At 40.1% G+C, this 72089-nt stretch overlaps 1 pseudogene; it reads left to right on the forward strand.

The window, feature by feature from the left end:
- Positions 1 to 26021: 26021 nt before the first annotated feature.
- Positions 26022 to 31539, forward strand: LOC121978272 (annotated as a pseudogene).
- The last annotated feature ends 40550 nt before the right edge of the window (positions 31540 to 72089 follow it).

A 72089-nucleotide genomic window follows, 5' to 3' on the forward strand; every position in this document is an offset into this window, starting at 1 on the left:
TATAACATGGCGTGCGTTATTCATTCTTCTCGACTTGTAGATATCCACCACATGGAAGAAGAACTGTGGTCATAGAAGAAGTTGGCCAAAATATATATATATACTCTATGATCGTATGTATAAGAGACTTTCTTTAATGTATATGAAAATGCATATTATAAACGTTACAGTCTTTGTTCAAATTAGTGCCTCTTTTACATTCTCAAAAAGACTCTTTCAGGCACAAGGAAGAAGACGAGCTTCTGAATCTTTGTTTCTTCCAGGTTCAGACAGCTACAGAATCAGCTTTGGTAACTGCTATGGCTCGCATCACGGGCGAGAATGTGGCAATTCTCATCCGACGCAACAAGAACGTCAAGGAAATAACTGATATTGAAGAGAAGATGGAGAAGCTCAAGGAGTTGTTGTTGATTGTTAACATGGTGATCCAAGATGTCGAGTCCCGCCCTTTCACTTATGATGTGAAGATCTTGTCAAGGAAGCTCAAGTACTTGGTCTACGATCTCGAGGATGTTGTGGATTGCTATGACACTGAAGTCTTGCGCAAGCAGAGATCAAGAGCTTCTTTTAGGTCGGTGAATGATTTCTTCTCTTCTAATAACCAAATTTTGTTTAAGAGTAGGCTAGGCAGCATGATAAAAGCTGTAACAGATAGTCCGGATTCAATTTTACTTCAAAAGTCAAAGCTTTTGAATTTGTCACAAGGCAATTTTGTGATGGAAATCGACATTTAGATCAGTATAGGTTGATAAAACTTGATCAGTATAGGTTGATAAAACTTGAAAATATGGATATTAGTAGTGATATAGTCTTGCATAAATCTCAATGGAGATATAGATCAGTATAGGTTTAGGGTTTAGATACTGTGTTTTTTCACCTTGTTTGTTCGTCTCAAGGAGTTGGAGCTTTTCCCGGAGGTCAAATCATTGGAGAAAATACGACTATTTCATGATGACCTCTGCCACAGTTATTCTGTGAGGGATCAACTTTTGAAGGTACATCTTCTCCTTTTCTTTTCTTGCTAACCAGTTGTTTTATCTTATTCTAACTTGGTATTTCTTTAGTTAAAACGAGCTTATTGTCTTCCTAAAAGGTTTCTTATATGGAGGCATATAGCATCACTGACAAATTATATTTGATTTCATTTCCAATTTAATATGCTGAATGCCAATTAATTTGGATTAAATTATATGTTTTTTTTAGTCTTCGAAACCTTCACAAGAAGTTGATGTCAGGAGAGATTATTGAGAAAAAGATTAATGATATAGGACAGGTGTCTAAAAGAAACTTCTGGGATAATGATCCAGATGTTATTAGTGCGTTTGGATGCTTGTTGACCTGTGCAGCTCCAATGAAGAAAATGTTACGAGTGGAATGCTTGCAGATTTCATATCTCGGGTTAGTGGTGAACTTTTTTTTTTTAAAAATTTTTTACCAATGACCTTCAAGATGTTTTAGATCTTCTACAATATGACATTTGACACCTGCTATTTTATAAAAGAAAATAATTGCTGCAGACTGGTATAGGTGATCCTTGTCATGCTGTCTTTCATTTGCCAACTATGTCTACTGAAAGCCACACCATGCATTTTGTTGGTTGATGTAGTTGGACTGATCTCTCTCTCTCTCTCTCTCTCTCTCTCTCTCTCTCTCCTGGTTGTCTATTTGTTGCTTTCTCCTGTTAGAATCATACAGTTCCATGCTATTAATTGCCCAATGACTTGATGTTGAACTTTGTGCTATTAAATAGTTTCCTGATTGTGAATACTTCATTACTTGTAAATTAACTAGATATACACTTTTCAGTTGATCTGTTACAGTAAAAGTCAGCCTGCAGCACAGACACCCTACCAACCTGCTCCAGCAGTCCAGCCATCAAGTGCATTCTCATTTTCAAATTTTGGACAGATACAACCAGGTATATCTGATGAATTTTCCTGTCACATATTTGATTTTTCTAATTGGTTTCCTTGATTTGATTATTTACGTCAAGTTTCTTTTCTTTTCTTTTTCTTTTGAAAATTCAGCCTCTTCCAGTGGCTTTGGTGCTATGCCAAACATCTTCAGTCAAAGCAGCATTGGACATGCCGTATGTTCCTTTTCCTTTTTTGCTGTATTGTCTTTCCACCCGACATTTCTTCTTTTTTATATGCTAATGCTGCCAGCAATATGGTTCCTTGCAATATTCTGCAATCTAATTGTTAAAAGGTGACCTACACAGTTAGTCATCCTGCCATGTCAAAACAACTGAGCTTAGTTTTTATTAAAGAAAAAGGGACTAGATCTAGTACTAATCAATTATCCTAGTTTTTTCTCAGATCCGTGATCTTGTTCTTCTTTAGTCTTTTTTATATTGCAAAATGTAAACATGCTTTTAAGAGACAACAACAACCTCTGCTTGCCTGCAATATTATCATGTAAGACATGATAATATTGTAATAGATGCATCAATCTAATAATGGCATGTTCCATGCTCTATGAAAAGAAATTTTGTCAGCTAAGGAAACTTCTTGATGAATCACATATTGAGGAGTTAATGAGCCAATTGACTTGGAACTTAGTCTAATGGTTTCCATAACTGTTTTAACTTGAAATGATTTTTCTTTACAATAGCCGTTAACCAAGTTATGCCTTATTTAACAATACCCGTTAACCAAGTTGCTGCAGTTCCACTTAATTAACACTTTCACTGCATATCAACCCACCTTGTGTTTGCCTGCTTCATTGATTGCGTGGTGATGGTGAATTTTATAGCTTTTGCTCCTTATTGTATTATGTCTATTAGCCATGTGTATACAAAGGGCACAGTTGCATTCTTGCTTATGAGATTTGAAAGATGACATCAGAGGTAGTACAATAAATAGTATATCTCTTCATTTGCTTGTTAACTATGAACATTTTCTTTATTCTTCTATGCTTCCTTCACTGTTATATTCATTATCTTCCACAGCAGCCTTTAAAAACTCAGTATTCTATTTTATTGGATACATGCACACATTTATTTTAGTTATTTGACATATGGTGGATTTATGTGTTTTTACAGTTTACAAATCTCAAGTACTCCAGAGTTGAAATTGATGAAGTGCGGTTCGAGTGGGCTGAATGCATGCTAGATTACATTTGAGACAGTTGTACCTTGATGTGTTAACAGAATGTTATACTTTGATTTTGATATCTATTAGTTAGCTTTTGATGTAAAAAGAATGTTTGGGTATTTTATGGATATTGTTGTAAGAAGATTATTTATATAATTTGTGAATATTTGTGTATTTTATGGATATTATTGAATGAAGAATATTTGTACAATTTGTGAATATTTGTGTATTTTTTTTTGTTATTGTCGGTTTTAAAATCAAATCTGTGCTGTTAAAAAATATACATATTACATCGGTTTTCCACCGATGTAAAACCGGTGTTATAAAGTAATATTACATCGGTTTTATACCGTTGATGAAACAGTGTCGTTAAGTGATACTACACCGGTTAATAACCGATTTGAAGACCGGTGTCGTTAAGTGATACTACACCGGTTTTAACCCGATGTCTAAAATGGCAGACTTTTAACATCGGCTTCATAGACATCGGTCGAAAATCAAATAGACACCGGTGGAAAACCGATGTCTATGAAGGTTTTTGTTGTAGTGGCGTATTAGCCAAAGCTAACTCAAGGGTTAGTATGATATGGATCTTGTCCCACATGAATTATCGAATTCAGTGGGAGCATCATTTAGTTAAAGGCCTAATTAAATGATTTAAAGAATATGATATTTATTTTCTATATTTTTCTATTGTAGATAACCATGATGTCAAATACGAACACTTTCTCCCTGCGATATGTTCTTGAGAAGGACAAACTCAACGGAGCAAATTTCCTGGACTGGTACAGGAACTTGAGAATAGTTCTCACCCAAGAACGTAAACTGTACGTTCTGGAGCAGCCACTGCCTCGCGAGCTGACCGAGATGCTTTCAAGAAGCATCAAGATGACGCATTAGATGTGTCTTGTCTAATGCTCGCGACCATGAACTCTGAGCTTCAGAAGCAACACGAGTTAATGGGCGCTTACGATATGGTTGAACATCTTCGTCAACTGTATCAAGGTCAAGCAAGACATGAGAGATTTGAGATCTTAAGGGCACTATTTCAGTGCAAGATGTCAGACGGGGCTCCTGTAGGCCCATATGTACTCAAAATGATTGGGTACATAGAGAACTTACAAAGGTTGGGGTTCCCACTTGGCCAAGAGCTGGCCACTGACCTGATCTTGCAATCCTTGCCGGATAGCTATAGTCAGTTCGTTCTAAACTACAACATGAATGAGATTGACAAGCCACTGCCAGAGCTGCTTAGCATGTTGAGAACTGCTGAGCTGAACCTTAAGAAGGCTAAGCCCAACACTGTTCTGATGGTTCAGAAACATAAGGGCAAGGGCAAGCCCAAAGGCAAGGGAAAGTCCCAAGCCAAGGGCAAAGGCAAGGCACTAAAGCCTAAAGGAGGGGTCGCCAAGGATGCTACCTGCTTCCACTGCGGTCAGACCGTGCACTGGAAGAGGAACTGCAAGGTATACTTGGAGGATCTTAAGAAGAAGCGAAGTGAGACTTCTACTTCAGGTATATATGTTATAGAAGTCAATCTATCTATTTCTACATCATGGGTATTAGATACTGGATGTGCTTCTCACATTTGTACTGATGTGCAGGCGCTGAGAAATAGCAGGGCATTGACAAAGGCGAGGTGGACCTACGTGTAGGCAATGGAGCACGGGTTGCTGCTGTTGCTGTAGGGACTTACTTTCTATCTCTGCCCTCTGGGCTTGTACTAGAGTTAGTCGATTGTTGTTATGTGTCTGCATTAACTAAGAACATTATATCAGTTTCTTGTTTGGACAAGAAAGGTTTCTCATTTACAATAAAGAACAAATGTTGTTCCGTCTATTTAGACGATATGTTCTATTGTAGTGCACCTCTGATAAACGGACTCTATATTCTAGATCTTGAAAGCCCTATTTATAACATAAATACCAAGAGGTTCAAGTCAAATGACCTGAACCAAACCTATCTCTGGCACTGTCGCTTAGGTCATATAAATGACAAGCGCTTATCCCAGCTCCATAAGGATGGTTTGCTGGACTCATTTGATTTTGAATCTTATGAGACGTGTGAGTCATGCCTACTAGGCAAGATGACCAAGACACCTTTTAGTGGGCACAGCGAAAGAGCGACTAATTTGTTAGGACTTATACATAGTGATGTATATGACCCTTTCAATGTCGCTGCTAGAGGCGGTTATAGGTACTTCAGTAGATATGGTTATGTGTACTTGATGACACATAAGTCTGAATCCTTTGAAAAGTTCAAAGAATTCAAGAATGAAGTACAGAACCAGCTTGGCAAGAGTATTAAGATACTTCGATCAGATCGAGGTGGAGAATACCTTAGCCATGAGTTTCGTGACTATCTAGCTGAGTGTGGGATCCTATCCCAACTCACTCCTCCTGGAACACCACAGTGGAATGGTGTATCCGAAAGGAGGAATCGTACCTTATTAGATATGGTACGGTCTATGATGAGTCACACAGATCTTCCGATATTCCTTTGGGGCTATGCTCTAGACACGACAGCTTTTATACTCAACCGAGTTCCATCTAAGGCCGTGATAAAGACACCATATAGGATATGGATTGGGAGAGATGCCCAGGTGTCTTTCATGAGGATTTGGGGTTGTGAGGCTTACGTTAGACGTTAAGTCTCAGATAAATTAGGACCCAAATTCGACAAGTGTTACTTTATAGGATATCCTAAGGAAACTAAGGGATATTACTTCTACATTCCCAGTCAGCACAAGATAGTTTTGGCAAAGACTGGAGTCTTTCTAGAAAGGGACTTTGTTTCTAGAAAGACTAGTGGGAGTACATTCGATCTTGAAGAAGTTCAAGATGCGGATCCTAGCACTGAAGCCTCAATGGAAGTTGAACTGGAACCACAAAGTGTTGTGGATGATGTTGTTACACAAAGAGTTGAGGAACAACAACCAGTTCAAGTAGACCTACCTCTTTGCAGGTCTGATAGGGTACGTCGTCAGCCTGAGAGATACTCATTTCTCTTGTCTGACCATGATGACGTTGTGCTCATAGAGGATGAGCCTATCACCTATCAGGAAGCTGTGAAGAGACCAGATTCCGAGAAATGGCTAGAGGCCATGAGATCCGAAACGGAATCCATGTACACCAACCAAGTATGGACTTTGGTTGATCCACCTGAAGGGGTAAAACCCATAGGGTGTAAGTGGGTCTTTAAGAGAAAGACTGACATGGATGGACTTATCTATAAGGGTCGCTTGGTAGCTAAAGGTTTCAAGAAGATTCATGGTAATGACTATGATGAAACCTTTTCTCCAGTAGCGATGTTTAAGTCCATTCGGATCATGCTTGCTATTGCAGCTTACCACGATTACGAGATCTGGCAGATGGATGTCAAAACCGCATTTCTGAATGGAAACCTACTCGAGGATGTGTACATGACACAACCTGAGGGTTTTGTAGATCCAAAGCATACTAGTAGAGTATGCAAGCTGCATAGGTCCATTTCTGGACTAAAGCAAACTTCTCGGAGCTGGAATCTTCTATTTGATGATGCAATCAAACAGTTTGGTTTCATCAAGAACGAAGATGAACCTTGTGTCTACAAGAAGGTTGTAGGGGACATAGTTGTCTTCCTCATATTGTATGTGGATGACATACTACTCATTGGGAAAGACATCCCTTTTGCTACAGTCTGTCAAGACTTGGCTAGGGACATGTTTCTCAATGAAGGACTTAGGTGAGGCATCCCGCATTCTAGGGATATAGATCTATAGAGATAGATCTAAGAGATTGCTTGGCCTAAGTCAGAGTACATACATTGACAAGGTACTCCTTCGGTTTGCCATGCAGAACTCCAAGAAGGGGTTTCTGCCGATGTCACATGGCCTGAGTCTTTCGAAGACTCAAGGTCCCTCTTCTAGAGAGGAGAGAGATCGCATGGATCAGATCCCTTATGCTTTAGCCATAGGATCTATCATGTACGCCATGCTATGTACTCGACCTGATGTCTCGTATGCTTTGAGCATGACGAGCAGATACTAGTCAGATCCAGGTGAAAGTCACTGGATAGCGGTCAAAAATATTCTTAAGTACTTAAGAAGGACTAAAGAATATTTCTTGATATATGGAGGTAATGATGAGCTAGCTGTAAAGGGTTACAGTGATGCTAGCTTCCAGACTGATGATGATTATCGCAGTCGGGGTTTGTATTTTGCATTAATGGTGGTGTTGTGAGTGGAAGAGTTCAAGGACACGATCGATTCTGGCAGAGGTCGAGTACATTCTTGCATCGAGGCGAAGGAGGCGATTTGGATCCAAGTTCATCCGAACTTGGGGTGGTTCCCAGTATTGCTGACCCCATTGAGCTCTATTGTGATAACAATGGAGCTATAGCACAGGCGAAGGAACCTCGCTCACACCAGCGGACCAAACACATACTACGGCGCTTTCATCTCATTCGAGAGATTATCGAGAGAGGAGATGTGAAGATTTGCAGAGTACCTACAGAGGCTAACATCGCAGATCCCTTGACCAAGGACCAAGGCTTTGGCATAGAGGAAGCATGATGGTCATACTAGGTCATTGGGGCTTAGAGCCTACACTGATTGACACTAGTGCTAGTGGGAGATTGTTAGCTAGAGCCCTAGAGCCAATCATTTGATGATTGTATTATGGACTTGTTGTATCATATTCTATATAAATAAAGGCATTTGGTTTTTGGTTATTATACTTACTTGTATTGGTGCCAAATAAACTAAGTATAATAACGTCCTTGAGTAGAAGGTTCTTACCTATATCAATCGATTGGTTGAACCGATAGTAAGATGATATAGGGAACACTACTCTTAATCATTCCTAGTTGAGTATTAACATTCAGGGACAATGTTAATGCAATAAGACTAGCATGTAGGTCAACTCGATGACTCGATCTCACAAGTCATGGATATGGAGATATCAAGTTGACACATGGGTATGCATTGGAGAATGTATACTGAATGACCCGCCATGAAAAAGTATCATAGATCGTTATATGAGTGTCATATACTTTCTCATGTGACTATTAGTATGACTACTAGTCCTTAGACCTGAAGTCACCATGGATCCCTACATAAGGAGTTATGTACTTTGGTTTCGTCAAACGTCACCCGTAACTGGGTGGACTATAAAGGCGATTACTGGGTATGTAACAAATTATGCGGAGGGATGTGAGTGCTGTAGATGGGATCTATCCCTCCTATATGACGGGAGAGACATCGGTATTCTTGATAGAGTGAGACCACGAAGTGCATGGCCATGCCCAAATGAGTCAATATGAGATATTGAGCTCATTTGATTTAGTGAGTGTACTTGGAGTTCAGAATTTAGATTGATCAGAGGATGACACGGTCTATGCCTCACATTGATCAATCTAGATGTCTAGGATAGATGGACACTTGTCATATTTTGTGAGGAGTCACAATTAGTAGTCACAAGGTGATGTTGGATCTCAACATTTTTGTAACTTGGGTAGTAATGATGTGTTGCTAGATACCGCTCATTACTTATGCTCCTAAATGGGTTTAGGGCATTGCCAACGTTACAAGAACCTATAGGGTCACACACTAAGGACAATTAGATGGAGATTAGGTTCATATGATGAACCAAGAGGATTAGATTCATTTGATGAATCAAATTGGATTAAGAGTAATCCTAATTGGGCTAATTGAGTTGGACTCAAGTTGATTCATGTGTTCAATGAGTCTTGTCACGCCCCGGAGGAGTCTCTGTCCGAAAAATTTCGGCAGCATCTCCCCTGTACGGCGGACAATCTGAAACTTTTCTACAAGCACTATATACCTCAGCCACATGCGGCTGGAATAATAACAATAAAAGAAAACAAACACCACGCAGTTAATATCAGATTCAGCCTCTGGCTGACACAACCACGCAGTTAAAAATAAAGCAGCCCACTCGGCTGTACCAAAACCAAAACACAACGGAAAACGATAGAAACCATATACAAACCAAACACAAAACTGCTAGCCGGCTAGGCTTACACAACCAACAACAAATACAAAATACCACATAACGACATCAATACTCCAAAAACAAAACCGGAGTACAGAGCTAAACAAACTGATACATAAACAAACAAAACATACGTGAAATCGATAAGTCCTCTGATGTGACGTGGGGACCAGCAGACAGGATACTCCAAGCAACACCAAAACCAAACCTGGTACCTGAAAAAAAATAGTATCAACGGGGGTGAGTTCAACAACTCAGCGAATACCAATGGACATGAGTAGTAAGATATATCTAACAGCAACAATCATGGAATACAGCTTCCTAATCATATATAGGGAATACGCAAAACTGAAAGGTAACTGAGGAAGCTGTACTCACCAGGAACTCCTATCCAGACAAAAAGGTCGTCAAACCGAAAGTGTCAATAATCCTGTATGCAGGTCAAAAGTATGTATCCAACCAAAATGTGTTGGAGCAATCCCAATGGTCCGCGGGACCATGTGTTTTGGTGTTTGGGCAAAGGGTTTAAGTTATGTTCACCCTTGTATTTGATATGTGTATTTGAGTTGTGCAGGTTTGCAGGATACACATATGACTCAGGTTGATGGCTTCGGGTCCGGTGAAGGATGGAGCATCCGAGGGACCGTGGACAAGGCAGCGAGGACAAGGGCCGAGGGAAGCGACTTCGAGGCATACGCGAAGGATGGCATTGGGTACGAGCCGCGGGCTTGAATGCATCCGAGGGACGAGAGCCAAAGGAAGTAGGCTTGAAGGCAAAAGGTCAAAGCTGCAAAGGAAGAATCAAGTGAGTCATAAGGGTGAGGGTACGAGTGCACGAGAGATTGTACTCGGAGTAAAATCCTAGTTTTTAGGGTTTTACTGTAGCAGTACTGTAGCAGTACTGTAGCAGTACTGTAGCAGTACTGTAGCAGTCGACTGCATGTTTTAGCAGTCGACTGGTGCAGTCGACTGGGGCAGTCGACTGGCAGCGAACAGAATGTGTGGAATCGAGCCGTTGGGATGTAACGGTCGAATTTCCACAGAGGGCAGTCGACTGCATGTTTTAGCAGTCGACTGGTAGGCGGGGTTTTCTAACCCGTGGCCTATAAAACCAAAGCTTGGGAGCTTGGTTTGAGTTGACGAAATAGAGGTGGTTAATCTCTATTAGTAGTCTACTTGTGCCCTAGCGTCAAAAGAGTTCTTGTGAGGGTTGTGGTGAGGTTTCTCCACCCACAAGGAGCTACGTGAGCTAGCCGGAGTTTGCCGGGGAGTAATCCACCGAAGGATCGGGATCGTCCACCTCAAGGACAAGCCGTGGAGTAGGAGCCCTAATCTCCGAACCACGTTAAACGAACGTGTATTGGTTTGCATTTCATTTCTTGTCTTCGTTTTAGTTTAGCTTGTTTGTTTTGTTTGTATTTCCGCTGCGCAAGCTAATAATAGTGTAGGAAGCAAGGATTTGGGGGTGCCGTCTATCCAACCCCCCTTCAAGCCGGTCGTCCGATCCCCAACAAGTGGTATCAGAGCGAGGACGCTCTCCGTTGGACTAACCGCCAAGGAAGCACAAGATGACCGGTTTGATAGAACCGTCAAAGCTTGAAGGTAGAGGCTTATGGGACATCACGTATTGGATGATGAAGATGGAGGTCTTCTTCAACACGGATTGGGACACCATGTTGGTGGTCAAAGAGCCGTTTGAAGTCCCTAAAGACAAGAAAGGGAAGAAGCTCCGAACACGACATTGGACGGAGGAGCAAACCTCACGATCGGAGGCAAACTCAAAGGTAATAGCAATTTTAATTGGTTTATTGCCTCCTAATGTGATAAGTGGTGTAGGTAAATATGAGAACGCCCATGAATTGTGGAGTAAAGTGAAGAAATTTCCATGGGAGGAATTTTTGTCTACACAAGAAGAAGAAGAAAAATCCGAAGAAAGTGATGAAGTGGTCCAAGAGGAGAAGAAGGACCAATCGGATGTGGAGCCCAAGGAGTTGGGTTTAGTAGCTCAAGAAGAGGAGGTGGAGAAAACGGAAGTTGAGTCACGCTCAATATCCGAGGAGGAGAAGGAAGATGAGTCATCATCTACATCCTCAAAGGTTGAAGAAGAATCCAAGACAAGTGAAGAGGATGAAGAAGAGGTCTTGGAAGTGGTCAACCTAGCAAGCACCTCCACCGAAGTGAAGTCAAATTATCATATCACTTGCTTCGGGTGCAATGAGAAGGGACACTACAAGAGTAGATGTCCTATGGGTAAGAAAGAGGTAAATTCTAAACCCATTCAAGTTGATTTGAATACTAATGTGGGTTGTAGAAATGATGGTGCCAAGAAGAAGAAGGAGAAGAAGCACATTAGATGCTTCACTTGTGGTGAAATAGGGCACTACCACACCAAATGCCCAAAGAAGAAAGAGCTCAAGAAGTTGGCGCATTTGAAGATGTGGGAGAAGAAGTGGAGGAAGAATGGAGGCTCATGTCAAGGGGGAGCTCCAAAGGTAAAGGGTAAGGTAAACCCTAATTTAAATTTGAAGTCAAATTTAAACTCCTCCATGCATGCTAGGAAAAATAATGTTAATCATTATATGCCCATGCAAAATTTTGGTTTTAAATATCATGATAGAAATAGGGTAAATGTAGATCATAACCCTAGGAGACCTATACATGATAGACCTAGACACGTTAAATTCTCGTTACCTAAGGAGAAGAAGGTAATGGAGAACCAAGGCATTAATCCCAAGAAGGGGAGACACATGCCTAGAAAGGGTAGGTCTAGGAATGTCCAATTTGGACAAATTAACTCTAGGGTTAGAAACCTAGAGAAGGAGAATCAAGCTTTAAGGGGAAAGCTTGATAAGTTGGAACAATTCCTTAAGAGATTCAATGTTGGATCTAAGGAATTAAGGATGATGTTGGGTAGCCAAAGACCCAACAATGATAGATCGGGCTTGGGATACCGATCTAGTTCCTCTAAGGCTAATGAGAGACCATATGCTAGGGTGGCAAATGATCATGGCAAGGGAGAGGTCTCCAAGGCTAAGGGAAAGTCTTATGCTAGGGTTGCATATGACTATAGCAAGGAGAAGTCAATTAATGGCAAGGGAAAGTCATTTAATGGTAAGAAGAAATTAACCAAGGACAAGGTGTCCAAGGTTAAGAAAGTTACGTTTGTAGGCCAAGTGTCACCGGGGGTGGATCGATGTGGCCTAGCCATTGTGGAAGAGTCACCTAGGGAGGTGGCTAAGGCTAAGAGCTCTAGGGGGAGCTCAAAGAGTCAATTTGGGATCCATGGCCAATGGATCTCAGGTGGGTTCTACTTGGGGGTCTAGAGGAGCCATGGAGTGTGCCAAGTGGTTTAGAGACGGACTTGAGTCTCAAACCTAGGGAATTGGCACACATGGTTTATGTTTCATGCAAGAAATATGACAATTGGGGTCATATTGCATGATAATTGGTTTTGGAAGTATAGATGCCATATAAACCAATGCTAGGGATGCATTGTGGGTTGGTATGGGCAAATACATCAAGAGGAAGCCAAAACTAGGACTTTAGGTCAAGGTTCAATTGAACTTTTTAGCTAGTTTTGTGTTTTGTGTCAATCTTGGGATTGGTGATAGATATATTTTTATATATATTTTTCCCAAGTAGATATTGATATAATAGACCTCTCCACAAAATTTGGGGATTTTTGGAGGTCTGTGGAATTTCTGGCGCATTTCTGAAGTTGGCCAGAAAAGGCTGATTTTTTCATGAATAGTGTACCAGTCGACTGGTAACACTGTTCACGAGCACAGAATGTCTCTGTAAGCTCGTTTTCATGGGGGCAGTCGACTGGTACTTCTTGCAGTCGACTGATACCAGTCTGAAAGTGTTTTCAGCACTAGATTTTGACCGGGTCAGCTCATATAGATGTATGGGATCCATGGGTGATACATACATGAGTTTAGGGTCATTTGGATGACAAGTTTTCAATAATTGAGATATTGTTGGAGAACTTTTTGGATGTTAGGCAAAGGGGGAGAAGTAAGGTTTAGTTAGGAAAACCTGAAAGTACCTTTGTGAAGGGGGAGCCTTGGGATAGGTTCTTAAAAAGCCCGTTGTAAAAATCCTAGCTCAATGGAGAGCTTAGGTAAAGGGGGAGCCTTGGGATAGGTCCTTCAAAAGCCTTATGTGGAAAATCCTAGCTCAATGGGAGCTTAGGTGTAGGGGGAGCCTTGGGATAGGTTCTTAAAAAGCCCTGTGCATTGTTTCGGCGGTTGCCAAGTGTGTAGCCTTGGCAACGTAAGTCCATTCGGCATTGTAAGTCCAAGTGTGTAGCCTTGGCATCGTAAGTCCATTCGGCGTTGTAAGTCCAAGTGTGTAGCCTTGGCATCGTAAGTCCATTCGGCGGTGTAAGTCCAAGTGTGTAGCCTTGGCAACGTAAGTCCATTTGTTTTAGCATGTTTATTTGCTATATGTTTTCCCTAACTTAAACGTATTGCCAAACACCAAAAAGGGGGAGATTGTTGGAGCAATCCCAATGGTCCGCGGGACCATGTGTTTTGGTGTTTGGGCAAAGGGTTTAAGTTAGGTTCATGTATTTGATATGTGTATTTGAGTTGTGCAGTTTTGCAGGATACACATATGACTCGGGTGGCTTGGTCCGGTGAAGGATGGAGCATCCGAGGACCGTGGACAAGGCGAGGACAAGGGCCGAGGAAGCGACTTCGAGGCACGAAGGATGGCATTGGGTGCGAGCCGCGGGCTTGAATGCATCCGAGGGCGAGCCAAAGGAAGTAGGCTTGAAGGCAAAGGTCAAAGCTGCAAAGGAAGAATCAAGTGAGTCATAAGGGTGAGGGTACGAGTGCACGAGTTGTACTCGGAGTAAAATCCTAGTTTTAGGGTTTTTGTAGCGATCTTGTAAGCGATCTTTGTGCGCCATTCGCATGTTTTAGCGATCGGTAGTGCGATCGGCGCGGATCGTGGCGAGAATGTGTGGAATCGGCCGTTGGGATGTAACGGTCGAATTTCCACAGAGGGCAGTCTTGCATGTCGATCGGTAGGCGGGGTTTTCTAACCCGTGGCCTATAAAACCAAAGCTTGGGAGCTTGGTTTGAGTTGACGAAATAGAGGTGGTTAATCTCTATTAGTAGTCTACTTGTGCCCTAGCGTCAAAAGAGTTCTTGTGAGGGTTGTGGTGAGGTTTCTCCACCCACAAGGAGCTACGTGAGCTAGCCGGAGTTTGCCGGGGAGTAATCCACCGAAGGATCGGGATCGTCCACCTCAAGGACAAGCCGTGGAGTAGGAGCCCTAATCTCCGAACCACGTTAAACGAACGTGTATTGGTTTGCATTTCATTTCTTGTCTTCGTTTTAGTTTAGCTTGTTTGTTTTGTTTGTATTTCCGCTGCGCAAGCTAATAATAGTGTAGGAAGCAAGGATTTGGGGGTGCCGTCTATCCAACCCCCCTTCAAGCCGGTCGTCCGATCCCCAACAAAATGCAGCAACCAAATGCAGCAAACACAATCATAAAAATATAAATGCATCAATGCATATGATGCTAATGATGCGTCCTGGTCACCCCTGACGCCAGTCAGTCATCTCACACACAAATGGTGAGACCGAGTGGGTAGGGCTGTGACAACCGTGCACTCTGTCGTCACTACTCCTGATGAGTGACCGAGTGGACGGGATGCTGTCCTGTCCTGTGACCCCAAATCATAAATGGGGAGCTCAATGCTCTCATCTCCCACGATGGCGGGAGGAAATCTCTGGCTACCACCTGAGTCACGACCAAGCCAAGCGAGTCCACCGTCTGCCGGCTACTCGCTACACTAAATGCCGAGCCAAGCGGCTACCACGCGAGTCCTCGGACCCAGGCAAGCAGAACCGCCACACACTGTCGATATACCACTAATCCATGAGTGGTGGTGTGTGCGATACATAACTGGCGATGTGCTCAACCATAGTAGAGCCGACAATCGCGCAGCATGCAATCATGATGCATGACACTAAGCAGGGTCATAAACTGATCAACATAACCATATCCATATGTATAAAATGAGTACGGTAAAATCAATGGTCACATACCAAGATCTAGAGTACACAGATCAGATAGAATATCAAAAACCTATGTCCTGAACCTAATAAGTATGGAATATCCTGATCAGCATAGAAAAATCCATATATACATAATATGGGTACCACAGTATCAGTAAGCCAAATCCACGGATCTAGGGTATACAAGTCCTCTAAGGTATAACAACCTAGACCCAAATCATATCCCTCTTCCATAGCATATGAACCAACAATATACACAGATCAAAGAATCAGGGTCTAAACACCCGAATCATATATGATATACAAATAGAGGTACACAAATCTGATATGGCACAAAAACCTAAGTATCAGATAATCTAGATACACAGGCCAGAAACAACAATCCAAATCCTAGTCCTAACCTCAGTAAGCATGGTATGTCACTCTAGAAACTAAGATACTCATGGTAACAAGATAATCATGGCAACAAATCACGAGATATAAGCACGGATACATCACAGGTGACAAACCTAACATGCTACGGATATCAAACAGTGCATACCAAAGGCAAACATGTTCATTGCATGTAGTTATAAAATACTATGCATATCCAATGACAATATCATAAAAGATAAGTCAAGAGGTACCCGCCTTTATACGTAGATCGTGTCCAGAAGTCCTACGTTGAAACGCTCGTGTTGAATCTAAGTCCTGCAATCACATGATATACATATATATATTATTTAGCTAATCATATAATCAACAACTAGCTAAACCTAGAACCTAATCCAACGTCGATTAGGTCACCCTGTTTAATTCCACATAAATATCCAAACCAAAGTAGATGATAAATCCAAGAAGCAATTTGTACAGGAATGTATCTACTAGAATCCAACAAACATAACCACACTCACCTCAAACAACCCCCAAAACTTCAACCGAAACCTTACTCAGCCGCAAGAATGCATAGGACAGAAATATGCCTAGAGGAAGTCCATCAAGGAGTTGTTCCTATGCCTCCCATGAGTCCAACATCAGGAAGAACATCACAATGGAAACTAATTAGACCATTATCAATGAATTCTTCAAGATTCCAGACAAGCTTACCTAGATTGATCACTCTCTGGTGGTGGCACTCGAATAGAACAAAGAGGAGGAAAAAGGTAAGGATGCAGCCATACTTTCTCGGTTAGAATCTGCTGTTCCGGTGATGCAACATCAATTCCGCAGAGGTGGCTGCTCTGTGGAGGAAACAAGGCACGAGAGGAGATCGGCTAAAGATGGAATCAGGGAAGGCTTGTCCGGCAATGGTTTGATCGCGAGAGAAGATCGATGCTAGGGCTTGGCTCCCCCTTCCTTGTCGAAGATCTTCCTGTGCAGGCGACAACCTTGAGAGGAAGATGACCCAATAACCTCCGGTGATCAGCGGAGAAGAAAGCAGGATCAGTGACTGCACAACACCTATGCGATCGGACGATTTCCGCCGGCACCACGACATCAAGCAGCGTCGACTCGAGAGGAAGTAGAGGGAGTGGAGGCTCGGTCAGGTTGTGAACCCAACCTAGGGCTCAGGAAATCGGCCAAATCAGGCGGCGATGGCTCGACCGGCAGTGGCTCGTGCTCGCCGGCGCTTGTGCAAGGACGGAGGAGAAGGGAGATGGGAAGGAGTAGCAGGAGAAGGGAAAGAAGCTTCGGCGCCACCCGGAGATGAAGAGAAGTGATCGGCGCCGGTTGGGAAGGGAGGTTAGGGCACAAATGAGGATGAAGAAGAGGGCGCGTCGGGTTCGGCGGTGAGGGAGTGAAAACAGCGTTTAGGGGGAGAAAGAAAAGAAAAAGAAAAGAATATAAATAAATAAACTTTTCCTCTCTTAAATGGGGTAGCCTAAACAGGCTTTCCCGGGGTCCCGTTTTCATCCCCCTAAACTCGACCATACGAGCTCCGAAAAATTCCCAAAAAATTTCTAAAAATTTCGAAAAATTCCCTTATCATTATTTGCCATTTTTCTGGTATTTTACATTCTCCCCCACTAATAAAAATTTGGTCCTCCAAATTTTCTTATCTACCATCAGCAAATACTAACAACAGGCAAAGAGTATAGATACTGAACGGTAAATTTAACCACATACCTCATGTGAACATATGGGATATCGAGCTCGAATAGTATCCTCGAGCTCCCAAGTAGCCTCCTCGTCCGTATGATGCTGTCATCCGACTTTAACCAGCCGAATAGTCTTGTTCCGCAACTGACGCTCTTTCCGGTCTAGAATCTGTTCCGGAACCTCCTCGTAGATAACGCCAGGCTGAAAGGGAACTGGTATATCATACAATACATGAACTGGGTCAGCTACGTATCTCCTCATAAGTGACATCATGAACGCCTACTAGGGACGGTGGTAGTGTCAGCTGGTAAACTACTGCTCCAATCCTCTCCAAGATCTGGAGAGGTCCAATATATCGCAGAGCTAGTTTACCTCTGAGGTCAAATCTTTTCACCCCTATCGTGGGTGAGACTCGCAGAAAAACATAGTCACCAGTAAAGATCTCTAGGGGTCTTCGTTTTCGATCAGCATAACTCTTCTGGCGGTCCTGCGCCTCTAATATCCTCCATCCTATGGTACAGACCAACTCTGCCTCCTGCTGAGCTCTATGAGGTCCCAACAACTGGGCCTCCCCAACCTCATCCCAGAGGGTGGGTGTCCAACAAGGCCTACCATACCTCGCTTCAAACGGTCGCATCCGGATAGCCGAACGCAAATCGTTGTTGTAGGCGAATTCTACCAATGACAAATGGTCCTTCCAACTGCCTCCAAAACCCAATACACACGATCTCAGCAAGTTCTCTAGAGTCTGCATGGTCCGTTTTGACTATCCATCTGTCTGAGGATGGAAAGCTGTACCGAAACAGAGCTGCGTGCCCAAGGCCTACTGCAGACTCTGTCAAAACGAGACGTGAACCGGGGGTCTCTATCCGAAATAATAGTCAACGGGACACCACGTGATCTGATGATCTCCGGGCAAAACAGATCTACCAATCGATCCAGGAAATCAGTCTTCCGGATCGCTAACGAGTGCGCGGATTTGGTTAATCGATCAACGATTACCCAAATCGCGTCATGGCCTCGTCGTGTCCTCGGCAAACCTACCACAAAGTCCATGGTAATGTGTTCTCATTTCCACTCAGGAATAGAAATCTGCTGAAGAAAGCCGACAGATCTCTGATGCTCGGCCTTCACTTGTTGACAGACAAGACATCTAGCTACAAAATCCGCGATATCTTCCTTCATGTCGTTCCACCAATAGAAACACCTCAAATCCGTAATAAATCACAACATCGTCAACAAAGACAATGAAAACTGATCCAAACATTCTAGGGATACCCCAATCATCGAGTCCATGATAACATCTAGGGCACCACAAGCACTAATGGTAAAACCAAGACACATAATGTCCGTATCACAGACATTCCTAACAATAAGATCCTCAACAATAAACAGATCTAATCACCAACGATATATAATCACCAAAGAATAGAACCTCCAGTGTGAGAGTAATGCTCTATCACACGAAATACCACATATGTGGGAACAACGCTCTACCACAAGAAATCCTCCATATGTGGGAGCAACGCTCCACCACAAATAATCCAAAATATGTATCCACAATAAATATGGGAGCAATGCTCCGCTACAAACAATCCGCAATATGTAGGAGCAATGCTCCACTACAAAACAATCCCTAAATATGTGGGAATCCAGAATATGTGGAAGCTACGCTCTACCACAAACGATCCATAAGTGCCCAAAGTACCTAACTATCTAGCTAGAGACTGCACAAGATCTCTCTACCACAGATCACTGTGGGTAGCCTAGGGTATAACCACCCAGTAAGCAAATCAATTCCATAGTCAACTCTATCATCCTCCTAGTGGGTCGGTCACCCACTAATGGGAGAATTAGTTGACAGGGTAAAACAATCAATATCATAATGTAGACATTTAATATTCTACATTTAACATAGGTAGAATCATCATGATTCTACCAACCATACATCTGACACACGTGCACACACAACATATGTATGATCGACATAATCCTCCAATTGGTACACACCAAAAAAAATACTCACATCATAGGTATAAATCACCGTGATACCTCTAACAATGTATACCGAACCCGTGTGCATATATCATCGTAGGTAAAATCAACAATACCCCTCAAACAACACTCTCATGATAAATATACACATATGCCAGGAGTATAATCAACATATACTTCCAATAAGGCATACTAAAACCCAGGTGCATTCACAAATCACACATAATCATCAAGATACCTCAGATACCACACCAAACACATATGTACATATCATAACACCGATGTAGTCGACAAGATACTTCCAACATGTCAATCAGGCACGTACAGCTAACTAAATAGCTATACTCCACAAGGAACCTACAATAACCATATCTAGATGGGAATACCACACTATCCACAAATGAACTATCCACCATAGAACTCCTTCAACTCATAACAATCATATGTACACGACACAAAGATAGGAATAATCAACCTATTTGACCCAATCAACCTGACATTCAGAAACGGCAGGGTCACCTTCTAAGTCATCCAACTAGATACATACCGTCAAAAATTAAAATACCCATGGAATAAGATACATCGATCCAATATCGACTGACCAAACCAACAATAGTATATGGCTAATTCAGTCCTTTCCCACGTCCGTATAAGCTAGGTACTCGATGTGCTCAAGATATCTAACTAAGCACGAATAACCCAAGATTCAAACATCTAAAAGTAAAATAGGTCAATCCCCTACTGATCGAATCAACAAAACTAATCGGTCATCAACTAACTAATCAAGAACAAATAAAGCCTCTACAAGCGTCTAAGGTAAATCAACCCATGACTACCCCAAGTCAATATGTATAAATCAGTTTTCTATTGACCGATCTAACCAGAGTACAATAATCATCTACCGACGAAAACTAACTAAAGTATATCGGTATTCTACTGACTAGTCAACATGAATATGAAGGTACTATCTACTACACACTAATAATAACAAAGACTGGTATGTGCCTCCATCTCCTAACCAATTAGTAGTAACAGAAGCTAATACTACTAATGGTATGATATGAAAAATCAGCAGAGACTAAATTCCTTAATCTCTATTAAGGTCGATCAAGATCAGTGGCTATCCCATCACATATAATATGTGCTACAACAACCAGACAAATACTAATAAAGAATGCTAATATAGGGCATATACTAACAGAAAGGTAGGATAACAGTATATACCAACATACCTCCTATAGCTTGGAGATGTCCTGCTGCTGCCAGGTCCCAAAACCCGAAAAGTCACATCGAGAAGACCAAAACACAAAATCCGAAACACAAGGAAAATAAGACTCGTAAGCCGATCTCTGATACCAAATAAATTGGTATCAGATAAATCTCGTAAATCTAGAACACATAGCAAGTATCGTATACCGGCTCTGATACCACTAAATTGTCACGCCCCGGAGGAGTATCTGTCCGAAGAAATTTCGGCAGCATCTCCCCTGTACGGCGGACAATCTGAAACTTTTCTACAAGCACTATATACCTCAGCCACATGCGGCTGGAATAATAACAATAAAAGAAAACACCACGCAGTTAAAAATAAAGCAGCCCACTCGGCTGTACCAAAACCAAAACACAACGGAAAACGATAGAAACCATATACAAACCAAACACAAAACTGCTAGCCGGCTAGGCTTACACAACCAACAACAAATACAAAATACCACATAACGACATCAATACTCAAAAAACAAAACTGGAGTACAGAGCTAAACAAACTGATACATAAACAAACAAAACATATGTGAAATCGATAAGTCCTCTGATGTGACGCGGGGACCAGCAGACAGGATACTCCAAGCAACACCAAAACCAAACCTGGTACCTGAAAAAAAATAGTATCAACGGGGGTGAGTTCAACAACTCAGCGAATACCAATGGACATGAGTAGTAAGATATATCTAACAGCAACAATCATGGAATACAGCTTCCTAATCATATATAGGGAATACGCAAAACTGAAAGGTAACTGAGGAAGCTGTACTCACCAGGAACTCCTATCCAGACAAAAAGGTCGTCAAACCGAAAGTGTCAATAATCCTGTATGCAGGTCAAAAGTATGTATCCAACTAAAATGCAGCAACCAAATGCAGCAAACACAATCATAAAAATATAAATGCATCAATGCATATGATGCTAATGATGCGTCCTGGTCACCCCTGACGCCAGTCAGTCATCTCACACACAAATGGTGAGACCGAGTGGGTAGGGCAGTGACAACCGTGCACTCTGTCGTCACTACTCCTGATGAGTGACCGAGTGGACGTGATGCTGTCGGAGTACTCCTGTCCTGTGACCCCAAATCATAAATGGGGGAGCTCAATGCTCTCATCTCCGGTACGATGACGGGAGGAAATCTCTGCCTACCACGCGAGTCACGACCAACGGAGCCAACAGAGTCCATGCTACTCTGTTGCTACACTAAATGGTGCGCCAAGGTGCGGCCACGGCTACCACGCTGAGTCCTCGACCAACGGAGCCAAGCAGAGCCACCACACACTGTCGATATACCACTAATCCATGAGTGGTGGTGTGTGCAACTGGCGATGTGCTCAACCATAGTAGAGCCGACAATCGCACAGCATGATGGATGACACTAAGCAGGGTCATAAACTGATCAACATAACCATATCCATATGTATAAAATGAGTACGGTAAAATCAATGGTCACATACCAAGATCTAGAGTACACAGGTCAGATAGAATATCAAAAACCTATGTCCTGAACCTAATAAGTATGGAATATCCTGATTAGCATAGAAAAATCCATATATACATAATATGGGTACCACAGTATCAGTAAGCCAAATCCACGGATCTAGGGTATACAAGTCCTCTAAGGTATAACAACCTAGACCCAAATCATATCCCTCTTCCATAGCATATGAACCAACAATATACACAGATCAAAGAATCAGGGTCTAAACACCCGAATTATATATGATATACAAATAGAGGTACACAAATCTGATATGGCACAAAAACCTAAGTATCAGATAATCTAGATACACAGGCCAGAAACAACAATCCAAATCCTAGTCCTAACCTCAGTAAGCATGGTATGCCACTCTAGAAACTAAGATACTCATGGTAACAAGATAATCATGGCAACAAATCACGAGATATAAGCACGGATACATCACAGGTGACAAACCTAACATGCTACGGATATCAAACAGTGACATACCAAAGGCAAACATGTTCATTGCATGTAGTTATAAAATACTATGCATATCCAATGACAATATCATAAAAGATAAGTCAAGAGGTACCCGCCTTTATACGTAGATCGTGTCCAGAAGTCCTACGTTGAAATGCTCGTGTTGAATCTAAGTCCTGCAATCACATGATATACATATATATATTATTTAGCTAATCATATAATCAACAACTAGCTAAACCTAGAACCTAATCCAACGTCGATTAGGTCACCCTGTTTAATTCCACATAAATATCCAAACCAAAGTAGATGATAAATCCAAGAAGCAATTTGTACAGGAATGTATCTACTAGAATCCAACAAACATAACCACACTCACCTCAAACAACCCCCAAAACTTCAACCGAAACCTTACTCAGCCGCAAGAATGCATAGGACAGAAATATGCCTAGAGGAAGTCCATCAAGGAGTTGTTCCTATGCCTCCCATGAGTCCAACATCAGGAAGAACATCACAATGGAAACTAATTAGACCATTATCAATGAATTCTTCAAGATTCCAGACAAGCTTACCTAGATTGATCACTCTCTGGTGGTGGCACTCGAATAGAACAAAGAGGAGGAAAAAGGTAAGGATGCAGCCATACTTTCTCGGTTAGAATCTGCTGTTCCGGTGATGCAACATCAATTCCGCAGAGGTGGCTGCTCTGTGGAGGAAACAAGGCACGAGAGGAGATCGGCTAAAGATGGAATCAGGGAAGGCTTGTCCGGCAATGGTTTGATCGTGAGCGAAGATCGATGCTAGGGCTTGGCTCCCCCTTCCTTGCCGAAGATCTTCCTGTGCAGGCGACAACCTTGAGAGGAAGATGACCCAATAACCTCCGGTGATCAGCGGAGAAGAAAGCAAGATCAGTGACTGCACAACACCTATGCGATCGGACGATGTCCGCCGGCAACACGGCATCAAGCAGCATCGACTCGAGAGGAAGGAGAGGGAGTGGAGGCTCGGTCAGGTTGTGAACCCAACCTAGGGCTCAGGAAATCGGCCAAATCGGGCGGCGATGGCTCGGCCGGCAGTGGCTCGTGCTCGCCGGCGCTTGTGCAGGGACGGAGGAGAAGGGAGATGGAAAGGAGTAGAAGGAGAAGGGAAAGGAGCTTCGGCGCCACCCGGAGATGAAGAGAAGTGATCGGCGCCGGTTGGGAAGGGAGGTTAGGGCACAAATAAGGATGAAGAAGAGGGCGCGTCGGGTTCGGCGGTGAGGGAGTGAAAACGGCGTTTAGGGGGAGAAAGAAAAGAAAAAGAAAAGAATATAAATAAATAAACTTTTCCTCTCTTAAATGGGGTAGCCTAAACAGGCTTTCCCGGGGTCCCGTTTTCATCCCCGTAAACTCGACCATACGAGCTCCGAAAAATTCCCGAAAAATTTCTAAAAATTCTGAAATTTTCTCTTATCATTATTCGCCATTTTTTCGGTATTTTACAAGTCTAATTTAGATTATGACTCATATAATCAATTTAATTAAATGAATTAGATTCATTATATTAAATTTGCTTGAATTAAATGATTGGATTAGATCAACCATGAGAGAGATTAAGTCAAGTTTGACTTGACTTTTTGCCACATCATTAGTGAGTTGGCAAGATGTGGACCAATGATGATGCTCCACATCATCATGGTTACTTAAGTGAGATGCCACCTCATGGAGGTTACAATTCTTCACTTTAATGGCTCCACATTAATTACACTTAATGTGGAAATGGGGCTTACACTTTTTGAAAGTGGCCGGCCACTATTGGGAGGGGATGGAATGAATTTTTCATTCAAGGCACATGCACTTCATTTTCTTCCTCAAGCTCTCCCTCTCCCTCTCCTCCTCTACCATTGCCAGACCCTTTGGAGTGCTAGCACACTCTAAGGTTCTCTCTCCATTGAGTTGTTTGTGTGGATACATATAGAGAGTTGTCTACGTTGACAACTTCGAGATCCGGCACCATTTGGACGAGCGGGAACGCGAAGGGCTTCGCTTCAAAGGTATAACCTTTTTCCCTTGTAGATCTAAGTGTAGATCTAGGTAAACTCGTACTCGTAGTTTTTCAAAAAATTTTAATCTTCGCACGGATCCGTTGGCTAGGGAGATTCGGGGTTTCCGCGACGCGAAAAGCGATTTTCACGTCCCGAAAATCCCAACAGTTTACAAACTGCTCACATACATCTAGATGCCCAGTTCAATTCCAGATGCCCCACACACTCAGTCGACCATTGGAGTTGGGCATGGGAGTTATGCTGCATAACATTACTCTCTCAAAATACCCCTATTTTTTATAACAATATCCTAAAATATTCAATTTTCATTCAATAGAATCACCTAAACCATTTGATCATTGCTAATTTAAAATTTTTATGATCTTCATTTCTAGGATAAAAATCAAATTTAAATAAAATTTTTAAAAAATTATTAAAACTAATAAAAATTAAATTTGATTTTTTATTTTTTAAATTTTAATTTTTTTAATAAGAGTACTTATATATAAAATTTGACCATGCATCTAGTATTTGAAAACGATATAAATCATTTAATATTTAATATAGTTATAGATATTTATATAGTTATATTATTTTTATTTTATTCTAATTAAATTAATATGACTAAAAAATATTATTTTAATATACAAAGTGCAATGCAAAAAAAAAAGGGAGGGGTGTTTTGATTAAAATTTAAAAATACATTATATGTTAATTTAATTTTTATGGGTGGTTTTATTCTCTTTCTAATTTTCCCATAGATGAAAAATTAATATTTTCTCAAAATTAATTAAAATTACACATTGTTTCAAATTTATGATGTTATTTTATAGTATTTTTTATTTGTGCATTATATATTATAGGAGACATAATTTTAATTTTAACTACACCAGCATAGAATTGGAAGAAGGCCACCACGCAACATATGCCATTGAAATTATGTTTTTTAAAATGGCAAGGAGGCCTATTAAATTGTAATAGTTAAAATATCTCAATATTAATAAGGATCAAAATTAATTTGCTCCTTATGATTTTTAAGGATCTAACACTCTATCTATGTGGCAATCATGTATTGGATAAGACAAGTGTCATGGATCTATTGTGATTTTGATATTATTTACCATTGGATTAGAGTCAATCCAATGGTTGAATATTCCATCACTCAAATTAGAAATGTCCTTTCTTTCCTATTTAAATGCATGCCTCTTTTCATCGCATGTCCCTCTCTTTCCTACTTAAACACATGCCCCTTTTCATCGCATCCAACCCTAATCTCGACATTCTTCTATTGAAGCATGCCACTTTTCATCACATCTAATCTCACATTCTTCTACAAATGCACAATGGTGATTCGGACGAAGCAGATAGCGCGAAGTCTATTGGCGGCAAGATGCCAAGGAAGTTGGATCTTGCGATTGGCGGTGTAAAGAAGCCACACCACTTCTTTCTAGGCACAGTGGCGCTGAGGGAGGGATCCGGAAGTACTAGAATAGCATGGAGTTGCTGATCTAAAAGTTGTCATTCCTGTGCCTGGTGCATGAGATCGCATAGGACTTTAAGAGCAAATGAAGTAGGTGCTACAATTCCAACCGCCCCATGAAGCTGAACACTGACAACTCCCTGCACCAGCCATGCCTCCATGCCACAACCTGCAATACCTCACTGGTGAGCCTTGCTTTCTCCTTCAAATTTTAACTCAATCACTATCAATTAATCTTGCTACAGCTACAACTCCACTGCTCTATCCCGTACGAGGATAAAGATCCATGTCCATGTCGGGTTGGGATCGGTAATGCAAGTGATGACATACACAACATTGCAATGGCCAAGGATGAGCTCTCTGATGATGACAGGCAAGCAGGGGAGAAGAGGAGGCGGTTGAACGCGGAATAGGTGAGGGCACTGGAGAGGAGCTTCAAGTTGTAGGGAAACAAACTGGAGTCAGAGAGGAAACTGTAGTTGGCAACCGCGCTTGGGCTGCATCTAAGGCAGGTGGCCATTTGGTTCTAGAATAGGAGGGCTAGGTGGAAGACCAAGCAGCTGGAGATGAATTATGAGTTGCTCAAGACCCAATTTGATGCACTCAGATCACAGAATGAGACCCTAAAACAACACAACAAGAACTCCAATATGAGGTAAATTGAGAATTTTTAAAAATGACTACTAGGACATGAATAACTCTGAGGAAATGTGCAGATCTTGGCTCTCAAAAGTAAGGAAACAACACCAGAAGTCATCAATCTCAATAAAGAAACTAAATGTTCTTGTAGAAATTGGAGTCAGAACACCTCTGAGATTGAACAATATTGAAAATGTTGAAAATATTTTGGAGGATGGAAGTTTCTGTAACTCGCTATAACTTTTAATTTGAAAATGGCATATGGAGGCTTTTATTTGGACTTATCATATTAAGTTTGCAAAATGTATTTGAGTAGAGATCTTTGAAGAATATACAATTAGATTTTCTTCTTTAATGAGTTGAAAATTGTTTTTACACCTATTGGGCTCTAGCTGAAAATTGTTTATACAACTAATGGATTTTAGAGCTAGAATGGTTTGAATTGCTTCTAAATTCTAACTTTACAATGTTTTAAAGTGCCCTTATACTCATGGCATTTAGGTGTGGTTTGAAATTGCTCTTAAATTTAAAGAATCAACAGCGTTTCGAAAGCGCTCTTTAACCATGTTTGAAGTGCACTTATACCCATGATATTTAAGAGTGGTTTGAAGTCACTCCTAAATTTTTAGCATCAATAGTATTTTGAAATCACTTATATATATATGGCGTATAGGAGTGGTTTGAAATTGTTCTTACATCCAACATGTTCTAGAGTGGTTTGAACTATTCCTAAATTTCAAACTTTAATAGCATTCTGATGTGTTGTTATACCTCCATTTAGGAACGATTTCAAATCGCTCCTTAATTTCTAGCATTAATAGCATTTCAAAATCACTCTTATATCTATGGCATATAGAAGTGGTTTAAAACCATTCTAACACCTAAAAAATTTAAGAGTGATTTGAACTACTCCTATATATATATATATATATATATATATATATATATATATATATATATATATATATATATATATATAGAAGTGGTTTGATATCATTGTTATATGTACAACATGTAAGATCGATTTCAAACCATACATATAAAGTATAATAGGAACAATTTTTTAATTCTTACTAACGGTTACGAAAATCGCTTCTATAGGATATAGGGATGATAACAAGAGGAGCGGTTTTCAAACCATTGATAAAAGTGTAGGAACAGTTGAAAACCACTCTTAAAAGTTAAAACTGTTGGTCCTCGTGGTTGTTTTGATGTGATCAACCAAGTTAGGTTAGGTCCTGTTTGGTTTTGGTCCCTGTGTCTAAGTGTGCAGGAGCTTAGGAGTGCAGGAAGTCGAGTGGAAGACACAACTAGCGAGAAGGACGGCACGGGAAGGGAGCCGATGAGCTTGGTGTGTCCGAAGGATGAAAGAGCTGCGGAAGAGTACATCGGTGGACAAGAAGAACGTGCTCGACGTTCAAAGGACAAGAAGCTGGGGTGGAAACCTGCTCAAGGAGAAGGTAGGAAATTGGGTTCGGGTGAGTCCTATTTCGGTTGGCCACAATCACCCAATCAAACAGAACTTTAGAAGCTAAAAAGGAGAGGAAGAAGTGTTGGAAAAATAGCTAGAGGTGTCCTCAATAGTTGTTGGAGGTGCCTCCGACTTCATCACACTGAAGGCGTCCTCAATGGCATTGAGGGTGCCCTCAACAGGCTTGGAGGTGCTTCTGACATCAGCACGCTAAAGGCGCCCTCAATGACATTGAGGGCACCCTCAATGCCTTTGAGGGTGCCCTCGACCTGGCCAACTTGGTCGTTGATGAGCGAATAAAGTTTTATCCGCTCATCCCCTTGGAGGCACCCTCAACCCCTTTGGAGGCACCCTCAAGACTCGAGATAGGATTTCCAGAAGCTATATAAAGGCTCCTGGAGCTAGGAATTAATGATTCAACTCTATATTCAATTTCCTAGCAACTCTTGAGCTCTTTAAGTGTGTAAAAGGCTTCTTCGCCTTCAGAGAAGGAGATTCTTAGTGTGCTAATCAACCACCTTAGATTAACAATCATCTAGGTTGTAACCAAGTTAAATTGCTGAGTCTTCTTTTTTTCTTTTTTGTTATTTGATTTTATTTTACTATTGCTATTTTAAGAGTTGAAAGCATGAGGAGGGTATATTTTATTTTACAGGCAATTCACCCCTCCCCTCTTGCCGACCCCACTGCACTAACAAGTGGATTAGAGCCAGACCGCCTCAGAAGGGCTGACCGCTAGCTGAAGCATCAAGATCAAGATGATGGCTAGTGCAAGTATTCATCCCCCAAAATTCGACAGAGACTTCACTACATGGAAATGACGAATGGAGGTATTCTTCAAAATAGAATTTGATATTCTTTTAGTTATGAAATATGGTTTTGCAGTCCCTAGAGACAAGGAAGAATACAACTGGACGAAAAAGGAACAAGCTGATTTCGTGGCCAACAAAAAGGCAGAGTTCCATCTGCTCAGCGTTCTGCCACCCCAGGAGGTAAGTCAGATCGGAAGCTACGACTCCACCAAAGACCTCTGGGAAAAATTCCTGGAGCTCCACGAAGGCACCTCAAAAGTGAAGTTAGCAAGGCGCAACATTCTCCAGACTCAGCTTACAAATCTCAAGATGAACAATGGCGAGAAGGTAGCACAACTCCAAGCAAGAATCAAGGAACTAATAACCCAGCTGAACAACCTCGGAGAATCGGTAACAAATCGAGACTCTATCCGGTATGCGCTCAACGCCTTCCAAAGGACTCCAGAATGGACGTCCTTAGTAGATACATACTACATCTCTAAGGACTTTGAGGTAAGTACGTTAGAAAATTTATTCTCTACCTTTGAACTTTACGAATCTCGAATTGCAAAACCTAAACAAATAGAGAAGTCGAATCTCAATGTTGCCCTACAAGTCGAGATGGACGATCCCGACTCTGAAGCGTCAATCGACGAAACTAAAGTGGCGCTATTGGTAAGAAAGTTAAATAAGTTTATTAAGACTAATAAATTTAGATCGCAGTCAAGAAAGCATTAACACAATATAAGGACGGTCCAATGCTACAACTATAATGAGGAAAGACACATCAAGGATGACTGTCCAAAATTATAGAAAAGGGACAAAAAGAAGTCTCAAAGACCGATGTCCTCTAAACGCAAGAGCCTGAAGGCTACATAGGATGAATCATCATCCTCCAAATCAGAAGTCGAAGCCTTCTCAGGAGTAGCATTGATTGACAACCATCAAATTAAAGAAGAAACTAGCTTAGAGATGAGCATAGATGAAGGGGAGAATCATCAGAAGAAAGCTACAATGAGGGGGGAGCATCAGAAATAGAGGTAAGTAAGGTACGTACTCTAACCCCTAAACAGTCTTTTCATTTTATCAAAATTCTTACAAAAGACTTAGTAAAATCAGAAAAAGAAATTGCTAACTTAAAATTAATGTTAGATAATTTAAAATCAGAAAATGATAATTTAAAATCAGAAAATGATAATTTGAAAATGTAAATTGAAAATCTGAAAACTGATGCATGCTTTAAACCAAACAAATTTCAAAAATCAAAGCTTAGAATTTATGGAAAGTTGAATTGGTATATTAGAAAACATAAGGGACAACTTAGAAAAGTTCCCAAAAGTTATGTACCTCCTAAATACTTGATTAATTCAGTAGAAAGGAACCTATACTGGATTCAAAATCTTTTCTAGATTAAATTTTTGTAAGTTAGCGCTTTCAACAAGAAAAATTAAACAGTTAATTTCTTTATGAGGCTTTGTCTAAGAAAATGATTGTTGCTCTAATAACCAAGAAGGCCTAGTGCCTCACCACTGCTTGGAAGCCAAAATATTCAAATAAAATATTTAATTAGATTACTGATAAAGAATGAAAATATAAATTAGATAATGCTTTAATAAGTTTTTTTTAACATTTTTTTGGAATTTCTCAAAAATATTTTGTTTAAATTGCCTAAAGGTTAGAGTTCTTTGTTAACTTAGAATTTATTTTGAAAAATTCCTACCCCGTTTTTACTGTGATCAAAGGGGGAGAGATAGGAAAAAGTTTAGGGGGAGTCAATATTTTTTTTTAAAAAAATTGTACTTAAAAATTTTTTGGACAGGAACAAGTTAATATTTTTTTACTTAGAAAATTACAAATTCTATTATTGCAATCTTTATGCTTAAAATGTTAGTTTAGTAATTTCTTTAAATTACTTCTTGTCTGTTTTTTCTCTAACTTGAACTTGGTTGATGCACATCAAAATGAGGGAGATTGTTGGTCCCCATGGTTGTTTTGATGTGATCAACTATATAAGGTTAGGTCCTGTTTGATTTTGATCCCTGTGTCTAAGTGTGCAAGAGCTTAGGAGCGTAGGAAGTCGAGCGGAAGATGCAGCTAGCAAGAAGGATGGCACGGGAAGGGAGTCGACAGGCTCGGTGCGTCCGAAAGATGAAAGAGCTGTGGAAGAGTACACAGGTGGACGAGAAGAATGTGTGTGACGTTCGAGAGACAAGAGGCCAGGGCGGAAGCCTGCTCGAGGAGAAGGCTAGAAATTGAGTTCGGGTGAGCCCTATTTTGATTGTCTCAATCACCCAATCAAACGAAACTTCAAAAGTTGAAAAGGAGAGGAAGAAGTGCTGGAAAACCAATTGGAGGCACCCTCAACAGTTGTTGGAGGCGCCTCCGACTTCAGCACGCTGAAGACACCCTCAATGACATTGAGGGTGCCCTCAACCACCTTGGAGGCACCCTCAATGCCTTTGAGGGCACCCTCGACCTGTCCAACTTGGCCGTTGATGAGCGGATAAAGTTTTATCCGCTCATCCCCTTGGAGGCGCCCTCAACCCCTTTAGAGGCGCCCTCAAGACTCGAGATAGGATTTCCATGAGCAATATAAAGGCCCCTGGAGCTAGGAATTATTGATTCAACTTTGTATTCAATTTCCTAGCAACTCTTGAGCTCTTTAAGTGTGTAAAAGGCTTCTCCACCTTTAGAGAAGGAGATTCTTAGTGCGCTATTCAACCGCCTTGGATTAACAACCATCTAGGTTGTAACCAAGTCAAATTGCTGAGTCTTCTATCTTTCTTTTCTGTTATTTGATTTGATTTTACTATTGCTATTTTAAGAGTTGAAATACGAGGAGGGTATATTTTATTTTGCAGGCAATTCACCCCTCCCCTCTGGCCGACCCCGCTGCACTAACAAAAATAACTGCCCCTCCTATATAGGTGCTTTTTTGTAGTGCAAGGACAAGCAAGGTATGAGAGATTTGAGATCTCTAAGGCTCTATTTCAATTCAAGATGCAAGAAGGAAGTCCCATAGGGCCTTATATACTCAAAATGATTAGGTATGTGGAGAACCTACAAAGATTGGGATTTCCACTGGGCTAAGAATTGGCTACTGACCTTATTTTGTAGTCATTATCTGAGAGCTACAGTCAATTTATCACGAACTATAACATGAATGAAATTGACAAACCATTACCTGAGATGTTGAGCATGTTGAGAACTATTGAAATCAATCTTAAGAAGGTAAAACCTAGTACCATTTTGATGGTGTCAAAGGGCAAAGGAAAATGGAAGCCCAAAGGTAAGGGTAAGACCCAAGCCAAAGGCAAGGGCAAAAGTCATGCATTGAAACCCAAAGGTGGGGTTGTTAAGGAAGGAATTTGCTTCCACTATGGTGAGACCGGACACTGAAAGAGGAATTGCAAGTTGTATATAGAGGAACTGAAAAAGAAGAGAAGTGAGACTTCTACCTCAGGTATATATGTTATAGAGGTCAATCTATCTATTTTTTCTTCATGGGTATTAGATACCGACTATATATCTCGCATTTGTATGAATGTGTAGGAGCTAAGAAATAGTAGAACATTGATAAAGGGCCAAGTGGGCCTATGAGTAAGCAATGGCACAAGAGTTACTGCTATAGATGTAGAAACATATTCCTTATCTTTACCCACTAGGCTTGTTTTAGAACTTGAAGAGTACTGTTATGTGTCTGCTTTAACTATGAACATTATCTCTATTTCTTGTTTGGACAAGAAAGGATTTTCATTTGTAATATAGGACAAATGTTGTTCTATTTATTTTAATGAAATGTTCTATTGTAGTACACATCTTGTGAATGGACTCTATGCTCTAGACTTTGACAACCCAATCTATAACATAAATATCAAACGGTTCAAGTCTAATGATTTGAATCAAACATATCTCTGGCATTGTTGCCTAGGTCACATAAATGGGAGTTGTATATCCCAACTCCATAAGGATTGACTTTTGGACTCATTTAATTTTGAATCATAGGAGGTATGCGAATCTTGTCTTTAAGGCAAGATGACAAAAACTCCATTTAGTGGATACAGCGAAAGAGCTAATGACTTGTTAGGACTCATACATATTGATGTATGCAACCCTTTCAGAATAGCAGCTAGAGAAGGCTATCATTACTTCATTACTTTTACTAATGATTTAGTAGATGTGTATCTGATGAGAGACAAGTCAGAATCATTTGAAAAGTTTAAAAAATTTAAGAATGAAGTATAAAATCAACTTGGTAAGCATATTAAGATGTTTCAATCAGATCGCGGTAGAGAATACCTTAGCCAAGAGTTTCATGACCATGTCGATGAGTGTGGGATATCTCAACTCACTCCACCTGGAACACCATAATGGAATGGTATATCAAAGAGGAGATATCGTACTTTATTAGATATTGTACGATCGATGATGAGTCAAATAGATCTTCCTACTTTCTCCTGGGGATATGCCCTAGAGACGTTGCTTTCACACTTAACCGCGTTCCATCTAAGGTTGTCATAAAGACGCCATATATGATATGGACTAGGAAGAGTCCCACAATGTCTTTCATGAAGATTTGGGGTTGTGAGACTTATGTTTGACGTCAAGTCCCAGATAAACTAGGACCCAAATTAGACAAGTGCTATTTTGTAGGATATCCTAAGGAAACAAAGGGATATTACTTTTATCCCACACAAGGTAAAGTGTTTGTTATCAGAAATGGTGTCTTTCTAGAAAGGGAGTTTATTTCTAGAAAAACTAGTGGGAGTAAAGTCAATCTTTAAGAAATTCAAGATACATAATCTAGCATCGAAGCATTGATGAAAATTAAACAGGCACCACAAGATGTTATGAATTATGATTTTGTTACATCGCAAGAAGTTGTAGAGCAACAACCTGTTCAAGTAGCACAAGCTCTACGCAGATCTAATAGGACCCATCGTCAACGTGAGAGATCTTCTTATCTATTATCTAACTATGGTGATATAGTTCTTATTGGTCTCAATGAACTTACATCTTATTAGGAAACTGTACAGGGCCTAGATTTTGAGAAATGGCTAGAGGCCATGAGATTCGAAATGGAATCCATGTATACTAACCAAGTATGGACTTTGGTTGATCCACTTGAAGGGATTAAACCCATTGGGTGTAAGTGGGTCTTTAAAAGAAAGACTGACATGGATGGTCATTTGCATACCTATAAGGGGAGATTGGTAGCTAAAGGATTCAAAAAGATTAATGGTATAGACTATGATGAAACCTTTTCACCACTTACAATGTTTAAGTCTATTCGGATCTTACTTGCTATTGAAGCTTACTATGATTATAAGATCTGGTAGATGGATGTCAAAACTATATTTCTTAATAGAAATCTACTCGAAGATGTGTACATGACACAACCTGAGAGTTTTGTCGATCCAGAGCATGCTGGAAAGGTATGTAAGTTGCAACGATCTATATATGGATTAAAGCAAGCTTCTAGAAGTTAGAATCTTTGATTCGATGATGCAATCAAAGTATTTGGTTTCATCAAAAATGAAGATGAACCTTGTGTCTACAAGAGGGTTAGTGGAAGCACAGTCATCTTTCTCATATTGTATGTAGATGACATACTTCTCATTGGAAATGATATCCTACTCTTCAATCAGTGAAGACTTTGCTTAGGAATTATTTTTCAATGAAAGACTTAGGTGAACAACCTATATTTAAGCATCGAGATCTATAGAGATAGATCTAAGATATTTCTTTGTCTAAGTCAGAGTAATATATTGACAAGGTGCTTAATTGTTTCTCTATGCAGAATTTTAAGAAGGGATTTCTGCCGATGTCACATGGTATGAGTCTTTCAAAGACTCAACACCCCTCTTCTAAGGAAGAAAGGGACCACATTGATTAGATTTCTTATGCATCTGCTATAGGGTCTATCATGTACTCCATGTTTTGTACCACCCAGATGTCTCATATGTGTTAAGCATGACAAGTAGATACCAGTCAAATTCAAGTGAAGGTCACTGGACAGTAGTCAACAATATTCTTAAATAGTTGAGAAGAAATCAAGATTATTTCTTGATCTTTGGAGGTGATGAAGAGCTAGCTATAAAGGGTTACACCGATGCTAGCTTCCACACTGATAAGGATGATTCTAGATCGTAGTCAGGGTATGTATTTTACTAAAATGGTGGTGTTGGGTATTAGATACTACAACGGTTCCATCTCATTCGAGAAATCATCGATAGATGAGATGTGAGGGTATGTAGAGTATCGACCAATGCTAACATTGTGGATCCTTTGACCACGACTTTGGCATAGAGAAAGCATGATGGTCACAACAGGTCAATGGATATTAGATATTTTAGTGATTGACACTAGTGACATAAGGAGATTATTAGTGTAAGCCCAAAGAATCAATCATGAGATGATTGACAGGGCACTTCTTGTATTATATTTCATTAATTAATAAAAGGCAAAGTTGGTTATTATATTTATTTCAGTTCAGTACCGAATGAATAAGTATAATAATGTCCTAGGGTAGTAGGTTCTAATCTACAACATATCAATTGGTTGAATTAATTGTGGGATATTGTAGATTTATATAGAACACTACTCTTAACTATTCCTAGTCAAGCATTAATATGCAAGGATAATATTAATGCGTTGAGACAAGCATGTAGGTCAACGGATGGCTTAATCTTATAAGTCATTGATATGAGATATCAGGTTGACATATGGGTATATATTAGAGAATATGTATTGAATTGACCGACCATGAGAATATTTCATGGATCATTATATGAGTGTTATAAATATTCTTATGTGACTATTGGTACAAATAGTGCTTAGACTTGAAGTCACTACTGTTCCTTACATAAGCAGTTGTGTACTTTTGTATCAGCAAACGTCAGTTGTTATAAGGTGGACTATAAAGTCGATCACTAGGTATGTAATAAGTAATGCGGAGGGATATGAGTGATGTAGATGAGATCTATCTCTTCTATATAACGGAAGCGATATCTATGGGCCCCTTGATTAAGTAGGGCACAAAATTCATAGCCATGTTCAAATGAGTTAATATGAGATCTTGAGCTTATTTGATTGAGTGTGTCTACTTATGGATCAAGAAACATAAAGATTGATAAGAGGATGACACGGTCTATACGTTATTGATCAATCTAAATACCAAGGATAGAAGAACTGAATCATACAAGATAATAGTCACGAATAGGTTAGGTTAGATCTTTACTTTCTCATCACTTGGGTAGCAATGATGAATTGCTAGATGTCACTTATTGCTTATGTATCTAAAGTGGTTTTAGATACATTACCAATGTTACTCGAGCCTATTGGGTCACACACAAAGAACATGTTGGTTTGGAGATGAGTATTTTAGTTTGACTAAAATATTGAGGATCTTGAGAATAATGGATTAATCCAAAGTGTTGGTGTCATTTTTGTAGTGATTGGCACTAGTGCTAGTGGGAGATTGTTGGTATTAGCCTTAAGTGTCAATTATGAGAAGATTAGGCTTTTAGGTTACTCACTGAGTTAGACCCAAATGAATCCACTCATTGGATTTAGCACTCATTGCATTGAGCCCAATTCGAATTAGACACATTGGATTAATGGGTTAGACTCATTGGGTTATTGAAATAATAGGTTAGACTCATTGGGTTATTAGATTAATGGTTAATCCAATATAATAATCCAACCCATTAAGAGGAATACAAAGAGACAAAAACCCTTGGTATTCATTGGATGAATATAAATTGGGTTATAATTAGATTTTTCATTAGAGATGAAAAGAAAGACTCTTGATTTTCCCTTCTTCCTCCTCTCTTCCTCCTTGGCTGAATTCTTGCTCTTGGCCAAACCTCCATGTGTGAATAGCACCATAGTGGTGGGTCTTCTCCAAATCGTGAGTTCGTGAGATGGACAAAACGTGTTGGTCACCAGTACCGTTAATACCATAGAGGCATGAATACTTGATCACGCTGAGATCTGCATCCAAAGAAAAGTTGCTGTCGGGATTGCGAAGGTCACGCAACAAAGGTATAAATCTCATCAAACTTAGTATATGTGTTTTTCTCCTTCGCATGGATCTTTTAGAGAGGATCTAGTGTATTTTTCCACTATGCTTCCTACAAGTTTAGCACACTAGATCCTTACATTCATAAGTATTTCTAACAACTTATTATAATTATTCATTTAAGTTTGTTTAATAAGAATATTTAAATTAATCATCAAAAATTAATCTTGTATGTAATTAATTAGGTTTAAAGTTAAATGCAATGATTTGTTACTAACTCAGTAATAATCTATTATTAACTTTTAATTCACTTATCAACTTAAATTTTGTATTAATTAATTGATAAATGAGAGTATTAGTTTTAAGTAAGTGTCTAAGTTTTAAATAATTTTTAAAAGATTTAAAATAATTTTTTTTAAAAAAAAATTTAAAATGATTTTAAAATAATTTTTAAAAAGATTTTCAATTTAATTTTTTAAAATGATTTTAAAATATTTTTTAAAATGATTTTAAAATATTTTTAAAAGATTGTTTTAAAATATTTTTAAAGGATTTTTAAAACCAAATTTTAAAATAATTTAATTTAATTTTAATCTAATTTTATTTTATTTTAATTTTTTATCCTTAGTCATCTCACCTGATCTATTTTCAATCAGAATATCCTATAATTTTGTAAGATGAGTTAGTTTGAATTTTACGGTTGGATTTTACTTTATGTTAGATTCAAGTTTAGCTTGGGTTCAACAAATAAGCATTCTTTTGATAAGATTCTGAGCTATAGTGAGTCACATTGACATCATTAGAGTAATCATGTCGTCGAGGTTTTCAAAATAGTCCTCTCCACTGAACTTAGTACAAAACTTTGGTCTAACTAGTTAGAATTCATAAGGGGTTGCTTCAGTAGTTCTACTAAGCCAAATGTACCAGTTTAAAGCCATATCTTTCTAGACATGTATAGACAGAGTTTTCCTAACTTACTATCATCCAAAACTTTACCAGTACCGTTGATTAAGTTAAACTTTTATCCCTTATTGACTAATCCTAATTACCCAACCGGATAAACTATTATTTTAGAGATGTCAACTAATTTGAAGCCTCCCTATGAATTATTTAGCTAGGTTTAAGTTTTGGATTTGTGTTGATTACTTTTATAATTATAGTAGACTTGGTGGTAATTTGAGTTAGTTTTGTAGTTATTTGATTTAAGTTTATTGAATTTGCATTATTTGATTTTATCTTATTTTTTAGTTTGGAATTTAGTTTTGAAGGTTTATTTTGATTTGGTTTTGAATTAATAGGTTTAGTTGGATTTGGTTTTAAATAATGAATTCCATTTTTAGGTACATAAAAATGATTGAGTCCTACTTGCGTGGTTAAGCACACTTTCGAAACTCAAGCTTTAGTTAGTTTCTTATTTTGACTTATTAGTGATATAAATGATTTGTTAGTCGAGCTAGACTTGTATCCGAGTCCGGATTTATTGTATACAACTCTTTGTGATCCAACTATCATGTCGAGGTACTTGGATCTAGTTATAAATTTCTCTGGTAGTTCTTTTAGTTCAAGTATTTACCCTTTTAATATGGAATTATCCTCCTCAAGTTTTACAACTTGAGTCAGGGTTTTAGGTTGAATTAGCTTAATTATTGAGTTTGAGTTTAGTTGATCGTTAAGTAATTTATTTTACAGATTTAGCTTGTTTATTTTATTTTCAGAATTAATTAATTTTTATTTAAACATGCTATTATTTTAAAGAACTTTTTGCTTAAAGTAGATTGTACCTCATTGGAACCTTCGGAAACGAGTGCGGACTTGTGGCTCGATTCAGGTTCGGACCCATCTTTTGATTCACTTTCCGAGTCTGGTCTGTAAGCCATCAGCGTGAGATGCTTCGGTTCTTCACCATCCAATTCATCCCATGTTGCTTTGAGGACTTTCTTTTTCTTCAGACTTGGGCAGTCATTCTTGTAGTGCCCCTTCTTATTGCATCTAAAGCATGTGTCATTCGTCTTGTTGTTGCTAGAGTTTAAGGTTGAGTTGATCTTCTACAAGTCCCTTTTTGTGAAATTCTTCTTTCTCTTGGTAAACATCTTCCTTACCAAGTTCACCAGGTATTTTTCATCGTCTGAGTTTTGGTAAGACTCAACTTCAGGTTTTGGTTTGGTTCTGGTGTTTTCTTTTGATGTTCCTGCAATAAAAGCAACATCTTTCTTGGGTTTAGCGTTAGTCTATTCATATAGCTCTAATTCATAAAAAAGTTCATCTAACTTTAACCTGGATAAGTTCCTCGAAATCATATAGGCATCTACGATGGATACCCACAGTGCATTTCGAGGAAATGTGTTTAGCGCATACCTTATAAGATCCTGGTTCTCCATCTAGTGGCCAATTGTGTGAAGTCTTACCTTCTTGCATTTTTATATTAAATAATTTATTTAAATATAGTTCTCTTTTCCTTACCTTTACGTCGTTGGTTCCCTCATGTAGTTCTATGAGCTTGTCCCATAACTCCTTGGCATTTTCGTGTGGGCCGACGCGGTTCAACCCCTCCTTTGTTAACTCGTACTGGATTGTGTTAAGGGCCTTGAAATTAATTTGGGCATTCTTCATTATTTTTGGATTCCAATTTTCTAGATCTATTGGAATTTCAACATTGTCAATTGGCGCCGTTGTACCCTTTGGTGACGCTAAACCATTTGTCGAAGTCAATTTTCAGGTACACCTCCATCCGCTTCTTCCAGCATGGGAAATCATCCCCATTGAAGAGTGAGGAACGAACGGTGATGTACCCTTCATTTAGAGCCATTTTAGAGCCATAGATAGAAAACTAAAGAAAGGTACCAAGACTAGGTCTTGGATTAGCAGAATTTGAGAAGAAAAATAAGAAATTTCGAAGGACTCGAGTGGTGTTGCACCAAGTTAGAGTTAAAAACTGAACGAGAAATCGTCATTTGAAAAGGTAAGTTCTACCAATTTAAATTAAATACGAAAAACTAAAACTCGAAAAGAAAATAAAAGAATTCCCCTTTCCTTGATTGGTGGTTGCACCAATTCAGAAAAGAACCTGTTATGATACCAGTTGTTGGATTGAGTCGCACTTGAGGGAAGGGGGGGGGTTGAATCACGTGATTTTGAAAACTTATTTCTTTTTAAAATTTAAAAGATAAGTACGCAACAAAAAATTAAGAAGAAAATGAATACAAGAAAACATGGTCGGTTTTACTTAGTTCGAAGTCTTCGGTGACTCCTACTCCAAGACCCAGGTCTCATGGACCTATCGATGGATAATCCACTAAAATACCTCTTTTAGTACCTCTGAAAGAGGAAATCATGTACAAAGAAAGTTAGAACAAGTGTAACACCCTACATTTGTTCTTTTACAACAATTAATTACAAAAAAATAGCTTTCGTTACCAACACATATAAATCGAAGTGAGAGCACTTGAGTGTCGGTGTCAATGTGCCCGCCACGATTGGAAGTCCTCGGAGCAGTAGAAAGGCACAACACCTTCGTAGCAAAGTCGCAGCAGGATGCCGGAGCAGTCGGAACCTCAAATAGATACATAGTAGCTCGTATAATAATTGTTGAATGAAGCTTGGTCGAGACTACCTTAAATAGGGCATGGAATGTGCCTTCCATTGGTGTTGAAGGTGCCTCCAATGAGAGAAATTTTATCTCGACTTTGTTGTACCTTATCTGTGCTGAGATCCAAATTTTATCCATTGAAGGCGCCTTCCATGAACAGTGTGAAGGCGTCTTCCAATGCTTGAAGGCACCTTCGGGTACTATTCATCCGAAGGCTTTTTGTTTCTTTTACTTGTAAGTTATGTTAGTCCAAAACTAAAATATCTAACCTATAAAGCAAAGTTAGCATAGTGAAAATAAGAAGTAGTAATTAGCTCTTGTCCTCCTAGGACCAGGAACTAGTCAAGGTCTCAGATTAGGGATTTAAAATGAACCTAACCTAGACCGATGCCTGCTATCCCTCAACCGGGACGCATCCTCACAAAGTCACTCTCCTCCAGTGACTTACATTTACTTACCATCTTGCAGTAAGTTGATTAGTCTTTTGACCCACCAAGTCTTCATGCAGTTGTTCGGTCCGCAGACTCAAATGGACTTCTGCCGATTGTCCGGTCCCTCAAATGGAAATATTTTATATTTAAATAAGAAATAGAAATAATGTTATTTATTAGTATAGGAACAAAATAACAATTATCCAATTTCAAAATTAGTTCACTAGGAAGATTCATCAAATAAGTTTCAATGGCTATAGCAGCAACCTTTACTCCGCTGTCAACTCGCAAATTTAATTCTCCCTTAACTAGTCTTCTACTATTCCTTAGCCCTTATATAAATGTAGATCCGCTACATTAACGTCCCCCTAGTGCCGACCCCACAGATATGGAGGGAGGTACATTTAGGTACACAGACATCAAGCGCATGGTGGGGTAAAACCCCAGGTTGCCAGTTCCTAAGAATCGACCCCTGACTATTACGCTAGAGATGCAATGCACCCACCGTTTGTGCTATGCCCTAGGGGCTTCCTTAGCCCTTATATGTCATTACATATATGTGAGTCACATCAGTATCCAATATCCAAGTGTTAAAAGAAATAGTATGACACTCGATAATAAAGATACCTTAAGGAAATGAAGCATCAAATGTCTTTCTCTTCTTTATGGACTCAAGATAAATCTTGTAATTTCTTTTCTAATACCCCATTTTACCATAATGGAAACATGGGCCATTTGAAGCGAATTCTTCTTTCTTGGTCCTAAGAACAATTCTTAGGTTTCAAAGCTAATCCAAGAAGTTCAGCCTGGTCAATTTGTTCGAGTTCAAAATTGAAGGCAAATTCAAAGACATCATGATCAAATGATTAACCTAGAAAATATAAATTTGAGAAAATATGAGAGAAATGACTTTGTAATGTATCTGTAAACAATTTACATACATTCTAGAATCTCATTCATTTATCGAATTCAAGAGCCCTTACTTTAAATTTAGAAGATCATAGGTTTTCTCCAAATGGATTGATATCCACCATAGATAAGAACAACCTTAGAGAGAGACCAACAAACTAATCTAAACTACAGTGGTAGGTTTCAAATATACCAATTATGTATTGTGTATATAACTATCACATTATGTTATCAACTGACTGAGTATTCATATAAACATCAAGTTATTAACACATTAACACGTATACATCATATGTGTATTACCCAACTTCACCTCTATCGACATTGACCTTGGAGAGACTCCAACAAATCAATGCTTCAAGTTAAAGTTGACCCATTAATCGTGAGATCATATCTCAATGTGTAACGACCCAGCCCCTCGGCCCCTTGGGCAGCCCAACTGGCGACCCATTTGGCGGTCCCTTGGGTGGCCCAACTGGTGACCCCTTATGTCGTCAACCGACGACCCTCGGCCGTGTCATTACTCACTAGGTCTTCCCACCCCTGGCCAGTGGATTTTTGCCTTTCCCAAGATTCGAACTCAAGACGTCCAGGCTAAGTACTAGAGTTTATGAATCATGGTAGCCAAGTGAGCCCCTGCCAGAGAAAATTTTGGCAACATCTCCCCCTGTACGGGTGACAATATGAAATTTCCTACAATGCCCTTATGGCCACATATACATCAGCCGACACGGCTGGAACAATAACAATAAAAATAAAAGTACAATAAGCACACATCCATGCAGTTTTATAATAAAAACTAAACATAAGCACAGATAAAGAAAACATCGCAAAAATCCTACTCAATTACACTCATAAAGCACAAAACCGATATCCTGCACAACTACACTCATAAAGCACAAAACCGATATCCTACTCAACTACACCCATAAAGCACAAAACCGATATCATCCAAACAAAAACCCATCGATAACAAGGATCGTACAAAATCCAAATTCCAACAGATACAAATATGAAACATAGTCTAACATAATAAGAAAAACCAAAGCAAGGATCCAAATTGGAAATCCTCGCAACCTGGAGGGGGACTAGCGACTGGAACTCCTCCGGACAGCCTCAACCTGAAAAGAGTAATAACGGGGTGTGAGTCCAACACTCAGCGAATACCTAGTTGACATGCATAGTAAATAATAACAAATAATAATAACTATGCATACAGTCTCTTGATATAACATATAGAAAGTGCAGAACCAAAAGATAAGGAGTAACTATACTAACCGGAACCTGGGTATCAAGGCCGTCAGACCCAAAGTATCATAACTCTTGTATACATGTCAAACAATGCATCCAACCAATATGCAGCATATAAAGTGCAACAAACACAAGCAATAAATGCAAATAATGCATATCATGCCAATAACATGTCCTGGTCACCCCTGACGCTAGTCAGTCATCTCACACACGATGGTGAGACCGTGTGGGTAGGGCTGTGACAACCGTGTACTCTGTCGTCACTGCTTCTGATGAGTGATCGAGTGGACGGGATGCTGTTAGAGTACACCTATCCTCCTACCTCAAACATAGTGAGGGAGCGCAATGCTCTCATCTCCCGGTACGCGATGACGGGGAGGGATCCCTGCCGGCTACCATGCTGTGTCACACTACCCATGAGTGGACCAACGGAGCTAAACAGAGCAACCTGCTGCGCACACCCTGCCTGAATAAAAACCACTAACCCATGAGTAGTTGTGTGTGCAGATCCATGTAACTAACGACGCGCTCACAATAATGGAGCTACCAACCGCTCAGCATGCAATCATGCAAGATGGTGCATGTCACTAAGCCGGGAAACATCCTAATCCTATCCCACTCCATATAATGTGTACCAAGATATGTGGATCAAATAATATGATCTAGGTACACATGTCAAGTAGGGTATCTAACCAGTGCAGTATATCATAGAGCATGGCATGTAACGGCCCGCCTCCTACGGACTAGGCTGTGAGGCCGATCATTACATTAATCTGTGCTAACTATTCCATGACCATCATTAAATCTAAGTGCGGAAGCTGTACTAATTAAAATTTTGCTAAACTATCATCATTTCTTGGTTCTACATGTGCTAAGGGGTGTAATCCAAACTATTCATGACATATATTACATCCCCCAATGGCCAAGGAACTTAACTAAGAGTTTCTTGCTGAGATCAGGCCTCCCAATCGATCCACGGATCGATTGAAATGGCCGGATCGATCCGTGGATCGATCCAGGTGGCTACTGTATGTGGGGCTTAGGTTGGATCGATCCGGTGATCGATCCAGCACGCTACTTTGCTCGGGCAATATTCTGGATCGATCAGCTGATCGATCCAGGCTAACCAATCGATCCAGTCGATCCCAGAGCCTTCTGTTCGCGACAGAATTTGCTGGATCGATCGGCTGATCGATCCAGACGCCTACTGTTCGCGGTACGAGCTTCCCGATCGATCGGCTGATCGATTGAGAAGCCTCCAATCGATCGGTCGATCGATTGGGGTTTCTGATTTCGCACCAACACTCTGATTTCAGCACTGTTTCGTGCCAGGATTTCATATATGAGTTCTAAAACAATTAGAAAACATTCTAATCTCACATAACAAAGATTCTAAGCATGATAGGGTGCATGATTTACTAATCCATAGCATTTAACATACCAAGGTGCAAAATAATGAAATGCTAAAAGGTTCTAATGTTTAACACAAAGGTTGCTGAATTCCCTAAGATCTTTATTCTAAGTTCCATCCACACACATCTTCATCGCATTGCCCTCCAACCTCCGCTAGTCCATCTTTCCTTTACCTTTATCTGCAGTATAAGGAAAAAGTATCTGTAAGCTTTCGCTTAGTAAGAAACCATCTACCTCACAAAAACATGCATTCGATGCAAATCATGCTTTGAAAACATGCTATTTGAAAAGAACATACTGAATATGCTAAACATGGCATGTCATACAACACATAGAAATGAAACTGATCATAGCAATAGAACTAATCATAAACTATCATGTTGTATCAACAGAAAACTAAACTGATATAAAACTGAACTAAGCTAATACTAATCTGATGCTAAAACTGACTGAACTCACATGACTAATTTGTGATGTTTGAAAACTATATTCATAAGTAGATTAAAATAATAATCAAGCTGCTGTTTGGGCCCGGCAGCTGTACTTTGCTATGCGCGCATCCCCAACTAGACCCGGGTTTGCAAGTCCCGAATTTAGTAGGGTTACTAGGTTAGTTGAACCTAGGGACGACTATGGGAGTCCAACCCAATGGATATCTAATCCAGTACAGTGCCTCTGAGAAAGTAAAATACTGAACATAAGTTATTAAATTCTTGTCTTGCTTTTACTAGGTTGTCTAAACCCAAAACTAGGTTATCTAAACCTAGAGGCGACTGTGGGAGCTCACCCATTGGACGTCTAGTCCTGTAAAAGTTGTAGCAAGACTATATGAGATGTGAAATGCTCCTATTTCATTTAACTAAGCTATCACAATGCCTACGTTGCATTTTAGCTGTGCTAGTAATTTAATCGAACACTTGGTATGCGCTAATTCGCATCCTTTGTGCCGAAAAGCTATATACCACTAACTAAATCATGGAATTCACACGGAAGCTACTTATACTGCAGGTGAGGGGTTCCTTACCTCCTGTTCGGATTTTCTTACGATTCTAATCGCTAGATTTCCGGAGAAGACGATTTCCTCCGTCGATTTCCTCGCGTCCACTTGCTCTTCCCGCGGGGAGGAACGTTCTTGTAGCCGAGATATCGCCGGAAGGTGTTCCCCTTGCTCTTGGGACGGAAACCCTAGGTTTCTTGAGGTTGGCGCCGAGAGGTGAGGGAGAAAAGGAGAGGGCGGCGTGACTAGGGTGAGGGAAAGGTTTTCCTCCTTTAAGAAAAATAACAATTCCTCACTTAAATCTTTATTTATATTAAGTGGGTAATTCGGCCCAACTCTAATATAAATATAATTGATTCCCTTTCTTTTCAGCACGGCCCTGCTGGATTCACTTGGTTACTAGAGCTATCTATAAGTCGTAGGATCCAATAGGTCTCTGGTTCAATTTCCGCTTAGGCCGTTTTCGTTTTCTATTTGTTTTTGCTACTTCCGCTACTCTAAAATTTCTATAAAAATGTCCTAAAATTCCAAAAAAATCATAGAATATTTCTAAAATAGTTTTGAGAATTTTTGGCCGCTACAATCCCCCATACCTTATAAAAAGTTCGTCCTCGAACTTAGAATAACTCTGGGTACTTCTGTCTCATACTGGCTTCTGTCTCCCAGGTTGCCTCTTCTGCTGTGTGTCTTTGCCAAATTACTTTCACTAATGGTACTTCCTTGTTCCGCAATTTCTTAACTGCTCGGTCTATTACCTGAATAAGCCGACTATCATAGATGAGGTCTTCGCGAACTTGTACCTGCTGGGGCTCAATCACCTGGGTGGCATTTGAGATATGATTTTTCAGCATAGAGACATGAAATACGTTGTGGACAGCTGACATTTCCTGAGGTAGCTCTAACTCATATGCTACCTTGCCCACTCTTCTGCTAATAGGGTATGGTCCCACATATCTGGGACTTAGTTTGCCCTTCTTCCCAAAACGCATTACTCCCTTCATGGGAGCTACTCTGAGGAACACTGAATCCCCAACTGAAAACTCTAAAGGTCTGCGCCGTGTATCAGCATAGCTTTTCTGGCGGCTCTGAGCTGTCTCTATCCTCTGGCAGATCTGCTGTATAGCTGCTGTGGTATCTGCCACTAGATCTGTCTGGAGTTCTAGTTCTTTCTGTTCATCACTCTCATACCAGCAGATTGGAGATCTACACCTCCGCCCATAGAGAGCCTCGTAAGGTGCCATGCCGATGGTGGCCTGATAGCTGTTGTTGTATGCAAATTCTACTAGACTCAGATATTTGCACCAACTTCCTCTGAAATCTAGGGCACATGCTCGGAGCATATCTTCGAGTACATGATTTACTCGCTCCGTCTGACCATCTGTCTGAGGATAGAAGGCTGTGCTGAATTTTAACTTTGTGCTCAAAGCTGACTATACACACTCCCATAAGTGTGATGTGAACCTACTGTCTCTGTCTAAAATAATGGTTCGTGGGACTCCATGTAGTCTAACGATCTCCTTGAGATACAACTGTGCTAGCTGTTCCATGGAGTAGGATATCCTGATAGCTAAGAAGTGGGCTGATTTAGTCAACCTGTCGACTATTACCCAGATGGTATCAAAACCATTCGTGGTTCTGGGTAGTCCCACTATGAAATCCATAGAAATGTCTTCCCACTTCCATTCGGGTATCTGAATGGGCTGCAAAACTCCTCCTAGTCTCTGATGTTCTGCCTTAACCCTTTGACAGGTTAGGCAGATGCTGACATATTGAGCGATGTCTCTCTTCATCCCAGGCCACCAAAAATGCTTCTTTAAGTCCTGGTACATTTTAGTGGAGCCTGGATGCATCGCATAGGGAGTCTTGTGAGCCTCATCTAAAATCTTCCTGCGTAGTTCCTCTTGATCTGGAACACATAATCTGTCACCAAAGTACAATACCCCGCTATCTGATATTCTGAACTCTCCACCTTCTGATTCTGCCACTCCTTGCTTGATTTTCTGAATTTCAGGATCCTGTTCCTGAGCTGTCTGAAGATCACCAAGCAAAGTAGACTCTAACGTCATAGTAGAGAGCTGCCCAACTATGAGTTCAAGACCGAAGTCTGTGATCTCCTTCTGTAGGGGCGGTGACATGGCTGCTAGAGATAATAGAGCAGCACTGGACTTTCTGCTAAGTGCATCTGCTACCCTATTTGCTTTTCCTGGGTGGTAGAGGATGTCTATGTCATAGTCTTTAACCAGTTCTAGCCATCTGCGCTGTCGCATGTTCAAATCCTTCTGAGTGAGGAAGTACTTCAAACTCTGATGATCTATATACACTCTGCACTGAGCTCCATACAAGTAATGTCTCCAAATTTTGAGAGCGAACACCACTGCTGCAAGCTCAAGGTCATGAGTAGGATAGTTCTTCTCATAATCCTTGAGTTGTCTGGAGGCGTAGGCGATTACCTTGCCGTCTTGCATCAGCACTGCTCCTAGTCCCAACTTAGAGGCATCACTATATATATCAAAGCTATCTGCGTTCTCTGGTAGAGTCAGAATAGGTGCACTGGTCAATCTTCTTTTTAGCTCGCTGAAGCTGTTCTCGCAGTCCTCTGTCCACTGAAATTTTATGTTCTTTCTGGTAAGAGCTGTCAGTGGGGAGGCTATCCTGGAGAAGTCCTCTACGAACTTTCTGTAATAACCTGCTAATCCCAGAAAACTCCTGATCTCACTGACATTCTTGGGTCTTTTCCAGTTACTCACAGCTTCTATTTTACTGGGGTCTACCATGATACCATCCCTTGAGATGATGTGACCCAGGAAGGACACCTGATATAACCAAAATTCACATTTCGTGAACTTGGCGTACAACTGGTTCTGCTGGAGGGTCTGTAGTACTATTCTCAGGTGCTCTGCGTGTTCTTCCTGAGTTCTTGAATAGATAAGAATGTCATCGATGAACACGATAATGAACTTATCTAAGTATTCTCTGAATACCTTGTTCATGAGGTCCATGACAGTAGCTGGAGCATTTGTCACGCCGAAGGGCATGACTACGAACTTGTAATGTCCGTATCTAGTCCTGAATGATATCTTGGGTATATCCCCTTCTTTAACTTTCACCTGATGATAACCTGATCTGAGGTCTATCTTAGAGAACACTGCTACTCCCTTCAGCTGATCGAACATGTCATCTATTCTGGGAAGAGGATACCTATTCTTGATCGTGACTTGGTTTAGTGCCCGGTAATCTATACACAGGCGCATGCTCCCGTCCTTCTTCTTCACGAACAATACAGGCGCTCCCCACGGTGAGTGACTCGGACGTATGAAGCCCTTGTCAAGCAGCTCCTGTAGTTGCTCATGAAGTTCCTTCAGTTCTGCTGGAGCCATGCAGTAAGGTGCTTTGGAGATAGGATTTGTACCGAGAATGAGTTCTATCTCGAATTCAATCTCCCTATCTGGTGCTAAGCCTGGTAACTCTTCAGGGAAGACTGCTGGGTAGCCACATACGACTCGGACCTCTGCTAGCTGTTGGTCCTTGTCATGGCTGGTACTGACTACGTGTGCTAGGAACCCCGTACATCTTGAATCCATTAACCTCTGTGCCTTCATAGCTGAGAGAAATTTCTTGGGCTTTCGCTTTGGTTCTCCGACGAACTCAAACTGTGCTTCTGCTTCAGGTTGGAATATGACTTTCTGTTTACGACACTCTATGGAAGCACCGTATCTGATCAAGAAGTCCATTCCGAAGATGACATCGTAGTCAGTCATATTTAGCACCATCAGATCACAAAAGAGTTCTCTGTCTGCTATAATGACTGGCACTGCTCTGAGCCAGTGCGTGGATGCTATAATTTCTCCCGAAGGTAAGGTCGTCAGAAACTGACTACTGAGTACCTCTGGAGATATTGCTAACTTCTCAGCAAATGCCCTGGATATATATGAATGGGTTGCCCCAGTATCGAATAAGACAGTTGTACTTTGCTGTAAAATACTAATCTGACCTGTAACAACTGTCGAGACATTCGCTACGTCTTCTCTGGTTAAGGAGTAGATTCTCACATTCGTCATAGCTGGAGGGGCTTCTAGTCTGCCCTGGCTGATGTGTGGACCATCCAGAGTGGCCTGCATCTGATGTAACTGAGCTGGTTGACCTCCATACTGAATCGGCTGTGGTGGAGGAAGACTAGTCTTGTTCGGGCACTGCTTAGCCATATGCCCTTCCTGTCCACATTCAAAGCATCCTCGGGTGCCTTTACGACAAACTCCAGGGTGGAATTTCCCGCAAGTAGCACACTTTGGATAACTGGGTTGTTTGCTAGCTGGCCCTCCTTTTGGGTAACTCCCTGGCTTGCGTTTATTGCTAGAGTTCCCTTTCCAATTGGAGCTGTGGCCCTGTTGTTTCTGAGTGCCTGAACCTCCTTGACCTTTAGATTCCGTGAGAACTTGCTTCTGCTGCTTGATATTGTTCTGGTAGTGCTCGGTGGTCAGAGCACTGCTGACTAGTTCTTCGGTGGTTTGCGGCCTGTGAATGCCGCCAGCCACGTTCATTGCTATTTCCGGCCTCAGCATCTTGAGCATCAACCGGACTCTTTCTTTCTCTGTGCTGACTAGTTCAGGGCATAGACGAGCCAATCTATTGAATTTCTTCACGGCTTCCTCAACTGATAGGTTGCCCTGATGAAACTCAGTGAACTCATCGTAGTGGCGGTTGGTGACCCGCATGTGAAAGAATTCTTCAAAGAACTCCTTCTCGAAGTCTGCCCATGTCATCTGGTTCACTGGGCGCTTCGCTTTAATTCTCTCCCACCACATACGTGCATCTCCTGTCAAGCAGAAGGAGGCGCACTTCACCTTCTCATGTTCTGGCCAGTCCAGAAGCCCCATCGTACTCTCCAGTGTCTTAAACCAGGCTTGAGCATCCCATGGTTCACTGGTGCCTGAGAAGTTCTCGGGCTTAACTCTCTGCCACTAGATCAGATAGGCCTCTCTTTTTGCCTCTGCTGCTGGGGCCACTGGTGCTGTAGGCTGGACTGGTGGAACCTCTAAGACTACTGGCGTTGCCAAGTTTGGTTCCGGGGTGACTGTGGGAGTATTCTGTTGATTAGCCTTTAAGGTGGCTATCTCCTGCTGCTGTTCAGCTAACTGCTGCTGTAACTGAGCCACCAATGCTGTTAGGTCTGGGGGAGGCACTGAACTGCCTGCCTCATGCTGGGGCTCAATAGCTGGTGCCCTTCTAGCTGGGCATCCTCGTGCCATTCTAGAGACATAGAGGACATACATAACTAATACAATCATAACTGCATATCTATGGTTATCATGTTAGGTACTATCATAAATAAACATGCTTCATTTACTTCTAACATGAAAACAGTAAACATAAATAAGGTGAGAGGTGTTCTTACTTGGAAGCTGCAGGTTCAATGCTGAAGTGTGTGTAGGAAGTATGAGAACTGCTCTGATACCACTCTGTAACGGCCCGCCTCCTACGGACTAGGCTGTGAGGCCGATCGTTACATTAATCTGTGCTAACTATTCCATGACCATCATTAAATCTAAGTGCGGAAGATGTACTAATTAAAATTTTGCTAAACTATCATCATTTCTTGGTTCTACATGTGCTAAGGGGTGTAATCCAAACTATTCATGACATATATTACATCCCCCAATGGTCAAGGAACTTAACTAAGAGTTTCTTGTTGACATCAGGCCTCCCAATCGATCCACGGATCGATTGGAATGGCCGGATCGATCCGTGGATCGATCCAGGTGGCTACTGTATGTGGGGCTTAGGTTGGATCGATCCGGTGATTGATCCAGCACGCTACTGTGCTCGGGCAATATTCTGGATCGATCGGCTGATCGATCCAGGCTAACTAATCGATCTAGTGATCGATCCCAGAGCCTTCTGTTCGCGACAGAATTTGCTGGATCGATCGGCTGATCGATCTAGACGCCTACTGTTCGCGGTACGAGTTTCCCGATCGATCAGCTGATCGATTGAGAAGCCTCCAATCGATCGGCCGATCGATTGGGGTTTCTGATTTCGCACCAACACTCTGATTTCAGCACTGTTTCGTGCCAGGATTTCATATATGAGTTCTAAAACAATTGGAAAACATTCTAATCTCAGACAACAAAGATTCTAAGCATGATAGGGTGCAAGATTTACTAATCCATAGCATTTAACATACCAAGGTGCAAAATAATGAAATGCTAAAAGGTTCTAATGTTTAACACAAAGGTTGCTGAATTCCCTAAGATCTTTATTCCAAGTTCCATCCACACACATCTTCATCGCATTGCCCTCCAACCTCCGCTAGTCCATCTTTCCTTTACCTTTATCTGCAGTATAAGGAAAAAGTATCTGTAAGCTTTCGCTTAGTAAGAAACCATCTACCTCACAAAAACATGCATTCGATGCAAATCATGCTTTGAAAACATGCTATTTGAAAAGAACATACTGAATATGCTAAACATGGCATGTCATACAACACATAGAAATGAAACTGATCATAGCAATAGAACTAATCATAAACTATCATGTTGTATCAACAGAAAACTAAACTGATATAAAACTGAACTAAGCTAATACTAATCTGATGCTAAAACTGACTGAACTCACATGACTAATTTGTGATGTTTGAAAACTATATTCATAAGTAGATTAAAATAATAATCAAGCTGCTGTTTGGGCCCGGCAGCTGTACTTTGCTATGCGCGCATCCCCAACTAGACCCGGGTTTGCAAGTCCCGAATTTAGTAGGGTTACTAGGTTAGTTGAACCTAGGGACGACTATGGGAGTCCAACCCAATGGATATCTAATCCAGTACAGTGCCTCTGAGAAAGTAAAATACTGAACATAAGCTATTAAATTCTTGTCTTGCTTTTACTAGGTTGTCTAAACCCAAAACTAGGTTATCTAAACCTAGAGGCGACTGTGGGAGCCCACCCATTGGACGTCTAGTCCTGTAAAAGCTGTAGCAAGACTATATGAGCTGTGAAATTCTCCTATTGCATTTAACTAAGCTATCACAATGCCTACGTTGCAGTTTAGCTGTGCTAGTAATTTAATCGAACACTTGGTATGCGCTAATTCGCATCCTTTGTGCCGAAAAGCTATATACTACTAACTAAATCATGGAATTCACACGGAAGCTACTTATACTGCAGGTGAGGGGTTCCTTACCTCCTATTCGGATTTTCTTACGATTCTAATCGCTAGATTTCCGGAGAAGACGATTTCCTCCGTCGATTTCCTCGCGTCCACTTGCTCTTCCCGCGGGGAGGAACGTTCTTGTAGCCGAGATATCGCCGGAAGGTGTTCCCCTTGCCCTTGGGACGGAAACCCTAGGTTTCTTGAGGTTGGCGCCGAGAGGTGAGGGAGAAAAGGAGAGGGCGGCGTGACTAGGGTGAGGGAAAGGTTTTCCTCCTTTAAGAAAAATAACAATTCCTCACTTAAATCTTTATTTATATTAAGTGGGTAATTCGGCCCAACTCTAATATAAATATAATTGATTTCCTTTCTTTTCAGCACGGCCCTGCTGGGTTCACTTGGTTACTAGAGCTATCTATAAGTCGTAGGATCCAATAGGTCTCGGGTTCAATTCCCGCTTAGGCCGTTTTCGTTTTCTATTTGTTTTTGCTACTTCCGTTACTCTAAAAATTCTGTAAAAATGTCCTAAAATTCCAGAAAAATCATAGAATATTTCTAAAATAGTTTTGAGAATTTTTGGGTGCTACATGGCATGTCACTACCTCATAAATAATAAACAGTTAACCAACAATACATGATCGGAAATAAATAGTGACATGCTGATGCAGATATAATCATAATTATTACTACTTGTTTAAATCTACTAGACATATCAACAAGACGTATCAAAATAGATAGGTCAAGGTACCCACCTCAAATAGAAGGTCCAATCCAGTCAAATCCACAGTCGAGACACCCATCTAGAATCAGAGTCCTGCGCCAAACAATATACAAATATTTTATTTAGCTAAATTTATAAGAACAGCTAAATAAAATCCCTAGGAATAATTTAGGGTAAAACCCTAATCACATAAAATCAATTGGTCAACTAGGGTTATATTCCTTAACCCTAGTCAACCCATTGCACAGTTTGATTTAAGACTAAACTTAAATCAACTTGAACTCTCCCAATATAAACCTAATCAATCTACACATGTTCGCCTAACTATAAACTGTATTAAATACCTACCCTTACCTCAATTCACAGCCACTGCTGCCGCTAGAACAAGGTGTTGTAGTATGGGGTTACTGCCAGAATCAAGAACACCCCACATAACTGAGTCTCCCTGCCAAAATCCTTCCCATTGATCAGATCAAGTTCAGTTCAATAAGTGGAATCACAAATCAAGCAACAACCTAATCTTGCCTCACTGAACCTCACTGATATCAACCGGATCAAGCAAGAGGTCACTGATGTGATCGAGCAAAGGGGTGGCGACTGAGGAGAATCGCAAGCTAGGGCACGAGGAAGAAACTAGGACTTGAATCCTCCTTGCTCCTGGCTGGAAACAACTCGAGCAGAGACGTGCCGGTGAAGGACCTAGGGCACAGGTAGCACGAGGAAGATGAAGATTGGGTGAGACGATGTCGCGGAGAAAAAGGCGATCTGCTCGGGGACTCTCGGTGGTTGGCACAGAGGAGATCGGAGAGGGGCGGCGGTGGATCAGGTGCTAGGGCACCGCTGGAATGAAGCTTGCGTGCCGGTGGAGGTGGATTGGCCGAGAGGAGGCAGTAGCGTGCAACCCAAATTAGGGCAAAGGGAGAGGGAGTGCCGTCGGGACCTCGGCTTTCCTTTGGCTGGTCGTTTTGCAGGCGAGGGGAGGAGCGGAATTGACGCGGTGGCAGCGGCGCCGGCGGTGGCGGTCTGGGAAAGAAGTGAAACCGTCAGAGTGAAGAGGGACGGTGTCGGGGAAAGGAAACAGGCATGGGTTCGGCGGGTGAGGAAAAATAAAAGGTAAAGGAAAAATAAATAAAATAAATAAACTTTTCCTCACTTAAATGGGGTAGCCTAAATAGACTTTCTCGGGCCCAATTTTATCCCCGTAACCTAAGTCATACGAGCTCCGAAAAATTCCCGAAAAATTTCTAAAAATTTTGAAAAATTCCCTTATGGTTATCCGCCCTTTTCGGTATTTTACATTCTCCCCCACTAATAAAAATTTGGTCCCCAAATTTTATTATCTACAATCAGCAAGTACTAACAACAAATAAAAGTATAAATGCTGAACGGTAATTAACTTACATACCTCATGTGAAAAGATGGGGGTATCGTGCTCGGATCGTATCCTCGAGCTCCCAGGTAGCCTCCTCGTTTGAATGATGCTGTCATCCGACTTTAACCAGTCAGATAGTCTTGTTATGCAACTGACGCTCCTTCTGGTCCAGAATCCGTATCGGAACCTCCTCGTAGGTGGCGTCAGGCTGAAGGGAAACTGGTATATCAGGCAGAACATAAGCTGGGCTGGCAATGTATCTCCTCAGCATATATACATGAATTACTTCGTGCATGCCTGCCAGAGCCAGTGGTAGTGCCAGGCGATAAGCTACTGCTCCAATCCTCTCCAAGATCTGGAAAGGTCCAATATAACATGGAGCTAGCTTACCTCTGAGGCCAAATCTCTTCACCCCTTTCGTGGGTGAAACTCGCAGAAAAACATGGTCGCCAGTAGAGAATTCCAGGGGTCTCCGTCTCCGATCAGCATAACTCTTCTGGCAGTTCTACGCCTCTGACATCCTCCGTCTGATAGTACGGACCAACTCTGCCTCCTGTTGAGTTCTATGAGGTCCCAACAGTTGGGCCTCCCCAACCTCATCCTAGAGGATGAGTGTCCAACAAGGCCTACCATACAACGCTTCAAACGGTACCATCTGGATAACCGAATGAAAGCTATTGTTGTAGGCGAACTCTACCAATGGCAAATGGTTCTCCCAACAGCCTCCGAAATCCAATACACAAGATCTCAGCAAGTCCTCTAAAGTCTGAATGGTCTGCTCTGACTGTCCATCTGTCTGCGGATGGAAAGCTGTACTGAAACGGAGTTGTGTTCCCAAGGCCTGCTGCAGACTCTGCCAGAACCTGGATGTGAACCATGGGTCTCTATTTGATATAATACTCAACGACACACCATGCAATCTGATGATCTCCCGGCAATACAGATCTACCAATCGATCTAGGGAATCAGTCTTCCAGATCGCTAAGAAGTGCGTGGATTTGGTTAATCGATCAACGATTACCCAAATCGCGTCATGACCTCGTCGTGTCTTAGGCAAACCCATCACAAAGTCCTGTTGGAGTGTATACTTAAAAGTTTAGCTTTTGTACACATTTATTTTGAAATAAAGAATCACATTGGTCAAATGTTTACATTTATTTGTTAAATGTAATTGTTCAATTAATTTATATAGTAGATAACATGGAGTGTGGAGTCACACTTAGAAGATCATGTTGTCGGTTCTCTATAAATTATAAACAGTTGCTCACGACTAAGATGGAAAGGAACAAACCATCAGAATAGACGTAGTGTAATTAAGTATTAGTTTATCTTGACTAATAAATTACACTGATACACTTTAAGTGTATTGAGTAGGATCATTTAGGTAAGTTCTTTTTGTACTGACTTAGTAAAAGAACTAGACCTTAGTTATTATGGAAGTGTGTGCTCTTAATCCTAATATAATAACAAACATGTATATTTAATATTTATTTATTTGACTTATCAAAGGGTGAGGTTTAGCTCGATAAATCAATATGCCCGATAAGTTGGGAAATGATATTACTTATAGTATGTGTTGTTGATTATAGAAGGAATCTATGTCCTAGTTATCTAGGTTGAGAATGTCCCCAAGGGGAGCTCATAAGGATTGCCATGTTAAACCCTGCAGGTGGACCTAGTCCAACATGACAATAGAGTTGAGTGGTACTACTCTTGGAGCAAGATATTAATTAAATGAGTTGTCAGTAACTCACTTAATTAGTGGACATTCGTAATCTTAAACACAGGGAGACTAACACACTTATGATAAGAAGGAGCCCATAATGTAATTGGGGATTGGTGCGGTAGTGCGGTAATAACTCTCTAGTGGAATGAGTTATTATCGATGAACTTGAGTTGTGTGTTCAGGGCGAGAACGGGATACTCAAGCTCATCGGAAGGCCAAAACCAATTTCTCCTCTAGATCCCTATTGTAGCCTCAATAAAGCCTCAAGTCCATCCAAAGAAAAGCATATCTTGGTGTCCAAGAAGGGGCCGGTTCATTGCTTGGTAACCAAGCAATGGCCGGCCACATATTCTCTAGAAATGGTCGGCCCTTGCCTTGGGCAAAGGGGGCTGACCGCAATATTTAAATTAGGAAGGTTGTTTTTGAATTTTTAAATTTCCTCAGATATTTATAATTTGTAAAAAGAGAGATTTTAAAAATTTATAAAATTTTCCTAATTTAAATTAGGCCACAAGGTTTTAAAAGAGAGTTGTAAAATTCATAAAACTTTCTTTTAAAAAGAAATATTATTAGAGATGTTTTAAATTTTAAAACTTGGTTTTAAATTTTAAAACTTTCCTTTTAATATCCACATTAGAAAAAAAGAGAGAGTTTGAAAAATTTTATTAGAAGTTTTCTTCTTTTAAAATTTTATAAAAATTTTTTTTCTTTCTTTCCCTTTTAATAAGTGGCCGGCCACCTTGCTTGGAGCCCAAGCAAGGGGCCGGTCAAATAATTAAACATCAACAAATAGTTGTTTAATTAATAAATCAATCTAGGATTGATTAATTAAAAGGAAAGAAAAAGAAAAAAAAAAGGAAATAGGAATGAGTCTAATTTTTTATAAAACTCTTTCCATAATTTTCCGTTGGGAAACTAATATAAAAGGGGGGGAAGGGGAGGCCTTGAAAAACATAACAATTGATATTGTGTTGTTGGAGATCATCAAGTGGCCGGCCCCTCTCCCTCTCTTCCCTTTGCTCTCTTTTGCTCCTTTGTGGTGGTGGTGGCCGAATTCTAGAGAAGGAGGAGAAGCTTTCCGGGTGGTGTTCGTCTTGGAGGATCGTTGCCCACACGACGTCCAAGAGGAGGTGAGGGATACGGCAGAAGATCTCGAGGTTTTTAGCATACAAGGAATATGTATAACTAGTATTAAATTTCCACATCATACTAGTTAATTTTTCTTTGTATAAATACCAAATACAAGAGGCATTCGATTCTTGTTTTACGAATTTAATTTCGATGTTGTGTTCTTTTTCTTTTTTTTTCTTGTGATTTGATTGTTCCTTTTGGTTAACCTAGAGTTATATAAGGAAATTAAATATTAACTTTCCTTAAAAGGCTTTGTCTAGTCGGTGGTGGTTGCTCCCATATCCAAGAAGGCCAAGTGACTCGCCATGCATTACTGGAAGCCAATTTTGGAATCTAATATTTAATTGAATTTATAACCTAGGTGATTTGGATCAAACGTGTTAAGTTCCGCAGGAGATCCAAATCTAAACCTAAAAGAACATATAAGTTAAACTTGGAATCAAACGTGTTAAGTTCCGCAGGAGATACAAGTTTAACTTAAAAGAACACATGATAGCTAGGAAAGGTTCAGATCACGTACAAAATTTTTGTACAGTGGAGCCATTGGGTTTTCCAAGTAGCAACCAACAAGTGGTATCAGAGCGAGGTTTTGCCTCTGTGTATTTGGTATTAGTTTAATTATGCACATGTCATACATAATTTAGGCAGGTTAATAGTAGGATGTGCTAACTTTGTGGATGCAGGATCCAACTATTATGGCTTATAGTTATTATGTGTGTGATTGGATCCTTGGACATGTCAAGGGCATTTATTATGTGTGCATGATTGTATTATAAAATACAGCAGGACCTGTATTTAGCTTTATTAGGATTTTATTTTTTGATCTAGTTACATGTACATTCCGTTTATGGAATATAGGATCGATGGATGTAAATTTTTATTTTATGTTCGATCTAGTTCACATGTACATTCCTTCGAGGAATATAGGATCGAAAAATGTAAAATTCTATTTATGTCGCGGATCGAATCTTGCAAGGCGTGGAACCTTTTTGAAGACCAGAGACGCAGTGGAACAAGGGGCAAGATGGATGCGACAACTAACCCGGTGGCAGTGGCCAAAGATGACAGCAGCTAAGGTTGGTGACACACGGAGGACAACAATAGATAAAAGTCATAATAGTTGAAAATTAGTTTTTCTATTTATTGCTTTTTATGCTGTGACTGTGTGTACTTGTTAGTATGCATGTTTAGTAGGCTAGCATAGTCAAAATTCCTCACTTTAAATAACTAAGTGGGAGAGGGATTTATTTTTAAATAAATCCCACGGTCTCCATTACTGGTTTATAAGTGATGCAACAAGCTTGCGCGTTGCCTCTGAGTGCCTTCCTCCATATCGGATGAGCTTGTTTGCGGATCACTAGATTAAACTTCCATTCTGAGGATGACTATAGGAAGTTAATTAAGAGCGTGTGATCTTCCCCATCGGAAGGGGCACAATCTTATTAATGGACTTAGTGTCAAGTAATGGTACACACTTAGGCACGTCTAATAGTATCCTCCCCATCGGAGTCACTGCTATTATTCGTGTGACCAAAGTAAACCAACTATTAATTTTATTTATCAAAAAGTTAGGTTGACAAGATAATAAAATTAATGGGTAAAACCCTCCTTTTATAAATGTTGAATTTGTATACGTCCACACTATCGTGGCATACAAAATTCACGGTGTTTTGAGGTGTTGGTTAATTTAAAATAGTATTGTTTGAGGAATCAATATTAGTCTAAATTTAAAGTTCTGACCAAAAGTTATTTGTGATTCTTAGGATGTCTTTCAACCCACTGGCCATCATACTAAAAGAGAACAGACTTACTGGTCCTAACTACATAGATTGGAAAAGGAACCTGGACATTGTTCTTACTGCTGAGGGCTATAAGTTTGTACTATCAGAGGAATGCCCAGAAACACCTAGCAATGATTCTACCCAAGAGGAGATTCAGTATCATAGTAAATGGGTAAAAGCTGATGAGATGGCGCGGTGTTACATCTTAGCTTCGATGTCAAATGTATTGCAACATCAGCATCAGGACTTACCAACAGCCTATGATATAATGAACAATCTCAAGGAACTCTTCGGACATCAGAATCGGGCTGCTAGGCAAGAGGCAATGAGAAAACTGATGACAACCACCATGACAGAGGGGACTCCCGTGAGGGATCATATTCTTAAGATGATGGCTTACTTAAACGAAATACAAGTTCTTAGAGGGGAAATTGATGGGGAAACCCAGGTCGATATCATTCTCTAAACGCTGCCCAGAAGTTTTGAGCATTTTCGCCTGAACTATAATATGAATAAAAGGATGTATTCATTGGCGGAACTTCTAACAGAACTTCAGGCAGCCGAAGGGTTGTTTCGTCAACATTCTCAAATTCACTATGCTGAAAATGGTTCTACTTCTAAGCCGAAAGGCAAGAAGAAGAAGAAACAAAATGGCTCAGCAAAGAAGGTGAATAAACCTCAAGGTGCAGGACAAAAAGCTGGAATAAAGAAGCCGAAGGGCAAGTGCTTTATTTGAATGCAGACTGGACATTGGAAGGCGGATGGTCCTCGTAGGAAACAGAACAATAAAGGTATATCTCATACTCTAGTTGTTGAAACATGTTTAGCGGTGTTATCTACCAGCACCTGGTGTGTAGATATGGGAGCCGCTGATCATGTCTGCAATTCCTTGAAGGGGTTCCAGGAAATCCGACGACTATCTGAAGGAGAGATTACCGTCTACATGGGCAATGCTACTAAGGTGACGACTATTGCAGTGGGAGATGTCTACTTATCTTTTAATAGGAATAGAAATTTGGTTTTAAGAAATTGTCTTTATGTACCCAGTTTTAGAAAGAATTTAATTTCAGTTTCTAAACTGTTTTTGGATGGATATTCAGTTTCCTTTAGTAACGATGTAGTTATTAAGAGAAATAAAGTTATTATCTGTTCTGGTGCATTAGTTGGTAATTTGTATACTTTAAATCCAATTTCTCCCACAAAGCATAATATGGAAATTAATAACACATCTTCTAACTCAAATAAGAGAAAAGAACCTTCGGAAATGAACCAAGCATATTTTTGGCATCTAAGGCTTGGTCTTATTAACTTAAGTAGGATTCAGAGGCTTATAGCCGATGGACTCTTGGGTTCATTAGAGTTGGGAAATTTTCCAACTTGTGAATCTTGCTTAGAAGGTAAAATGACCAAGATGCCTTTTAAGGCTAAGGGGTATAGAGCCAAAGAAGTGTTAGAATTGGTTCATTTTGATTTGTGTGGTCCTATGTCTATCCAGGCAAGAGGTGGTTTTGAATATTTTGTCTCTTTTATAGATGATTATTCAAGATATGGATACATTTACCTAATGCGCCTCATGTCTGAGTGCTTTGATAAGTTCAAAGAGTACAAGACTGATGTGGAGAAACGTCTAGGTAAAAGTATCAAGACACTACGGTCTGATTATGGTGGCGAATACCTCTTAGGAGAGTTTAGGAATTACTTATCAGAGGCCGGGATTCAATCCCAATTGTCTGTACCTAGTACACCCCAACAGAATGGTGTGGCAGAATGAAGGAATAAGACTCTTATGGAGATGGTTAGATCGATGATGAGTTATTCAGAATTACCAAATTCATTTTGGGGATACGCTCTGGAAATGGCAGTGTACATTCTGAACTTAGTACCTTCTAAATCAGTTTCTTCTACTCCCATAGAATTATGAATGGGCGAAAGCCCAGTCTAAGATATTTTCGGATTTGGGGTAGTCCAGCACATGTGCTGAAACCAGATGCTGATAAGTTAGAATCTCGTACAGAAGTTCGCGTGTTTGTGGGGTATCCCAGAGGAACGAAAGGTGGTTTATTTTATAGTCCTAAAGACCAGAAGGTCATTGTTAGCACCAACGCCCAATTTTTAGAAGAAGACTATATAATGGATCATAAGCCCAGTAGTAAAATTGTTCTGGAAGAACTTAGAGAGGACACGTCTACTTCAGTACCAACAGTACAAGATGAAGTACCACAAGAGACTGCAACACATGTCACACATGATACACAACTACAGACAATGCCTCGTCGTAGTGGGAGGGTTGTAAGGCAGCCTGATAGATTCATGTTTTTGGGAGAGTCTTCGGACTTGATCCCGGGTAAACATGAACCTGATCCTCGAACATATGACGAAGCACTCCAAGATATAGATGCAGCATCTTGGCAAAAGGCAATGAATTCTGAAATAGAGTCTATGTACTCTAATAAGGTCTGGGAGCTTGTAGAACCACCCGATGGTGTAAAAGCCATTGGATGCAAGTGGATCTACAAAAGGAAAAGAGGGACAGATGGGAATGTCGAAACTTTCAAAGCTAGGCTTGTTGCGAAAGGGTACACTCAGAAAGAGGGAATCGATTATGAGGAGACCTTTTCACCGGTAGCCATGCTTAAGTCTATCCGGATACTCTTATCCATTGCTGCTCATATGGATTATGAGATTTGACAAATGGATGTCAAGACAGCTTTCCTTAATGGAAGTCTTGAAGGGAACATCCATATGAAGCAACCAGAAGGGTTCATTGAAAAAGGCATAGAGCATCTAGTATGCAAGCTCAATCAGTCCATTTATGGACTGAAGCAAACTTCAAGGTCTTGGAACATCCGGTTTAATGAAGTAATCCAGTCATATGAATTTATTCAGTGTCCGGATGAGTCTTGTGTATACAAGAAGTGTAAAGGAAACATGGTGGTATTTCTTGTACTATACGTAGATGATATTTTGTTAATTGGCAACAATGTCAAGGTATTATCGGACGTAAGGGTATAGTTGTCCAAACAATTTGATATGAAGGACTTAGGAGATTGTGCACACATTCTTGGGATCAAAGTTATAAGAGATCGCAAGAAAAAAATATTGTGTCTGTCCCAAGCTTCATATATAGATACAATCCTTGCTCGTTTTAGCATGCATGATTCCAAGAAAGGTTTCTTACCCTTTTAGGCATGGTGTAGCTCTATCTAAAGAGATGTCTACGAAGACATCAAAGGAGATAGAGAACATGAAAGCAGTTCCTTATGCTTCGGCTGTAGGAAGCCTAATGTATGCAATGCTATGTACGAGACCTGATATCTGTTTTACTGTGGGCATGGTTAGCAGATATCAGAGTAACCCTGGACAAGGACATTGGACCGCGGTAATGCATATATTAAAGTACCTGAGAAGGACTAGAGATTATATGCTAGTTTACCAAGCAGACGATTTGCTCCTTGTGGGTTACACGGATTCAGATTTCCAATCAGATAGGGACAACAGTAAGTCTACATCAGGCTATGTGTTGACTTTAGGAGGTGGAGCCATTGCATGGAGGAGTGTTAAGCAGAAATGCATTTCGGACTCAACCATGGAAGCTGAGTATGTGGCAGCCTCTAAGGCAGCCAAAGAAGCAGTATGGCTCAGGAACTTCCTAATGGACTTAGATATGATTCCTGGTTTGCCCAAAATCATCACAATTTATTGTGATAATAGCGGTGCAGTTGCAAACTCGAAGGAACCACGAGCCCATAAGGCAAGTAAACATATAGAGCGCAAGTACCACCTGATACGAGACATCGTCAAGCGAGGAGAAGTTGTCGTCGCCAAGATAGCATCAGCAGATAACCTGGCAGATCCTTTCACTAAGGCCCTTCCGGCGAAAGCTTTTGATCGGCATGTGGAGGGGATGGGAATCAGATGTATGGCAACAGATATGGCAGCTTAGACTTTTAGTATAAGTGGGAGATTGTTGGAGTGTATACTTAAAAGTTTAGCTTTTGTACACATTTATTTTGAAATAAAGAATCACATTGGTCAAATGTTTACATTTATTTGTTAAATGTAATTGTTCAATTAATTTATATAGTAGATAACATGGAGTGTGGAGTCACACTTAGAAGATCATGTTGTCGGTTCTCTATAAAATATAAACAGTTGCTCACGACTAAGATGAAAAGGAACAAACCATCAGAATAGACGTAGTGTAATTAAGTATTAGTTTATCTTGACTAATAAATTACACTGATACACTTTAAGTGTATTGAGTAGGATCATTTAGGTAAGTTCTTTTTGTACTGACTTAGTAAAAGAACTAGATCTTAGTTATTATGGAAGTGTGTGCTCTTAATCCTAATATAATAACAAGCATCTATATTTAATATTTATTTATTTGACTTATCAAAGGGTGAGGTTTAGCTCGATAAATCAATATGCCCGATAAGTTGGGAAATAATATTACTTATAGTATGTGTTGTTGATTATAGAAGGAATCTGTGTCCTAGTTATCTAGGTTGAGAATGTCCCCAAGAGGAGCTCATAAGGATTGCCATGTTAAACCCTGCAGGTGGACCTAGTCCAACATGACAATAGAGTTGAGTGGTACTACTCTTGGAGCTAGATATTAATTAAATGAGTTGTCAGTAACTCACTTAATTAGTGGACATTCGTAAACTTAAACACAGGGAGACTAACACACTCATGATAAGAAGGATCCCATAATGTAATTTGGGATTGGTGCGGTAGTACGGTAATAACTCTCTAGTGCAATGAGTTATTATCGATGAATTTGAGTTGTGTGTTCGGGGTGAGCACGTGATACTCAAGCTCATCGGAAGGCCAAAACTAATTTCTCCTCTAGGTCCCTGTTGTAGCCTCAATAAAGCCTCAAGTCCTTCCAAAGAAAAGCATATCTTGGTGTCCAAGAAGGGGCCGGTTCATTGCTTGGTGACCAAGCAATGGCCGGCCACATATTCTCTAGAAATGGCCGGCCCTTGCCTTGGGCAAAGGGGGCCGGCCGTAATATTTAAATTAGGAAGGTTGTTTTTGAATTTTTAAATTTCCTCAGATATTTACAATTTGTAAAAAGAGAGATTTTAAAAATTTATAAAATTTTCCTAATTTAAATTAGGCCACAAGGTTTTAAAAGAGAGTTGTGTAATTTATAAAACTTTCTTTTAAAAAAAAATATTATTAGAGATATTTAAAATTTTAAAACTTGGTTTTAAATTTTAAAACTTTTCTTTTAATATCCACATTAGAAAAAAAAAAGAGAGAGTTTGTAAAATTTTATTAGAAGTTTTCTTCTTTTAAAATTTTTTAAAATTTTTTTTTCTTTCTTTCCCTTTTAATAAGTGGCCGGCCACCTTGCTTGGTGCCCAAGCAAGGGGCCGGTCAAATAATTAAACATCAAAAAATAGTTGTTTAATTAATAAATCAATCTAGGATTGATTAATTAAAAGGAAAGAAAAATAAAAAAAAAAGAAAATAGGAATGAGTCTAATTTTTTATAAAACTCTTTCCAAAATTTTCCGTTGGGAAAATAATATAAAAAGGGGGGAAGGGGAGGCCTTGAAAAACATAACAATTGATATTGTGTTGTTGGAGATCATCAAGTGGTCGGCCCCTCTCCCTCTCTTCCCTTTGCTCTCTTTTGTTCCTTTGTGGTGGTGGTGGTCGAATTCTAGAGAAGGAGGAGAAGCTTTCCGGGTGGTGTTCGTCTTGGAGGATCGTCGCCCACACGATATCCAAGAGGAGGCGAGGGATACGGCAGAAGATATCGAGGTTTTTAGCATACAAGGAAGAGGTATAACTAGTATTTAATTTCCGCATCATACTAGTTAATTTTTCTTTGTATAAATACCAAATACAAGAGGCATTCGATTCTTGTTTTACGAATTTAATTTTGATGTTGTGTTCTTTTTCTTTTTTCCTTGTGATTTGATTGTTCCTTTTGGTTAACCTAGAGTTATATAAGGAAATTAAATATTAACTTTCCTTAAAAGGCTTTGTCTAGTCAGTGGTGGTTGCTCCCATATCCAAGAAGGTCAAGTGCCTCGCCATGCAGTACTGGAAGCCAATTTTAGAAACTAATATTTAATTGAATTTATAACCTAGGTGATTTGGATCAAACGTGTTAAGTTCCATAGGAGATCCAAATCTAAACCTAAAAGAACATATAAGTTAAACTTGGAATCAAACGTGTTAAGTTCCGCAGGAGATACAAGTTTAACTTAAAAGAACACATGGTAGCTAGGAAAGGTTCAGATCACGTACAAAAATTTTGTACAGTGGAGCCATTGGGTTTTCCGAGTAGCAACCAACAAGTCCATGGTAATGTGTTCCCATTTCCACAAAGGAATAGGAATCTGCTGAAGTAATACTGCAGGTCTCTGGTGCTCGGCCTTCACCTGCTGACAGATAAGACATCTCGCTACAAATTTCGCGATGTCTTTTTTCATACCGTTCCATCAGTAGGAACGTCTCAAATTTCAATACATGTAGGTCCCACTTGGATAGATCGCAAACGAGAGTGATGAGCCTCCTGAAGTAGCCCTTGTAAGACCGGGTGAGACTGAGGTACGCATAATCTGCCTCGGAAGTATAATAATACCCTCCTCATCTCGTGTGAACTCGGTCTGCTGCCCGGAAGCTATCTGGCTACCAATAAACTGCAAATGTTGATCACCGGCCTGGGCCTCTCGGATCCTCGTCCTGATCGATGACTGAGCAATCATGGTAACCAGAATACCCTGCTCTGTTTGTCCCTGCTCCTGAAGGCCCAACTCAGAGAAACCCTGAACCAAGTCTATGACTGAAACTTGGTGGCAAGCAAAAGTGCCTCTGGACTTCCTGCTAAGTGCATCGGCAACCACATTAGCTTTCACCGGGTGGTAGCTAATGATACAATCATAATCCTTCAGGAACTCCATCCATCTCCTCTGTCGGAGATTAAGTTCCTTATGAGTGAAAATATATTTGAGACTTGTGATCCGTAAGAATCTCAAATGTAATGCTGTACAGATGATGTCGCCAAATCTTCAGAGCAAAGAAGATGGCGACTAGCTCCAAATCATGTATTGGGTAGTTCTTCTCATGCTCCTTCAACTGACGAGAAGCATAGGAGACTACTCTACCGTGCTGCATCAGAACAGCGCCCAAACCCTGTAGAGAAGCATCGGTGTAGAGTACAAATCCATCCTCTCCAGCGGGCAAAACCAAGACTGGAGCTGACACTAATCTCCATTTCAGCTCCTGAAAGCTGGTCTCGCAGTCCTCTGTCCAAGTGAACTTCACGCCTTTCCTGGTCAGGCGTGTCAATGTCATAGCTATGCGAGAGAAACCCTCGACAAACCGTCTGTAATATCCTGCTAGTCCCAGAAAACTACGAATATCCTGAACTGATTTCGGCTGTTCCCAACTGGTGACAACCTCGATCTTCTGAGGATCTACTGAAATACCTCGGCTAGAGACCACATGTCCCAAAAAATCGATTGAGGATAGCTAGAAAGTACACTTGTTGAACTTCACGTACAGCTGATATCGTCGAAGAGTCTCCAAGACTGTGCGAAGATGTTGCGCATGTTCCTCCTCGAAACGTGAGTAAACCAATATGTGATCGATGAAAATGATAACAAACTGATTAAGATACTCCAAGAAGACGCAGTTCATCAAATCCATAAACACAGCTGGATCATTGGTAAGCCCAAATAGCATTACCAAAAACTCATAATGGCCGTATCTGGTACGGAATGCTGTCTTCTGAATATCAGATTCTCTGACTCTCATATGATGATATTCGGATCGTAGATTAATATTAGAATACACTGATGTACCTCTGAGCTGATCAAACAAATCCTCGATCCGTGATAAGGGGTACTTATTTCTGACGGTCACTGTATTCAGCTGTCTGTAGTCAATGCATAACCTCAGAGTACCATCCTTTTTCTTGACAAATAATACCGGAGAACCCCATGGAGAAGCACTAGGGCGTATAAATCCCCTGTCCAAAAGCTCCTGGAGTTGAACCTTTAGTTAGTTCAACTCTTTTGGTGCCATAAGGTAAGGAGCTTTCGATGTTGGCGCGGTTCTCGGAATCAACTCAATAGCAAACTCTACTTGCCTTCTGGGAGGCAAACCTGGTAGCTCCTCTGAAAATACATCCGGATACTCTCGGACTATAGGAACGTCGGAGAGTTGAGAACTACTGCCGTCTTCTGTATGAATCAAGGATAACAAAAAACCCTGACAACCATGTGACAGTAGCTTCTGAGCCTGAATCGTTGAAATGATCGATATGTCATCGTCTCTGATGCCAGTGAAATCCCACAACGGTTGGTTTGAAGGTCGGAATGTGACCACCCTCATCTGGCAATCAACAGTGGCATGATATGCTGACAAATAGTCCATGCCAAGAATAATATCAAAGTCGACCATTCTAGTACTAAAAGATCTACCGTAGGTATCATGTTGCCAAAATCTAATGGGCAACCTCTGACCTCCTGAGTGACGTCCAATGAATCACTAGACGATAGAGAGATAGTCAGTCGCTACGGTCTGAAAGTGGGTAATCTACCAATCTCCCGCATAAAGGTTCGAGGAACCTTAGCAGGTTCATGAATACGACAATCATGACTAGTAAGATTTGGCTAACATTCTATACAACTTTATCATATAGGTTTACTAGCTTAAATCATTCTTACTCTATTAAGCAATAAATTATAATATAATTAATTAGTAAACCAATTAACATGTTAGGAAGAGTTTAATTTATAGTTATTATTATTATTATTATTATTATTTCCAGTTTATTAGATTACGAACAGAAATATTTTGTTCTTTGGTTACTTAATCTGACTCAATCTAATCTTAAGTAGCATATCCTCAATAAATAGATCTACTAACTCACCATCAATTTCTATAAATCTAAACATGGATCTAGAATCACATAAATGTGTATATCGCTCCATATCTGTTAAGTTATAACACAAATATCACTACAAGTATAAAAATTATAAAATTACCATTATACCTATTTGTCATCTGGAGATGTTCCGTCGCTGTCCAGTCCCCATTTTACCTTGGAATTTCATACGAGAAACTCGACGGAAACCCATACAAATCCAAAAATAAATACCCAAGTTAACTAGTAAGCTTGGGTTAACCCTCAAATCTAGAACACCAAAAGCAGGTATCGTAACTTGTTCTGATACCAATAAATTAATATCAGATAAATCTCAAAAATCCGTAACACGAAAAACAAACAAACAAGTACCGCCAACCTGGCTCTGATACCAAATAAATTATCACGCCCCAGGTAGTCCCTGCTAGAGAAAATTTTGGCAGTATCTCCCCTGTATGGGTGACAATATGAAATTTCCTACAATGCCCTCAAGGCCACATATACATCGACCGACATGGCCGGAACAAAAACAATAAAAATAAAAGTACAATAAGCACACATACACACAGTTTTATAATAAAAACTAGACATAAGCACAGATAAAGAAAACATCGCAAAAATCCTACTCAACTACACTCATAAAGCACAAAACTGATATCCTACACAACTACACTCATAAAGCACAAAACCGATATCATCCAAACAAAAACCCATCGATAACAAGGGATCGTACAAAATCCAAATTCCAGTAGATACAAGTCTGAAACATAGTCTAACATAATAAGAAAAACCTGTAGGGTCTTTCGGGCCGCAAAAACCGCTTTTTACGTTGCGAAAACCCCGAAATCCCATTCCACCGGATCCGTGCGAATATTAAATTTTTAATGTATGTGTTTTCTAATCCTAGATCTACTTTAGATCTACATGTTTAGCAGTTTATACCTTTGATGCAAAGCCCTTCGCTTATCCCTCTCGTCCAAGAAGATGTCGGATCTCAAGGGTGTCAAGTGAACACCCCTCTATGTGTATCCACACGAAAAATTAGGTGGAGAGGAAACCTTAGAGTGTGCTAGCACTTTTTGAGGGTTTCGGCCAAGGAGGAGGAGAGGGAGAGAAGAAGAAGCAAGGAGGAATAATAATGATCTATTATGAAAATAAGAGTAAAAAATGGCTTAAGTATTTTCATCTAAAGAAAATACTTAATGCTCACTAACACCATTAATGAGCCTCATTAATGAGCCTTAATGAATATTTAATGAATATTCATTCTTCATTAAATGACCATTTTGAAACTCATTCGAAATTTGAATCTAAAATTCAAATTGAATTCCATTTATCATTGAATTCAAAATTCAATGAATATCATCATTAAGCCTCACTTGAGTCTAACTCAAGTCTAATCTCACTTGGGTCTAACTCAAGTCTAACTCAATCAAGTCTTACTCAATTAATCTAATTTGGATTACTCTTAATCCAATTCGGTTCATCACATGAACCTAATCCTCTTGGTTCATCATATGAACCGAATCTCCATCTAATTGTCCTTTGTGTGTGACCCTATAGGTTCTTGTAACGTTGCCATTGCTCCTAAACTCATTTAGAAGCATAAGTAATGAGCGGTATCTAGCAACACATCATTACTACCCAAGTTACAAGAATGTTGAGATCCAACATCACCTTGTGACTACTAATTGTGACTCTTCACAATATATGACAATGTCCTTCTATCCTTGACATCTAGATTGATCAATGTGAGGCATAGACCGTGTCATCCTCTAATCAATATAAATCTTGAACTCCAAGTAGACTCACTCTAATCAAATGAGCTCAATATTTCATATTGACTCATTTGGGCATGGTCATGCACTTAGTGGTCTAACTCTATCAAGAATAATGATATCACTCCCGTCATATAGGAGGGATAGATCTCATCTACATCACTCACATCCCTCCGCATAATTTGTTACATACCCAGTAATCGCCTTTATAGTCCACCCAGTTATGGGTGACGTTTGACGAAGCCAAAGTATGCAACTCCTTATGTAGGGAACCATGGTGACTTTAGGTCCAAGGACTAGTAGTCATACTAATAGCCACATGAGAAAGTATATGACACTCATATAACGATCCATGATACTTTCTCATGGCGAGTCATTCAGTATACATTCTCCAATGCATACCCATGTGTCAACTTGATATCTCTATATCCATGACTTGTGAGATCAAGTCATCGAGTTAACCTACATGCTAGTCTCATCGCATTAACATTATCCCTGAATGTTAATACTTGACTAGGAATGATTAAGAGTAGCGTTCCCTATATCATCTCACTATCGATTCAACCAATCGATTGATATAGTTAAGAACCTTCTACTCAAGGACGCTATTATATTTAGTTATTTGGCACCAATACAAGTAAGTATAATAATCAAAACAAAAGCCTTTATATATATAGGAATATGTTACAATGGGTCCATACAATAATCATCATATGATTGGCTCTAGGGCTCTAACTAACAATCTCCCACTAGCACTAGTGCCAATCAGTGTAGGCTCTAAAGCACAATGACCTAGTGTGACCATCATGCTTTCTCTGTGCCAAAGCCTTGGTCAAGGGATCAGCGATGTTATCCTCTGTGGGTATTCTACAAATCTTCACATCTCCTCTATCGATGATCTTTCGAATGAGATGGAAGTGCCGTAGTATGTGTTTGATCCACTGGTGTGAGCGAGGTTCCTTAGCCTGTGCAATTGCTCCATTGTTGCCACAATAGAGCTCTATCGGATCGTCTATGCTAGGAACCACCCCAAGCTCAGTAATGAACTTGTGGATCCGAACTACCTCCACTACAAGAAAAAAGCGTTGTCTATGTGGCTGAAAAAGCGTTGTTAAAAGCACTGTTGTTAAAAGTCTGCTCAAAGACAACGCTTTAAAAGCGTTGTCGTTTGTAGCAAAGACAACGCTTTTGCAACGCTTTAAAAGCGTTGTGTATTTTTTTGCAAAAACATCATTATTGCAACGCTTTAAAAGCGTTGTTGTTTTTGGCAAAGACAACACTTGTGCAACACTTTAAAAGCGTTGTCTTTTAAAAAAAAAAATTAAAAAAATCTATTTACAAAATTATTTTTTTATATTTACAAAACTATTAATTTTCTTTTACCATGTCCAAATTTGAATTTGACATATAAAATAGCATTAATTAGCTCGGCTAATGATTTCAAACTCGTACCAAACAATAGAATTCAACTACAAAGTATTAGTATTTACAGGAGAATTCAACTATACACAAAGACTAAATATTTCTGTTTCAAAGTAGTTAGTGACATTCAAATTTAAAACAAAAAAAGCACAAAATAGCTAGCCGGCCTCGAAGACAACGATCTGCATGCTTACTTCTACTAGATATACTGATCAAAATGAATTGTCTGCTTGAGATTGGGACAAAACACCTAACACTGTGTATCTGTCACAGAAAAAATAATACCATCAGTATTATGCAAAAGAAATTTTTGGTGGTAATAGCTGAAAACAAATGTCACAGTTCACACCATACAATAATTTTTAAGAGAAAAAGAATTAAGCATAAAATAACGGGGAATAGAGCAAACAAAAAATACATGTGCTACTTTGTTTCCGCCATGGAAATATGGCAAAAAGAATAGCATAATTGGAGATGCTAGGGAAACCACTATAAGACCTAAATACATAATTGGAAATGCAGTGCAAAAAAGAACAGTATATATTTCATTTGAGTTCTTATACATGAACTAAAGTTGAAATCAGCATATGTTCTGATTTCTTTGGTTTGTAGAACTTGTAGCTTTATCAAACACAATTAGACTTGAAATTTTCCAATAGCAAATGCAATTTTTTGGCGTACTAAACTATACATATAAAATAT

The sequence above is a fragment of the Zingiber officinale genome, chromosome 4B (assembly GCF_018446385.1).
Source record: "Zingiber officinale cultivar Zhangliang chromosome 4B, Zo_v1.1, whole genome shotgun sequence".
Classification (NCBI taxonomy): domain Eukaryota; kingdom Viridiplantae; phylum Streptophyta; class Magnoliopsida; order Zingiberales; family Zingiberaceae; genus Zingiber; species Zingiber officinale.